Below are 69,074 nucleotides of genomic sequence, written 5' to 3'. Positions count from 1 at the left end.
AGACTTGGTGTTTTTATAAGAGGAGACACTAGAAGGCCAGGCATGGTGGCATACGCCATTAATCCTAGTATCTGAAGGCAGAGGCAGGAAGATCTCTGTGTGTTCCAGGACAGTCAGGGCAACATAGTGAGACCCTGTTTAAGAAAAAAAATTACTCAGCACTTGGGAGGCAGAGGCAGACGGATCTCTGTGACTTTGACGCCAGCCTGGTCTACAAATCAAGTCCAGAACAACCAGGACTAAAAGGGAAACCGTGTCTTGAAAAGCCAAAATAAAATTAGAGACACCAAAGAGCCTGCTTTGTCTTCACAATGTAAGGACTGAGAGAAAGCAGCCCCTGTAGGTGCTCACTAGAAACCCCATAGGTCAGCCTTGATCATGGACTTCCTACCTTCCAAAACTATAAATAAAATAATAATAATAAGGATGATGATGATGATGTCTGAGTAGTTTTGTTTTTGTTTTTGTTTGTTTGTTTTTTGTTTTTAGTTTTGGTTTTTGGGTTTTTTTTTTTTTTTTTTTTTTTTTTTTTTGGTTTTTCGAGACAGGGTCTCTCTGTGTAGCTTTGGCTGTCTTGGACTCGCTTTGTAGTCCAGGCTGGCCTAGAACTCACAGTGATCGGCCTGCCTCTGCCTCCCAAGTGCTGGGATTAAAGGCATGCGCCACCACGCCCAGCTTTGTCTGAGTAGTTTTGTGCTTACTTTTTATTGGTTCTCTGTGAATTTTACATCACTCACCTCAATTCCACTTATTTCCCCATCTCCTCATACCTGCCCTCTACCCTTGCAACCTCCCCTGGCCAACAGAGAGAAAAAAAAATCTTATTGTGGAAGTTGCAGTGTTACAGTGCGCCCCGCAGTATACTCTTTTGTCCACGTTTCTTTGCTTGCAGTGTTCATTGCAATGAGTCACTGCCCTGGCTCGAGGCCCCTGGCTTCTGCTACACCATCAATACTGAATCGTCACTGGGACTCCTCTCGGATGTCCTGTTGCTGCCCCTGTGGCACGGAGATTCTGTAGTGTTGGATCTGTAGGACTGGCCCCTTCATGCACTCCAGCAGTTCATCAATAGGGGTAGATGTTGGGGTGGGCTAATTCAAAGCCTTGGATCTGGGCCTGAGAGGTGTCTGAGCTGGTCAGCCCACTGGCTCTCTCTCTTTCACGCCGTCAAGGCTAGCACATGGGCAACCCCTGCAACCAAGGCCAGCTCTACCCTGCTGCCCAGGTGAGGTGCAGGGCCCACTCACCCGGGGGCTGCAGCTAGTGAGAGACACGGATAGCACAGGGCCAGCTCTGCTGCCTGCCATCTGAGGTGAGGGCTAAGGGAGGGGAGGAGGGCATCTCTCCTTCATCCACACCACCACACAGCAGATTAGAAAGAGGCGGGGCTGGCTCTCATGCACTCACACTCTCTGGGCTGACTCACCTGCAACCCCCATGCCCAGAGCCCGTTCTACTGTGTTGCCCAGGAAATGTGCAGAACCCACTCTCCCAAATGCTGCAGCAGGTGAGGACAGGGACAGCTGTCCTGCCTTCAAAACCCCAGGGCCAGCTCTCTTGGATTTTTGTTTTTTTAAGTCACTAGTCTGTAATATTTTGTTATGGAGGACTAATCAGACTAATGTAAAATGTTTTTTATTTTATTATTAGCTTTACTATATCTATTGTATAAATAGTGTCAGAATCAAAATGTAACTATATGTGCCAAATCCAAAACAAAGTAGAAGTAGAAAGCCAAACAGGAAGGACTATGATGTTCACGAGTCTGACAATGTGGTGCATCTAAAAACTGCAACCTTGCACAAAAGCCACTACAACTTTACGTCTTCAATGCCCTATTCAACCTTGCATTGGCACCATCCTTACTGACTATTCTATCCAAGGATAACTGCTGTTTATTTTTCAAAATTTATGTATCCTTTGCCGGGCGTAGTGGTACACGCTTTTAATCCCAGTACTTGGGAGGCAGAGGCAGGTGGATAGCTGTGAGTCTGAGGCCAGCCTGGTCTACAAAGTAAGTCTAGGACAGCCAAGGCTACACAGAGAGACCCCGTCTTGGAAAAACAAACAAACAAAAAAAGAAACAAAAAACAAAAAAAAACACCCTGTTTCTTGGTTGAGCCCTAGCACACACCTTTAATCCAAGAGCTTTCTGAACACAAGATTTAATAAAGTTCACCCTAGGCCAAGAGGTGGAGCAATAAACCAGCTGACAGGGATTAAAGAGCAGGAAGGACTTTGAGCTGAGGGGTATTTCAGACAGATGTAGCAATAGTAGGGGCTCTTGAGCTCTTGAGCATCTCGGCCTTTGGCTTTGGGGGTTTTTGAGCTTTGAGCTAGCAAGCCTTTGGCCTTGGGTTTGTTTTGTTTTGTTGTTTTTTGCTTTTTCCTCCTGGGTTGTCAGTTGAGCTAGTGAGCCTCTGGGCCTTTTCCATTAGGATGTGAGCTGAGTAGGAAGGTCAGCTGGGTGTTTCTCTGCCTCTCTGAGCTAGCAAGGTTTCACTCCAGCATCTGGCTCCTGAGTCTTTACTGGTATAATAGAATGATTGGCATTTTCTCTCAAAACAATACTGGAGAGATGGCTTAGTGGTTCAGAGTACAGACTGTGCTTCCAAATGACCCAAGTTTCCATTCCCAGCACCCACACAGCAGCTCACAACCTTCTATAACTCCAGTACAAGGGATCTGATGCTTTCTTACAGCCTCCACAGGCACCAAGCACTCATGAGTGCAGAGACATAGATGTAGGCAAGACTTTATATATATATATATATATATATATATATATATATATATATATATATATATAATAAAAATAGGGTCAGGGATGGTGGCGCACACCTTTAATCCCAGCACTAGGGGAGGCAGAGGTAGGTGGATCTCTGTGAGTTCAAGGCCGGCCTGTTCTACAGAGTCCAGACCAACCAAGGCTACACAGAGAAACCCTGTCTCAAAAAGCCAAAAAATAAAAAATACAAATAAATAAAATTTAGATTTTTGTTGTTGTTGTTGTTGTTTTGAGGCAAGCCTTCTCTGTGTTGCCCTGGCTGTCCTGGAACTCACTCTGAAGACCAGGCTGGCCTCAAACTGAGAGATCTGCCTGACTCTGCCTCTCAAATGCTAAGATTAAAGGCACAGACCCCCCCCCACCCGCCAAAAAATTGTTTTTGTTTTATTTTCAGAGACAGGGTTTCTTTGTGTAACCTTGGCTGTTCTGGACTCACTTTGTAGACCAGGCTGGCCTCGGACTCACAGTGATCCTTCCTGGCAAAAAAAAAAAAAAAAAAAAAAAAAAGACATATATATATATATATATTGGCCTGAGGAGGAGAAATATCACCTGCATTTTACATTTTTTATAGAAAAAGGTAGACAATAGTCTGGAGGAGATATTCCCACTCTAGGTGGCATGTAGGCTTCGACCTTTTCCAAACCTTACCTGAGGCTCTTTAATGCTTAAACCTCCCTTCCAACCCACCCACCCTAGATAGGAGAGAAAAGAGGTTCATGGGAACAGGAGAAGTAGACCTTTCTGGACTCAGTTCCTGGGAGCGATTCCCCTGGTGTAGTCAGCAGGATTTCAGCAGACCAGCAATTCCACCAAAGTTGGGCTGGAACCTGGAACAGCAGCCGGAACCTGAAGCCCCAAAGCATTCTCTCTAGGAGCGTCTCAAAGTGCAGAGATGAACAGCCAAACAATACCAAGACCCAAAAAGCCCCAGCCTCCTGTTTTGAGCGTATGTGTGTGTGTATGTGTACACATATCCTCTCAGAGTCTGTACTAAGATGTGTTTCAGCTGGCAAAAACCAAGCCCCTGCACAAGGTGGTTGGTCTTCTTTTTTTGTTTGTTTGTTTTTCGAGACAGAGTTTCTCTGTGTAGCCTTGGCTGTCCTGGACTTGCTTTGTAGACCAGGCTGGCCTCGAACTCACAGCGATCCGCCTGCCTCTGCCTCCCCGAGTGCTGGGATTAAAGGCGTGTGCCACCACACCTGGCCAGGTTTATCTTCTAGTGGATAAACATCACCTGATCTCTCACAAGTCTGTTCCCCATCCCACATGTTTATATTCACCACAGTTGTATGTGATAATATCGCAGGCAGGAAAAATGTGAGTATCATACACAAACACACATATGTATGTACATGTATATGTGTGTGACAAAAGAGTAAGTCTATAACTTGTCTATGAAGCTACAGCAACAGCCTGGGTGCTTTAGGCTGTTTCCTTAGCTTGGTGTTAATAGGAGGTAGATGAATCTGGAGAAATTCCCTTGAGTGTGTAGGGGAAATCCAGCCCCGTCTACTCTCTTCCCAGCCACCATGAGGTGAGTGACTGGTCCACCATGCTATTCCTCCCATGGTATGTTGCCTGGATACAGGCCCCAGGCACGGTTCTGCCTGATGATAGCTGAGCCAAACAGAACTTCTCTCTCCATAAATAGAACGTCTCTGGCATTTTATTACAGTGATGGAACACAAATAAGGAAGCAACACACATGTGGGATCACAGGCCAGTTTAAGTAATACAACCTGTTGGGTGTGGTAGCCTGTGCCTGAACTCCTAACACTTCGGAGGCTGAGGCAGGAGGATCGTTGTAAAATTTTGGCTAGCCTGGGCTACACAGTACCAGGCCAACCAGAGCTACATAGCAAAATCCAACTTAAAACATAAAAAATGAGCAGTAACAAAAAGGTGCCGAAACCCCCTCCTATATTTTTCCTCTTCTCACGGCCACTTAGCCTCTGTATTTTTACTTCGGTAGGGATCTCAGGGAAGATGGGAGACACACAGAGAAACCCTGTCTTGGGCGGGGGAAAAACCAATGCCCCCCCTCAAAAACACAACTCCTTCACCTGAGAATTTGAGGAATTCAACTTGCAGGGGGAGGGACTAAGGCTAGTTCACGCCCCACCCCCAGGGGGAGGGACTAAGGCTAGTTCACACCCCACCCCCAGGCGGAGGAACTAAGGCTAGTTCACGCCCCACCCCCCAGGGGGAGGAACTAAGGCCAGCTCACACCCTACCTTCTCATTTGAACAGAACTGAGGCGCGAGTCCTCCTTGTGCCTGTAGAGCCAACGCTCTTTGCCACTAGTATGTCCTGAGAAAAGTTTGGTTAGGCTTTCCAGGAACCCATCACAGTCATTACTGACTTAGAGGATCCCAAGGCCTTGGAGAATAGAGATATATATTTTTAGAAGTTAACTGGATATGAGGAAAGAGGTCCACCATGGCCCAGAAAAGACACACACGCTGCTTAGTGACTCAGAGGAATCGTACACTGCAGATTAAAAATGCTTTGAAAACTTGCTCAGGTGGGGCTGGAGATGCGGCTCAGCTGTAGGGAGCAGGGACTGCTCAACCATGATAACTGGCAGGTGTGCAACAAGCCAAGCATCTCACAAACACTGGTAGCTCTGGCTTCTCTCCTGGCCCGGGCATCTGCATGCACTCAAACAGGCATGCATACACACAAACAATTAATTTAAAATAATGAAATAGGGCTGGAGAGATGGCTCAGTGGTTAAGAGCACCACCTGTTCTTCCAAAGGTCCTGAGTTCAATTCCCAGCAACCACATGGTGCCTCACAACCATCAATAACATAACCTGATGCCCTCTTCTGGCCTGCAGGTATTATTATGTATACATAATAATAAATAAATCTTTTAAAAAAAAATAACGAAATAGGTGCTGGAGAGATGCCTCAGTGGTTATAAGCACTGGCTATTCTTCTAGAGGACCCAGCTTCAATTCCTAGCACGCACATGGTGGCTCCCAACTCTTTCTATCTCCAGTTCCAAAGGATCTGACACCCTCACCCAGACACACGTACAGGCAAAACACCAGTGCACACGAGATAAAAATAGAGCATTGAAAACATTTACAAAGAAAGAACTATTAAAATAATAATATTTGGTTAAGTCTCAACTTTGAAAAAAATTAGTATTTTTTCTACCCACAATGCAAATAGCAGCTGTTTCATGTGACGTTTATGCTGCGTTGCACTTGTATGTCATCCAGGGGAGAGTTAAAGCACACAGGAGGGGTTGTGGGTAGAGCTCAGAGGTGCAACCCTTGATGATGGTGCTTGAGACCCCAAGCTTGATTTCTCCAGACACACACACACACACACACACACACACACACACACACACACGGAACTGTGTAGCTTATATTCTTCAATGACATCTTTTAGTAGGGGTCTGAGTGATCATGGGCTTTTTATATCAATGGAACCAAGCACTGAGGATGCTAAAGGGCCATCACACTGCAATTATTCTCAATTTCCAGACGCAGATGAAGCTTTGAGGGGTGGAGCTGGGATTCCCACTCAGAACCATCCACCCAGATGGCTGCAGAGCCCACACACCTCAGATACACCGAGTTCCCTGATGCAGCCACAGGCAGTGCCTCCCTCAGCCAGTGGGTTGCCTGACAGGAGCAAATGGTAAGCAGCCGTTTCCTTACCATAACCAAGGGCCTACGCCTGGCTTATTTCCTAGGGGCTGTCCAGTAAGCAAGGCAACAGCAAAGAATTTGAGTCCATTTTGTCCCCTGACCTTCAATAGCAACAGCAACATCTAGTCCGTGTTTTTAGCTTAATACTATTTTAAAGTGTGTGTGTGGGGGGGGGGGGTTGCGGGGCAGCGTGCGCACACAGATGCAGTTGCCCAGCAAGTCAGAAGCACCGAATCCCCTGGAGCTGGAATCACAGGTGGTTGTAAGCCACAAGACACCAGAGAGACGTGGGTGCTGGGGACCAAACTCCAGTCCTCTGGAAGATAGCAAGTGCTTTTTCCCACTGACCCACCTCTCCATCCTCACTTGGTTAGAGTTGAGCACCCAGAAGGCATTGCCTTAAAGAAAATCTTCTCCATACAAGTAAGTTATGGTAAGAGAGTCCGTTGGGGCATTGACCGTACAGCAGGCAGAATATAAAAAGCGCTCCAAGAAACAGCACCAGTAGGGCAACAATAGAATTGTGGAATTGCAGAAGATTTTGCTTTCTTTTTCATTTCCTTTATTCCGCAGGCAGTCGTGAGAGGCCTTGTTGCCAGGGAAGGGCTCCACTCACAGCTTCTGCCCCCACATTTCATGAGGAGGCAAGAAGTGCCTAGAGGCAGGTCTTAAGGACCCATCAAAGCCTGACAGGTTATAAGAGTTTGGTCTACAAAGAGGTGCAGTTGGGAGGTGGTGAAATCTTTAAGAGGTTAGAAAAGCTCTGGGACACTCAAAGTATGGCCTGAAGCAGCAAGGTGACACCTTCTCCGTGTATCCTCTTCCCTTTCTGCCCCCCCCCCCCCCGCAGCCATGAGCTGAGTGGTGTTGCTCTGCAGTGTGTGCCTGCAGAGATGTACATCAACTCTCCAGTCCATCCTGGTGGCCTCTCCCAGGGCACTATGGCAGCCACTGGAAGCGACAGTGGCTCTCTGATGCCACCAGTGTTGTGCCCCCTCACTCCCACTCTCTCCTTCCCTCCCTCCCTCCTTCCTCTCTCTCTCCCCACTTTCTACTTAGCCTTGGCTAACCTAGAACTTTCTATCTAGCTCACATTGGCTTTAGTTTCCTCCACCCCAGCCTCCTGAATCCTGGGGTTAGACGTGTCACTACCACAAACCCCCACCTGCTTGCCTGTTTGTATGAAGACCTCTGAAGTGGGCGGGTTGGCATTTCCCGACAATTTTGACACTTCCATTACTTGGATTTCTAAAACCTTATATTGTAAAGTCACTCAATCCTAGTACTCGGGAAGCTGACACAGGAGGATTGCTTTGTGTGTGAGGTCTAGGACACACACACACACACACACACACACACACACACACACACACACACAGCCTCACATTGCATCATTATTCTTAGCTCCTAGGAAGGATGACTAAACGGGGTAAATGACGACGCCTGAGCCAGCTGTTCTGGTGGATCTCCATAGTAAAGAGCAGGGCTTAGGGGCCGGGCGTGGTAGCGCACACCTTTAACTCCAGCACTAGGAGATAGAGGCAGGCAGGTCGCTGTGAGTTCAAGGCCATCCTGGTCTACAAAATGAGTCCAGGACAGCCAAGGCTACATAGAGAAACCCTGTCTCAAAAAACCAAAAACCAAAAACCAAAAACCAACAACAACAACAACAACAACAAAAAAAGCAGGGCTTAGCTGGGCATGGTGGCGCACGCCTTTAATCCCAGCACTTGAGAGGCAGAGGCAGGTGGATCGCTGTGAATTCAAGGCCAGCCTGGTCTACAAAGCCAGTCCAGGAGAGCAGGGATACACAGGGAAACCCTGTCTCGGGGTCGGGGGCGGGAGGTGGGGAGAGCTGCATAGGTTTCCAGTAACCTGGAGAGCCAGACCTGGTGGCATACACCTTTAATCCAAGAATCAGGAAGCAGAAGCAGGCAAATCTTTGTGAGTTTGAGGCCACCCTGGTCTGCAATGGGAAATCCAGATCAGCCAGGGCTGCATAGAGAGACCCTGTCTCAAAATCATCACCATCATCATCATCATCTCTGGGGAGGGTTCCCTCACATTGTCCCTGCCGTGATTCTGCTATGCAGCCAGGTACAGCTGCATCAGAAGCTGACTACAAGAGCACCGTGTGAATCAAGGCCACTAAAGACAAAGGTTCCTAGGTGGGAAAGCCAACACGCTACATACTTTCTTGGTGATGTAATTGTGGGAGCATGCAGGGATCTCACAGCTGGGGTGGCTGTCCCCTCAGCCACACTCCAGCTGATACTGAGCAGCCTCTGTGATAGAGACGGCCAAGCAGCATTTCCTCCAGCCATTGCTGGGTGTCACAAGCACTGTCAGCACCTGGCATGTCACTGATCTCCCCGACAACGTCCTCTTTGGCAGAGGACAGAGAGCTCATGAACAAGCAGTATACCCATGTTAGGCAACAGTTTCCCCAGAGAAGGGATGTCCCTCCTGGCAGGGGTGTGTGTGTGTGTGTGTGTGTGTGTGTGTGTGTGTGTGTGTGTGTGCAGATGGGCTGTGGCTGCCTAAAGCCTGAATTCGCTGCCCCCACAGTGAAGCACTCTGGATAACCACCTAAATTTTATGAGAGTGAGGTGCTCATTGGCTTGCAGGGACTCAGTCACAGAACCTTCAGAAATGCTCCCAGTGAGCAGACCAGCTCAAGAACTCCTGCCAAAAATCCCCCTGGGAAGCGACGAAGTAAAACCCACCCTACATGCCGCTATGTACATCTGGGTCTGCTGCCTGGCACTTGGCTGGCATTTGTGGACTTTATGTGTACAAAGCCCCGTGCCACAGCTCGGGCCCTGAGAAGTGAAAGGAAGTGCAAAGACCAGTGACAAGGAGCAGAGATATATTCCTGGAAGGGCAGCAGGTCCCGGACCACGCTCCGCCTGGCTCTGTGGCCTCTACCCACACAGCACTGCTGACTTGCAGAGCCAACAGCTGGATCTGGCTCGAATGGTGAGGCTGTGTAACACCTTCTGGCCCACTAAGGGCTGGGCCAGGGGTGGGGGCTGGCATTCCACCTGAATGTCACATGCCTAGCATGCTTTATATTTGATCCCCAGCACCACATAAACCAGGTGTGGTGGCTCACATTTGTAATTCTCTGCCTCCATAGGCAGGAAGATTAAAAATTCAAAAAGGCGCATGCCTTTAATCCCAGCACTTGGGAGGGAGAGGCAGGCAGATCTCTGTGAGTTCGAGGCTAGCATGTCTACAGAGCTAGTTCCAGGACAGCCAGAGCTGTTACACAGAGACACCCTGTCTCGGAAAAAAAAAAAAAAGTTCAAAAAGTTTGGCATCCTGGGCCACATGAGATCTTGTCTCAAAAAAAAAAAAAAAAAGGAAGGAGGGGCCATGAGATGGCTCAGTTGGTAAAGGAGCTGGCTGCCAAGTCTGACAGATGGCCTCAGAACCCACGTGGTGGAAGGAGAGAACCAGCTGCCCAGCTTGCTCTCTCCCCTCCACACCCACACCATTTCACACACACATTCAATAATAACAACGTAAACAAGATTTAAAGACGGGAAATAAGGGAGGGCTTGCCTAGGGCATATCTGTCTCCCTATTCCTACTAGAGGACCCACGGAATTAAGTGATCTGGCCTTCACCACCACACCCTCAGAACCCTGCACACAGCAGGAATGGTGCCTCCCTAGAGCGACACAGATAGGCATATAGTGCGAGCACCTGCTGCCCCCTGGTGGTCATTACAGGATCTGCCCCAACCTAGAGCCTGGGCCCTTGTGGTCTAGCTTATTACCTCTGTTCTCAGGAAACTCTGCGTGGTGCCGCGCGCCTTTAATCCCAGCACTTGGGAGGCAGAGGCAGGTGGAGCGTTCTAAGTTCAAAGTCAGCCTGGTCTACAAAGTGAGTCCAGGATAGTCAAGGCTACACAGAGAAACCCTGTCTCGAAAAACCAAAAACCAACCCCCCAAAAAAAACAAAACACAAAACAAAACAACAACAAGAAGCTCTGCTCCATTTATTGAAAGTTCTCCCTACAGTTCTCAGGGGTGGGGAGAGCTGGTGACCTCATTCCTACTTTATGAGTGGCAGCATCAAGATGCATTCTCAAATCCCCTCCCCTTTCTAAGCTTGGCAAGCCAACCCCCAACTGCCCGCCTGTCTTTAACCTCTTAACAGACGTTAAATAGAAGTGCACAAGACCTCAGGATGGCCTCTTCTGCATCCCCAGACTCTCAGTGGAGAGGTCACTTTCCCAAGATCAGAGTGTTATCAGGACAGGACAGACACACTCCCAAGCTACATGTCACCTCATTTAACAACACAGATCAGAAAAAGTTAGTGTCACACAGAACACATGAAAACTAGTCCCTCCGCCTCTGCACTTTGTGTTGAAGGGTCACATGCATGGGGGGGTAGGGGGTGGATGGAGAGATTGGAAGGTAGATGGATGGATGGATAAGTGAGTGGGTGGATGGGATAGGTGGGATGGGATGGGGAGTTGCACAGTAAGATGGGCCAATAGATTGGCAGATGGATTAGTAAATAGGTGGACGGATGGGTGGATGGATGGATGGGTGAACAGATGGAGGGCACAGGTACATAAGGGAGTGGGTAGATGTATAGACCAATGGGCATATGACTATGAGGGTGAGTGGATGAAAGGGGCAGAATCCTAAGAACCTTGAAGTCACCTTTAGTAGCAGGAAGCTGCCTTGTTCCCTGTTCCACAGAGCGCACTCTGATCCCAGCCACCTTGCCCCTTTGCCGGGCAGCTGTGGATCCACCAAGCTGGAGTTCTGAAACCACTGCCCCGACTGGCTACGATCAAGGCAACCAATGACAGCAAATGCTGGCAAGGGCACACTGCCAATCATGATACAACTATTGCCACCACTACAGAAATCAGAGGTTCCTCAAAAAAAATTAAAACTACCATATTACTATAAAAGTAACTTTTAGTCGCCTGATATAACTGTTGTCCCAGAGGTTTTACTGCTTCTGACTTCTAAGCTAGGCCTCGTCCTGGAAGCTTCTAGCCTCCACACAATCTAATCTAGGTCTAGAATGTGTTCAGACTTGTTTTTACTGAGCTCTGGGCTGGCTGGTTCAACTCAGCTGTTCTGGCTCAAACTCTTCTCCAGGCTGACTGATTCAAACTGCCTTCTCTCAGCTTCTGACTGTAATGCTCTGCTTGGCCTCAAACTAACTTTGGCAATATGTTCTAGTCTTCTGGCTCCTTCTTATTCTCTAGCTTGCTCTGTCTTCAACCTGTCTCTGTAAAAATTTCCCAGTAAGACTGCCTCTGAATTCCACAAACAGAACTGCCTTCCATGAACTCAACTCCATGCGCTGCCTCTCAACTCACTGACTCAAGCAAACTGCCTGAACAGAACCGACTAGAACTCAGAGATCTGCCGGCCTCTGTCTCCTGAGTGCTGGGTCTAAAGGCGTGTCTGTATTCCAGCTGGATCACAGACCTAGAAGGTCTTGAGATGTGATCTCTTACCAGAGCAGCCATGTTTAAATTAAAATGCCTCTACATATTACCCACTCTTGAATATCTACCCAAGAGACAGGAAGGCAACATGACACAGAGATCTACCTACACATACATATGTATTGATGCAGCATTCATAATTGTCAGGAAATAAAAACAGGCTCAATGTCTATCAACAGATGGATTTTAAAAATATACATGTAGCCCGGTGGTGGTGGCAGTGGTGGTGGTGGTGGTGGCGGCAGTGGCGCACACCTTTAATCTCAGCATTTGGGAGGCAGAGGCAGGTGAGTCGCTATGAGTTCGAAGCCAGCCTTGTCTACAAAGTGAATCCAGGACAGCCAAAGCTACACAGAGAAACCAACCAAACAAACAAACAAATACACATGTAAAATGGAATTGCATTCAGTTGTAAAGAAAGGCAGGAATATCAGGGTATTTGACGATCATCCTAAAAGGCAGAGTAAGAGGTACACATTCAGCATGCTTTCTCTCATGAGTGTAGTAGAAAGGAGACTGTGAGAAAGAGCTGAGTGTGCTAGCACACACCTATAATCCTAGCACCCAAGAGATAGAGGCAGGAGGATCAGGAGTTCAAGGCCATCCTCAGCTACATAGCAAGTTCAAGGCCAGGTATATCTATATAAGACCCTGTCTATAAAACCAGTCATGGGGCTAGATGTGGTGGCACACACCTTTAATTCCAGCAGAGGCAAGCAGATTTTTTTGAATTCAAGGCCAGTCTGATCTACAAAGAGTGTCCAGGACAACCAAGGCTGTTACACAGAGAAACCCTGTCTCAAAAAGCCAAAACCAACTAACCAACTAAACGAAAAAAAAAAACAGACGTCGTCGTCGTCATCATCATCATCATCATCATCATCATGGCTGAAGTAGCTTGGCTGATAAGAGCACTGGCTATTCTTGCAGAGGAGCTGAGTTCAATTCCCAACACCCACATGGTGCTCCCAACCCCCTGTAAGCCCAGTTTCAGAGGAACTAAAGCTGCCTCTGGCTTCTGCAGGCACCAGGCACGCACACGGTGCACAGACATATATGCTGGCAAGACATGTAAAATAAAAAGGCACAGCTGGTCAGAGTGCAGAGATCACCTGACCATAGGGTATGTGATTATGAATAATACAACACAGGGACATCAGAGAAGAGGGAACCAAAGCCAGAAGACCAGGACCTCTGCTTCAAGATAATATATCCCTTTCTTTTTAATTATTTATTTTTATTTTATGTGCATTGGTAAGTTTTGCCTGCATGTATGTCTGTATGAGGGTGTCAGATCTTGGACTTATAGACAGTTGTGAGCTGCCATGTGGGTGCTGGGAATTGAACCCAGGTCCTTTGGAAGAGCAGTCAGTGCTCTTAACTGCTGAGCCATCTCTCTAGCTCTGATAATCTTTCCATTTAAGAAAGTGATATAAAAGCATCAGGGTGAATATGATAGACATTGTACAGAATTCTCTCGGATAAAATAAAAGTCAATTGTTATTAACTGAGTATCAGGTCCATTTCCTGATATTATGGCTAGAGATGCCAATGTCACAGCCTGATCAGGACGAAAGTGCGCAAACAAGTCTACGCTGATTGTTCACCTGGTGCTGATATAGGTATGGGTACTGGGGTACAGGAGTGGCCTGTCCTCAGGGCTGGGTGAAGCATCCAAAGGACACCTGTATCAAATCTGAGAGAGACCTTGCTCAGGCTATACAATCTGGTCAGGGCTTAGGCCCAAGCCCCGAGCTGCTGTTCTCCTGGCAGAATGAAGCTGCCAGGAGAACCCAAAGTCAACCAGGAAAGCAAACACATGATTTAAGCAGGCTAGGGGGAAGGGGCAGACAGGAGGCAGGAGGTCCCAACATGCTTTGCAGCAACATCAGGAAGGCTGGGTACCACCACTGTGGCAGCAGTTGGAAAGGATGAGTTCTGGGCCAGGCATTTGACACCTGCCAGCCCCGGGAGGCAGGTTACGTTTCTCCTGCCTGATTTCTTCCTATGAAGAAACAGAGGCCCAGAGAGGTTCCAAGGTCACACAGCTGCTAGGTGGTGCCTCACCCTGACCTCCTTGCTGCTGGAATGTCGCGTGGTGGCCATTACTCAATCCTTTCCATCTAAGATGTCAACAGCCCCAGCTCAGCTGGCGGATGTGTCAGCTCAGTAACGTGTGCTGCCGGGGAGAGCACGTGCTGAGCATGTGCGGAGCTCCAGTTCCGTCTCCAAAGTGAGGAAGGAGGAAAGGAAGAATGGAAGTGAAGTGTGTGTGTGGGAGAGAGAGAGAGAGAGAGAGAGAGAGAGAGAGAGAGAGAGAGAGAGAGAGAGAGAGAGATATTGAGGAAAAAGGAAAAAGCAAAGAAAAAGAAATTCAGGCACAGAAGTAGCCATGCTTGCACAAACCCAGGAGACTGGCTTGACCCTGCCTCTCCCTCCCAGCGCCAGCGGCTGTGGGGACCTTTCACTGGAATAGAGGGGATGGGGGAGCAAAGCACACCAGGAGCCAGGACATTCTGTGCTCCTATCCTAGCCGCTGCCTTCCCTTTATTGCTTTACACTAGCGGAGGCCCGCATGATCTGGGTCTCCTCAGCTCTCACCAGCATGGTTTTGTTGTCCCTGGGGCAGATCAGATCATTCTGCCCTTGTGAAGGTGTCTGGCTCGCCATCTAAGTCCAGCCCCTTCAGGTCCGCTCCCTGTCTAAGTACTGCTGGGTGCTCAGGGACTCTCGCCTCCAGCGCAGCATCTTCCTCAGCTGGTCTGTCACGAACTTTTTTTTCAGGTGGTCGTACAAGTCACTCATCTTTCTCTTGGTTTTGTCCGAAGCTCTCATCTTATAAAAACAGAGGTGGATTGAGGATAAACAAGCCGTGTTGTAGCAAGAGACATCTGACGCTGCTGACCCAGAAGTAGCAAGGAGCCTGCTGGACCCACTATAATTCCAAGAAATAGCTAGGACCACGGAGAACCTCAGTTCCCTGTTTGTAAAGAGTGGACATTGGGCTACATAGACTTCCATGGTACCCTCTGATGCTCTGCAGTTGAGGAGCCTGATTTCAACTTTAACAATCTGAAGATTATTAAGGAAATAGGTATTCGAGGGGCCAGGAATAGAGCTGGCCTAGCAGACGTGAAGCCCTTGGTTCAGCTTCCAAGACCACAAAATAAATAATAAATAGATGAAAATTGTGCCGGGCGTGGTGGCACACGCCTTTAATCCCAGCACTCGGGAGGCAGAAGCAGGCTGATCGCTGTGAGTTCGAGGCCAGCCTGGTCTACAAAGTGAGTCCAGGACAGCCAAGGCTACACAGAGAGACCCTGTCTCGAAAAACCAAAAAAAAAAAAAAAAAAAAAAAGAAAGAAAGAAAGAAAGAAAGAAAAAGAAAAAGAAAATTGTGAGGGAATAATAAATAGAGGCTGCAGTTTTTTTGATTTCTTGTTTGTTTTGTTTTATTGTTTTGTTTTGTTTTGTTTTCGACACAGGGTTTCTCTGCAGACCAGGCTGATCTCCAACTCACATGGATCCACCTGCCTCTGCCTTCCAAGTGCTGGGACTAAAGGCGTGCGTCACCACTGCCTGGCTTCCATCTTGTGTCTTTCCCCTTCCATAAATTCTCTCACTATGGTCACTATTAATCATTGTGCTGTTTAAGTATTATCTGTGATTTATAGCTATACATGATATCTAATATGTGTCACCTTACCTATGACAGCCTATATATCCCAGGGAATCCTAATTTTATCCATCCCATAACTCCTGTCCTGTCCTAACAAGACTGTAAGGTCTGGGAGGACAAATCCTTGCCTTACTCACTCAGTGACATTCAGTCATCAGTACAATGACCCAGCTACAGGATGGGATGTGGGGACCCAACCGCAGGTGACCCCCTCCCCAACTACAATGCAATCAGGATGTGAGATAATGCTTGAATATTTCTAAGCCCAGTAGAAAGTGACACACCCCTAAAAGAGATCCAGACTTCAAAAGGCAGATAGCAAGAGCCGCAAAGGAAGCTGGGAAGTGTTGGCCATCTGGTCCTACCCATCCTGGTGTGTGAACTCCAGCTCTCTATTTTGTTTAAACTACTTCTGATTTTCAGCAAAAACTGGTAACAGAGTTTCAAATCCCACTTTACAAAAGAAGAAAGTGTAACTCTCTCAAGGCCACACAAAACTGGCCTATTTCTAAGTCCAGCCTATTTCTCCTGGGCCATCAAATGGGGAAGTGTAGTCCAGGGACCATATAGGGAGCTCTGCTGGGTTTGCGTCTTGTTGAGGGTTTGTGGTTGCTGCTGCTGGCCTCAGCTCTCCTCTGGAAACGGGATAACTCTTCAAAAGAAAAAAACTAACCAGATAATGATGCTGATGTCGATTCAAGCTATAGAGTCTGAGCTTCTACATGGGAGATAATGTGTTTTGAGGGGCAAGGTCTTCCTCTGTCTCTTTAGCTATGCAGAGCAGGTGTCATTCGTACCTTGTGCAGGGCACCACCTCACATGTCATCTGTTTCCACTGAAAAACAGGGCCTCCCCTAAAATACTTTCATGGTCCCCTATTAGCACTAGGGCTGAGAACTCCATTTCTACCCCAGGCTACCTTAGGAAGGAGACACATAAGAGGTGTGTGGAATGCCCAGGCCACTAACACGCTCCAGCACGGATCCTGGTGGCTACTTTACCTCCATCTCGTAGATGCGCTGTGCATTGATGTTGTCCCGAATAATCACCCGAGACAAATGGCTCCTGGGTAGAAGTTTCTTCACACTTGCGTCATTGGCATTCATTAAGCTAGAGTAGAGAGGGGAAGATGGGACAGATCAGAGATGGGACGGCTCAAGGCTCCAGGTGCTGGGATGGTGGAAGGTACCTCTTTGGGTTTGTTTTGTTTCTGAGGCAGGGTCTTGTTTGTAGCTCAGGCTGGCCTGGAACTCAGAGAGACCCGCCTGCCTCTGCCTCCCAAGTGCTCGGATGAATGGTATGCGCCACCATGCTCAGCTCCTCCTTGGGCTTCAAGAGAAGTTTTCTCATTTCAGAATGTTAGGTCCCTACCTGTTGCAGGGCGTGGCCAACACCCTCTGCCCTCTACCTAGGGGCGGAGCTTCCCCCCACCCCCCCAGAAGCCCTTCTGTATATAATCTAGACACTTTAGTTTCCCCTGCCCTTCCTCTCCCCCCACTCCCTCGCTCTCCTCTGCTTCTCCCTCTCCTGTGCCTCTCCTCTTTTCCTTTTTCTCTGCCAGCACTGCTCCCCTTCCCCTCCTGTGTTGCTCCCAATAAATCTGCGTTTATATAATATAGCTTTGCCTTGGCCCTTAGTTCATTCCGTTTTAATCTGTCACAGAGGAGTGAGGAAACCACTCTTAAGTTTTGCCAGTAGGCAAGGTATGTAAAAGACTGTTTCCTGAACACAGAGTCATCCTAGGAGAGCACAGAAAACTCCAAAGCAGTTCACAAGAGAGGTGTCAACAGAAAACCAGAGGAGTCCTCAAGACTTTATTGCTGTTATTGAAGGCACTCTGGCTAGCTCCAACCTGGTGAGCATGGCCCTGGCAGGCCTTGCTCTCCTCCCTTACTCCCTCTGCCTTGCTAAAAACCATTACATTGCATTCCTAAAGCTACCCACCTAGTTCTATTTCCTTATTTGGCCACATCCTCCTCCTGAGGCTGACTACCAAGATCCAGCTATCAAAGTATTGAAGTCCAACAATCAAAACCCCTCTTTGGTCTACCTAATTAACATGCCCAATCAAAATTAAACACCTCATTCTAATACAGGGTTCCCTTGTACTTTTGTTTTCGATGTTGTTGGGGTTTTTTTTGCGGGGGTGGGGGGTGGGGTGGGGGGGCGGTGTTCCAAGACAGCGTTTCTCTGTGTAGCCTTGGCTGTCCTGGACTCACTTTGTAGACCAGGCTGGCCTCGAACTTACATCCACCTGCCTCTGCCTCCTGAGTGCTGGGATTAAAGGCATGCACCACCACGCCTGGCTTGTTGTTGGTTTTTTGAGACAGGGTTTTTCTGTATTAACTTGGATGCCCTGAACTTGCTTTGTAGACCAGGCTGGCCTCGAACTCTCCCTCTCACTTTTACAAACTGCCATTTTCCTATGTGCCACAGCTGTCTCTCTATCCAGAGGCAGTCCTTTGTCCTCCAGACCCCTGGCCCCCAACTGCGTTGCTCCTTTCCCCCTCTCCCTCACCCTCTGCTTCCTGTCTTTGTCTCTTATTCTCTGCCCTCTGTCTCAATGGGGCAGATAAATCTTTGTGCTGAGAACTTGGTCTTGGGGATCCTTGGCCGATACTTTCCCTAACAGTTGCTGTTACTGTTACTCTGGGGTGGACCACGGGGCAGCATTCCGCAGCCACTGAGCTCCACCTGCAATGCTGGGCTTGTGCAGCCTGAGAGCAGAGGTGGAGGTGGCTGAAGGATAAAAGGTGGAAGGTAAAGGTGAAAGATGACTTTGAGAGAGGTGTAAGTGGGGAGTTCTTCCTTCCCAGCCTAGATCTGTGGGAGATCTGGAAAGAGGGGGGTGGAACAGAACAGCATTAAAAAAGAAGAAGAAAATAAAAGGAAAGCTGGTTGTGTTAGTGCAAGCCTGGATGTCAGGGAAGCTGAAAGACAGAGAACTCAGGTCCACTGTGCTTAAAAGGGAAGGAGGGAGGGAGGAAGGGAGGGAAGAGAGGAAGGGAGGGAGGGAGGGAGGGAGGGAGGGAGGGAGGGAGGGAGGGAGGAAGGGAGGAGGGAAGGAGGGAAGGAGGGAAGGAAGAGATTAGGAAGTTTAGATAGACCCAGGGTTAGCTAATAAGAAAAGTCTGAGGGAAGAGTTTGGGAAATGTTTATTTTTTTTTTTTTTCGAGTCAGGGTCTCTCTGTGTAACCTTGGCTGTCCTAGACTCGATTTGTAGACCAGGCTGGCCTCAAACTCACAGCGATCCGCCTGCCTCTGCCTCCCGAGTGCTGGGATTAAAGGCATGCGCCACCATGCCTGGTTCGAGTTTGGGAAATGTTTAAATGTAAGGGAAGCTTGGGGTGTTACAGGACTTTGGGGAACACTAACAAAAAGTTCACACTCGGGAATCATGCAGTCAAGTTATTGTTTAAGTTTGCTACGTCGTGCAGTGTCGGATGTTGGTATTCATAGGAATCCTGGTCCCATGGCATCAGTGGGTTGGAGACACCTTACAAGGGTGAGAAGAACTGAGCATCACTAGCAGGGTGGAGAACTGGGAACAAGGCTCAGTGGGGTAGGATGTGTGCTTAGCACCCACATAGTCCTGGGTAGTCTCCAGCACCAATAAAAACTCACCTAGAACCCCAGCACTTGGGAGGCAGGAACAGGGGAACAGAAGTTTTGTGGGGTTTTTTGAGACAGGGTCTCTCTGTGCAGCCTTGGCTGTCCTGGACTCTCTTCGTAGACCAGGCTGGCCTAGAACTCACAGTGATCCGCCTGCCTCTGCCTCCGGAGTGCTGGGATTAAAGGCATGTGCCACCACATCCAGTGTTTGAGCAGAAGTTCAAAGCCATTCTTAGTTACATTGTGAATTTAAGCCAACCTGGTACACATGTCTCAACAAATAAACAGCAGCAAAGGATGTTGCTAGCCATTGTTTTTATTTGTTTATTTGTTTTTCGAGACAGGGTTTCTCTGTATAGCCTTGGCTGTCCTATACTTGCTTTTGTAGACCAGGCTAGCCTCGAACTCACAGCAATCTGCCTGCCTCTGTCTCCCGATTAAAGGAGTGTGCCACCATGCCCGGCCACTGTTTTTATTATTTTAATAACTTAATTACTTTTTTTGATAACTTAATGAAGTGTTTTGAAATGGTTTTTCCCATTAAAAAATGATTGCTCAGGGGCTGGAGAGATGGCTCAGGGGTTAAGAGCGCTGACTGCACTTCTAGAGGTCCTGAGTTCAATTCCCAGCAACCACATGGTGGCTCACAACCATCTGTAATGTGATCTGATGCCTTCTTCTGGCATACAGGTGTACATGCAGATAGAGCATTCATACAATAAATAAATAAAATCTGCAAAAAAAAAAGCAATTGCTCATTCATGCTAAAACTTGGAGGCCAAATGTCTAAAGAGGAAGCAGATGGATAATTGTGCTATATCATCAGGTAAAATACATGTGATTAAGTATGAATATCTTGGTATAATAACTAGATAGAGGAAAAAGGGCAGATTATTAAACAATGCTGCATGCTCTTTAAAAATATAACAGTCGGGTTTGGTGGTGCACGCTTTTAATCCCAGCACTTGGGAGGCAGTGGCAGGCGGATCAATGTGAGTTCGAGGCCAGCCTAGTCCAGAAAGTGATTCTAGGACAGGTAGGGAGGGCTATTACACAAAGAAGCCTTGTCTCAAACAACAATAAGATATCATAAAATACACTATTCATATTCTCTCTCTCTCTCTCTCTCTCTCTCTCTCTCTCTCTCTCTCTGTGTGTGGGGGGGGGGGGGGGAGTCTCATGCATCCAGCCAGGCTGGCCTAGAACTCCCTTAAACTGAGGGTGATCTGGAATTCCGGATCCACCTCCCCCCAGCACTGGAATGCTGGGATTACAAGCATGTGGCAGCATGCCCAGTTTAAGAAGAAAACAAACAAACAAACAAAAAACCTATAGAAGAATTAGAAAATGTTTTCCAGTTAGTTTTCTATCAGTATGTAAGTATGTAACAACTGTCTTCTAGGTGTGCTTACATTTATACACTTACACAAAGAAATACACACCCCAAGCCTCCTACTTCCATTTTCTGGATTTTTTGTAGGAAGCACTCAACATACCCAGGTGCTGATGGTTTAAAAAGTCAGGAATTCACACACAAGTCTAAATCCTATTTTCAACGATTAAAAAAAACCTAGATATTTAAAGACCCTCTTTACTCAATGGTGCACCAAATTTGTCAATATTGGAAATAAGAAAGATGCTAAAATATTACCTTTCAAGTAGTAAATAATGGGTTAAAAAAAAAAAACAAATTGCTTTTACATAATAAGACGCCTGTAGGAACGTTGGGAGAGGGGTTGAGGAAGTGGGGGGTAGGATTGGAGCCACACAGTGGGGAATTTAAGGATTTTTTTTTGAGACCACTGGAGAATGGAAAACTTGAAGACTGACTGTCAAGTAAATTTGGACTTGAGACCCAAACGTCAAACTTTTAGTAAGCCAGGGCCGGGATTCATTCGTAGGGCTGGAAACGCTACTGCGGCTTCTTCAGCCCAGAATCGGAGCTTCTGAGGGTCTTACATGTTGGCCAGGGTCTAAAGAATGCCGACATTCCTGGGATCTGAGAAACAAGAATGGACGGAGGTGGGGTGGGGGACGCGGCTTGGGCAAAACGTGGGTCGGAAAGCTCTGATGCCCTCAGGGGTCCCTGGATGGCCCACTGCTCGGTGCACTGGTGCCACACCTGAACAACAGCTTCTGGATTGGGGGCCGCGGCCGCAGGAAGAAGATCTGCGGTGCCAAGCGGGAGCCAACATCCGGCTGGCTATCAAGTCTCTCGCGCCGGAAGTCCGTGCCAGAGCCGGTGGTCTCCCCAGGAACGTCCTCGTAATCCGAGCCCAGGTCCCATTTAACGGAAGGTCTTTTGGGCTGTGTGGAGGGATCTGACATGCGGGAGAACGCCCCGGGAACGGACGGAGGGAGGGCGCGTGGCAGCGACTACCTAGCTACACTGAAGTCAAAGGCGGAGCTCCGCGCGTTGCCCGGGAGACGAGCAAGGGGGCGGGACCTGCAGGCGGCGGACCGCGTGACCGTCTTTTGAAGCTCGTTGTGACGCTGGGGTAGCCGCGTTGCCTAGGAGACGAGCGGCGGGCCTGAAGACGGCGGGCGTAGCGGTGGTCCTTTCAGCTGTTGTGGAGAGATGCTGCTCGGAGCGTCTCCGGGGAGACGGGCAGAGAGGCTCTGCCGCACCCCGCCGGGCTTTTCCGAGAGTCTGGTAACTGCGCGAGTCCTACGAGGCTGCGTCCGGGTGTAGAGCAAGCTACGGCTTCCCCCTAGGCCCAGAACTGCTCTTTGTTGCGCGAGGAGAAGCCGTTGCTACCGAGATCCGGGATTATGACCGACCCTCCCTTTCGTGGAGACCTTCGCCTGCGGCTCCGCCCTGCCTTTGCTTCCTGAAAGATTCCCGGGGTACCACCGGGAAGAGGTAAGATCGTCCGAGTCTTGTCACCACGTAAGGCTTGAAGTGGCACCTCCCACCCATCATCAACTTGTGGACTCTGTTCCACGTTTATAACCCAGAATTTACCAAACGCCCCACCTACTAGGTTTGTCAGCTTTCTCCGGAAAGTCTAGTCCACCATAAATAACAGACTTCAGAACTTGCTGTCAGACAATGAACAAAACTTTTTCCTCGAGTCTTACTTTCCGCGGGTGACAAATTAACTAGAGGCCAAAGGCCTTGTTGGCTGCAAAGTGACCAAGTTTTCTTTCTCTTTCTCCTCCTCATCAATCCAAACTGTTCAGACTTTTGTGAGGAATTTTATCGGGTTTGTTCTTTTGTTGCGGTTTGGTTTGATTGTCTTTGAAAGAGTTTCAGTAGTTTAGGCAGGTCTGGAACTCCGGCATCCTCATGCCTCAGCTTCCGGGTCTGCTCTCCCAAGCCCCTGCTGTCTGCAATTGCCTCAAACCTTCTTTGCAATTCTATACCCAACCTGAAACAAATGCCTTTCTTTTAGGTTTTTTGGGTTGGTTTTTTTGTTTTGTTTTTTGCTTGTTTGTTTTGTTTTGGGGGGGTTGAGACAGGGTTTCTCTGTGTAACCTTGGCTGTCCTAGACTCATTTGTAGACCAGGCTGGCCTGGAACATCCACCTGCCTCTGCCTCACTAAAGTCATGTGCCACCACGCCCAGCTATAAATGCCTTTCTTTGTTATTCTCACCAGGCTTTGTATCTTAACTTTCCTACAAACACTTTTTAAGGTAGGTGTGTTGCTCCTGTTGATCAACAGTTTGTTGTCTTTATTTAATATTCTAAAATTGCACATTTCATTCTGTACAGTAGAATGTTCCATTGGGCGGGCAGACATGATCTGTGGTTTGTGGATAGAAAAGGACTGAAGAGAGCAGAAACTAAAACAGCAGTCACTTCAAAGTCACAGTCCTTGGAAGGCAGGAACTGGGAGACAGAACAGTAGAAAAATAACTGACGAGCCTGATGTTTCTTTATTTTTTTAAATTATTTCTTTATTTGTTGTTGTTGGTTGGTTGGTTTTCTCGAGACAGAGTTTCTCTGTGTAGCCTTGGCTGTCCTGGACTCACTTTGTAGACCAGGCTGGCCTCCCACAGAAATCTGCCTGCCTCTGCCTCCTGAGTGCTGGGATTACAGGTGTGCACCACCATGGCCAGTTCTGTGAGGTTACTTTAAATGACCTTTTGTTATGAGAGGATTAAAACAGGCAATGTCCTTATGCTTGCTGAAACTGGCCTACTTGGAAAATCCCAATTTCTCAAAGATAAGCAGCTTTGTGTCAGTGCCAAAAACCAACAATAAAAACACCTTGTCATTTGTTTCCCTGGCTCTTTACTGGGGGAAGGGGTCAATGAAACAAGGCCCAGGTATCTGGGTCCCTCCACCTTCCTCCTCTGCCTCCTGAATGCTGGTATTTCAGGTGACATCACCAGGCTTCCATTTTCACTTGCTCTGGTCTACTTAGAAGTTGTTAATGTAGCTAGGCAGTGGTGCGCATGCCTTTAATCCCAGCACTCAGGAGGCAGAGGCAGGGGAATCTCTGAGGCTAGCCTAGTCTACAGAGTGAGTCCAGGACAGCCAAGGCTACACAGAGAAACTCTGTCTCAAAAAACAAAACAAAACAAACAAACAAACAAAAAAGCCAGACGGTGGTGCCCACCTTTAATCCCAGCACTTGGGAGGCAGAGGCAGGAGGATCACTGTGAGTTGGAGGCCAGCCTGGTCTACAAAGCAAGTCTAGGACAGTCGAGGCTACACAGAGAAACCCTGTCTCAAAAACAAACAAAAACCCCAACCAAGCAAAAGTCACTGATGTTGGAAGTCACACAGCTGAGCAAATAGGTGATGAGGTTCCCACAGGCTTTACTGTGGATGACACCAGTTGCATGTACACACTCTTCAGGGACCGACACCCTCTTTTGCTGACACCAGCTAGCCCCGCTGACTAGTTATTAGAAGATGGGAGGTCTTGCCATGTCATCTTCCCTCTTGTGACCTTTGGGTCCAGTTTGACTTAACACACTTGGAACACATCCAGCAGCTGCCTCCTCTCAGCTCCTAAGCACCCTCTTTCTCCTAAACCCACCCCAGTAAACGCAAGGCCTGTCCACCTCTCTCTTTGTTCATGGTCTCTCAGGCCATGGCTGACCCCTTCCCCTTGCTAGCTGAAGTCCCTTTAAAGTCTTTCCTATATCCCTCTGGTGGCTAACTATTCTTATTCCCAATGTTTTCTGTGTGAAAAGACCCCCGAACACTCAGGTAACACTTTGGCATAGTGATGTTAGTGCAACTAATGAGCGCTGGCTGTGCTTCTGCAGTGAGGGTCAGAGGGACTGCCGTGGCTAGCCTTAGGGGCCCAGCCGTCCAATTCCCAGAAGTCTTCTGAGTTCTTACCCTCTAAACTTCCTCCTCCTTCCTGCAGTGTTCAGTGGGCACCGCCTAGCAGAAAGATGCAAGTTTAACACCTCACCGACTGCTGACCTGTCACCTTGATGACTTCCCCTTTGGGTGCCTTCCCAGTGCAGTTCCCACAGCCTTCAATCAGCGGCCTCTCACAGATCACCAAGAGCCTGTTTATCAGCAATGGTGTGGCTGCCAACAACAAGTTCCTACTGTCCAGCCATCAGATCACCACGGTCATCAATGTCTCAGTAGAGGTGACGAACACCTTCTACGAGGACATCCAGTACGTGCAGGTGCCCGTGGTGGACGCGCCCGTCGCACGTCTCTGTGATTTCTTCGACCCCATCGCCGACCACATCCATTCGGTGGAGATGAAGCAGGGCCGCACACTGCTGCACTGTGCCGCTGGCGTGAGCCGCTCAGCTGCCCTGTGCCTCGCCTACCTCATGAAGTACCACGCCATGTCCCTTCTGGATGCTCACACTTGGACCAAATCATGCCGGCCCATCATCAGGCCCAACAGTGGCTTTTGGGAGCAGCTCATCCATTATGAGTTCCGGCTGTTTGGCAAGAATACAATGCACATGATTAACTCCCCAGTGGGACTGATCCCCGACATCTATGAGAAGGAGACCCGATTGATGATTCCATTGTAAGCCAACCTAGCAGCCCCTCCTCCTCCGAGTTGGGGTCAGCCATACAGCTCTGGCATTAACAGTACACCAAGGCCTAAACTCGAACATTCTACACTTGTTGCTACCAGAGCTCATCAAATGGTGCTTTTTATAAGGGCAAAGAAAGCGAGGTGCCATAATTTTTAACCTCATAGCCCAGCCAGGTTTGGTGGTACATGCCTGTATCCTCAGATGGCTGAAACAGGAAGGTAGCAAAGTGAGTTTGAGGGCCAGCCTGGGCTACGTAAGTGAGCCCCTGTCTCACAGACAAACCCAAATTACTGTCCTGTGTGTTTTTAGATATTAAATGTGTTTCTTATAATATGGTGAAGGTAACTTTTCTGTGAGAGGTAGGTCCCTGCTGCCTAGAGTGTGGAGGAAGAAAATGGTGCCGGGCCAATACATATGACAAACCTGGCATCCTACAGCCCAGTTCATTCAGAGGCAGAGCCTTAAACATCCTGGTGCTCTCCAGTGTCTCACAGTAAGTGCCAGCCTACGAGACTAGGGGCCTTCAAGCCGTGCTCCAACAAGCCACTGCTACTTTCCCCGCATGGCCCAACTCTGGTTCTCAAATCAGATTTACACAGCGCTTGGGTCATAGTGGAGCCCAAATCATCAGTCATCAGCATACTGCACACAGCCCTCTGTTTACACGTGTGCTCAGAAGCCTCCGTGAGAGAGGAGAGAGAGCTTAATCTTTGCTAGGCCTCATCCAAAAGGCCTTTTTCAGGCTGCCCCACTTGGCAACCTAGGAGCCGTGACATGAGATCTAATGCGAAATTGCAGACTGTGAGATCCGGGGTGCAAGGGGGCTGGCTGGTCAGGAGATACTAGGTCAGAGGTCCGCAAGTGAGTTGGCTCTGGTAGGCCCTGAAATTCAGGGCTGCTCAAGAGCCTTTGTTTAAGATGGGGTTCCCATGTAGCCCAGGCTGTGCCTTGAGCTCCAGCCCCGCTCCTATACTTTAGGAATGCTGGGCTCACAAGTGTGTGCCACCGTGCCCACTAAGATCAGTGCTTAGTTTGATTATGTGCTTCAGTGTGAGAATGTCAGCTCCTTTAGAACTGAAGTTACAGACAGTTGTGCAGTGCTCTTAACCACTGAGCCAGCTCTCCAGCCGCCTGCCTTGATCTCTATTAAGGTAATAAGTTTTGGTTTGTGAGTTGAACTTTAGCAGTTTTATTTGTAATCTGACATATTAAGGCCTAGTGCAAAAACTAATCCAAAATACTGAACTTCCAGATTTTTTTTCGGGGGGTGGGGCTGGGGGGGCAGGGTCTCTCTGTGTAGCCCTGGCTGTCCTAGAACTCGCTCTGTAGACCAGGCTGGCCTCCAACTCAGAGATTCACTTGCTTCTGCCTCCCAAATGCTGGGATTAAAGGTGTGTGTCACCATGCAAACTTGCAAAATTTGTAAACAATCTATTACTCTACTTTCCCCTAGCTCGTTCACCATTGTCTTCCAGACCTCAGCCATAGCTTAGCTCCTCCAGAATTTCCTCCTGAGGCTTAAACCGAAGGTCTAATTACTCAACAAAGTGGACTGGTGCCAGAAGTGGTGGCACACGCCTTTAATCCCAGCCCTCAGGAGGCAGAAGCAGGCAGATGGCTGTGGGTTCAAGGCCATCTGGTCTACAAAGTGAATCTAGGACAACCAAGGCTACACAGAAGCCTTGTCTCAAAAAACAAAAAACAAAAACAAAAGGTTTTATTGTTACTGTTGGTTTGGTTTAGGCTTTGTTCCCATGTAGCCTAGGCTAGCCTCAAAATCACTGTGTAGCTGAACATGACTGAATTTCTGAATCTCCTGCCTCTACCTTCTGAGTGTTTGAATTACTGGCGGGTGGAACTTAGTGTCTAGTATTTTGTGCATTCTACCAATGGAAACATATCTCCAATCCCAAGCAGTCTTTTAGAGCTAGAGTGAGAAGTTGCCTAACATGTACAAGACCCTTGGGTTCAATCCCCAGCACTGACAAAAAGGAGTCCTTGTTTGCCCTGGCCTTCTAGAATGACCAGCCAAGGGGACCAGGGCAGGGTGGGAGGGGACCCCCTGGTAGCTAGGCTGAGACAAGGCTTTGCCTGAAGTCCACAATGGCAGGATGCCCAGCACAGCTCCAGCTTCCTGCCCTCCCCAAGGCCTGGCAAGGAGCCTGGGGACCAGGATTACCCATTGTTCTGCCCAGCAAGAGCACGCCCTGGGGCTGCCAGTGTGCAAGTGGCCAAAGAGGAAAGCCAAGTTGCTCAGGGGAGGAACTCTGTAGCCTCTGTGACTATGTGACCCTGACTGGGGACACTTGTGAGGCTCCCAGAGTTACAGAGAGTCAGGTTTCACGGCTGCCCCATTTACAGCAGGGAGGCATGGGGACAGAAGGCCCTATCCAGGTCACAGCATGCCAGGACCATGACTCAAACCCAGTTCTGACCCCAGAGCTCCTGCGTCTCACGGGTGCGGAAGCGCCCCTCTGCCCCCATTTTCACTTTCCGCTCTTTGCTGATACTGATCTTTGTGGAGGGCAGTGCTGATTGTCAGCCTGCATTGCCCAGGTCCGGCCTCAGCCTTTGCCTGCAGCTCACTACGTCATTGGTTCAGAGACGTGGGAGGATCTGCCCACCCTGGGCAGCACCATTCCCTGGGCTTGGGACCTGCACTGCTGTAAAAAGGAGAAACTGACTTGAGCGCAGGGAGCCATCTGATCCCTGGCTGTGGATTGGATGTGACCAGCTATTTCAGGCCCCTGCACTTACCCTGGCATGACAGCCTGTAACTTCAAACCCTGAACCAAGGCAACCTTTTGTCCATAAAAACTGCCTTTGTCAGGGAGTTTGTGACAGACTGTCAGCTACAGCCTGAAAATATCCAATGGTGAATTCCACAAATTCCTGGGCTGTAAGTCTTGTGCCATTGTGCCTAACGGGGCAATACCACACCTGTTCCCCTCCCGCTTGCCTAGGTCATTCAGTCATCTCCAGCGTATCTTCACAGTGTAAGCTACCCCACAGTCACACAGTAGGTGTCTGTCTTATGGTTATCAGATGTGTCACCATGCTTGTGTGTAGGTAACACATCTTACTTAACACCAACACCCAGACACAAGAACAGCAGAGTCAACTTTTTCCTTTTGGATAGGCCAAGCAGAAGCTTTAAAGTGCTTGCTTTAAGTGAGAAGGGGAAAGCACTAAGCCTGTCATCCCAGCCCTGAGGAGGCAGAGGCAGGCAGATCTCTGTGAGTTCAAGGCCAGCCTGGTCTACAAAGTGAGTCCAGGATAGCCAAGGCTACACAGAGAAACCCTGTCTCAAAAAATAAGACTTGAACACTGCTGGTTAAAATCAAGACTTGTAAGAAATCCGTGACATTGTGAAAAATGAGGAAAGTTATTTGTGCTAGTTTGCTGTTGTACTCCAGACTACGAACGTTAAGGCCAAGTGTATGAGGGTTTAGTTAAGATAGAAACCACACAAAATGCTTGTGTAAGAAGACCATAGCCAGTATAGGACTGTTTCCATCATCAGTAGAGGTCTTTCACTGGCTTCCTGCCACACACACACCCTATGCCAACCCTGAAGTCAGTGGTCTGGGAGCCTGGTCTGGTGAGGAAACAGAAAAGCCAGTCAGCGCTCAGGCAGAGTGGGACTAGGGCCCCCTGCAGAAAGGTCATGTTCACCTGCTGTTTCAGACTTGGTGTGGCAGGCGGGCAGTGCTGAGGGGAGAGAAGAGCTTTCCCAGCAAAGCAGCGTAGGCTATCCTGGGCAAACTAGCAATGACACAATACAAAGATCAAAGATGAAGCCTCAGAAAGGTGAGGCCACCTGCACAAGGCGACCGAGCCCCAGAGGGACAGACCTTGCAGGTGGATTCTATCTACTAGCTATCCAGTGATCCTCAGGCCCAGTGTCACGACGGGGCCAGGCAAGAGTGGCCTAGGGTCCTGCTGCAAATAGAAACGTGTGAGGCCCAAGCTTTCTGCAGCTGGTCTGCCCGAGAGTGGACTCCAGAGATGGGCAGGCCGCACAGGGCGGGGCAGACCCAGCCAGTGGCACCCCTGAGTCATAGAGAGGTGGGTGGCCATGACTCAGCGACACCCTCTTATAAGGCCAGCCTGGGTGAAGGCTGAGGCTAGGAAACCCTGTGCCTGCCTGTTCCCCTTGGCATCTGCCACCTCTCCCTCTCCTACCCAGCCTCAGGCTACCCTCTATATGCCCCAGCACAGGAGTTCCTGAATTATGGCTATGTGAACCCATTATTGTAGAAGCAGGAGGATCAAGAGTTCAAAGTCACCCTCAGCTACATACGGTTAGGTTGACAAAACAAGGTTAGGTCCCAGGCTAAGTTCTTACTTGTTTTTAATAGGTATAGGAACTTAGCTGTCTATCACAAGGGCTGAGTAGGGGTGGGACAGACAAAGCTGGGCCTGGGCAGTTGGGGAGTTCTGGGCTAGCTCTAAGGTAGAGATCTTGCCCTGGGTTCATAGCATGAAAGGCCTGCTCCCTAGGGCCCTGGGCTAGCCTTGGATGCTTCCTTAGTGCCTGGCTCCTCTGTGAAGCTGCCCTTGGGACTGACCCTGTGTACCCACAACCCTGGACCCAGCCCCCCCCCCATCTCTCATCAGGCCCTCCTTGAAGAGAGAGTAACATGCTGGTGTCTTTCTTTTCCAGAAGGGAAGAGGGTATTTAGGAAAAGGGACCTAACAAGCGATGGCTCTGGTGGGTGTGCTGGCATTGTGCTCAGTGGGACTGGGGCCCAAGAGGAGTCTGGCACGGATGCTGAATGACTTTGGGGTGCACTTCAGGAAGCCCCAGCTTTGTCCTCAGATCTGGAGCATGTGTTTTAGGGAGTCCTCAACAAGAGAAGAATGCATGGAAGAAGCACAGGCAGACCAGGGCAGGGCGGGGACCACTGTCACCATCCTGAGGCCGGCCAGTGGATGGGCACTGTGGAGAACAGTGCTAGGCTGGAGGCCAACACAGGATGGGGGGTTAGGGAGAGCTGTGTGGTAGCCAGCCACTCCCTTTCATGTTCCCTTGGCTGTAGCCCCAAGGAATGACAGGTGTCCAAGAAAAAAAAAATAGTTTATTTGAGGATGGAAGACCCAAATCTGGGGGAGGAGGAACCAAAGTGAGGCTGAAGCAGCCACCTGAAGTTGGCACAGTCTACCCCATCTTTAGGGGAGCCCGGCGATGAAGAGGCCTGTCGGGTCCCTCGTGGCCTTCCCCTCCCCCTCCACAGGAAGGGCATTGTCTTCATCATAACCCGTTGAGGTTTCCTAAGTTTGCCCAGCAAGCTTCATTGTAGTAGTTTTAACACTAGTCATAATGACTCATCTGACAAGCACACATGTCAGACTTGGACCCACCATCCAGTGGCAGGCTTTGCTGTAACAGGTGAGGCAGGTAGAGGCAGGAGGAGGTCCCTGACCTAGCCTCCTCCCAGGCAGCCCTTCCAGAAGGCACCTCCTTTCCCTGGCCTGGGAGACATGGTGTCTCTCTACAATCCTCATGGCCATTCAGATCCAGGCTGGGGCTATCCAGGTACGGCTCATGAGCTCCCCTCAATCTCAAGACCTTTGCCAGGCTGGTCTCGGTTCCACAACCCACGGCGGGTAGCCCAGGAGGCCACAAACTCACAGTTGTGATAAAGAAACATTCCTGAAAGGGTGAGTGCAATGCCGAAGTAGCTGAGGGCGCTGAGGTGACTGCCGAACAGGAGCCGCGACAGGATGAGGTTGCCCACAACGGTGAGGTTGCCTAGTACATGGACGGTGAGTGCAGATGTGAGTGCCAGCAAGGAGAAGCTGGCCAGGTTGTAGACCACCGACAAGAAACAGCTGAGCAGGACACAGGCCCAGAGGCGAGAGTCGGTGGGAGGCAGCGGCGGGGCCGTGCCAGCCTCCAGCACCAGAGCTGCTCCTGCCAGCAGGCAGAGGCTGGGCAGAGAGGTGGCATACAGCAGAGTCACGGCGTCCAGCCTCGCTTCCTGCAGCAGAGCACCTGCAACCAGGACAGTGATGGTCATCACCTGCTACAGAGACGGCACTCACCGAGCCAGCCCTGTGCAGCCCACCCATCCTCATGGAAGCCTGACTCTGAGCAGGATGGAGGAGGAGTCAGGCCACCTGGGCTTGTGACCCATGGCCACTCCTCCCTTATAGAGTCGGGTAAAGTATGAATGAAATGCTGTTACAAGGGCAATTTATAGCAACGCCTGGAATGCAAAGAACAGGCTCATCCCAGCAGCGCCAGCCAGGTAGCTGCGGACAGGGCAGCAGAGGGCCCAGCTCTAGCGCCTCTCAGTGCTAAGGTGGGAGGGAAGAAGAGTATGCAGAGGAGCAGGAAGAAGGAAAGATGCTTAAGAAAAGAATTTTCAGTGACAATAGTGAGAGCAATCTTCACCTTATTCACTTATGACCAGGGGCATGGCAGAGAGCTAACAAGACAGTCATTGTTGGCTCTTGGCAGTCACTCAGTGTTGATGGAGAATCAGGGGTTTTGTTTGCTTTTGTTTTTGGAGACAAGTTCTCATGTGTGTTGGGGGGGGCAGGGGGGCGCGTTGTTTGACCTCTCCGTGGTTGCTGAGGCTTGCCTCGAACTCCTCATCCTCTTGCCCGCCCTACTGGCTTGACATCCACCCCCAAAAGCTGGCATTACAGGTGTACACCACAGTGTCTGCTTGACAACCGCCATATCTTTTCTTTCTTGACTACCAACAGTGGGGCTTGTCAAGATGAATGCAGGATTAAAAGAAAGCCTTGCAGGTTTTCAAGGAAAGAGGGGGTCCGGCTGCCTGTACAAGCATGGCTGTTATGTTCCTATGTCCGTACCTGCTTTACACACTGACTCACAAAAGTGCATGGCCACCACCACCAAAGGCCACCCCAGCCTGGTGAAATAGCAGTGTGCTCCCAAGGGCAGAGACCAGTTCAGAGCCTTCTCCATGTCTGAGTAAAGGAGACGTAACAATTGATGCTGGTAAGGTCCTGGGCCCCTAGATTGTTGTGTTTCCTGACACTTTGCAGAGAGCCCCACAGAGCTTACTCAGTGCCTGTGCTGAGAACAGGAAATGGAAGCTGGGTATGGTGGTGCGTCCCAGTACTCAGTAGGGGGGCAGGGGGAGGGCAGCAGGCAGAGGCAGGTGGATCTCTGAGTTTGAGGCCAGCCTGGTCTACAAAGCGAGTCCAGGACAGCCAGGGCTGGTACACAGAGGAACCCTCTCTCAAAATCCCAAAAACAAACAAACAAAAAGGTATGTATTCCCCTCGGTTCATTCTGCTGTTTGGCCTTGGTTCTCTAGGCAACACTCTCCAGTCAAATGAACAGATAATCAGAATAGAATGCTTCCAACTCTCCAAGCATAGTACCTGAGGAGCTGCCCACAGCTTAGGCACTAAAGACTCAGGTCATCTATGCAGCAAATGCTTGTATCCCCTGAGCCATCTCACTAGCCCCATGAGACAAGGGCTTTCCAAGTAGCTCATGCTGGCCCAGAATACTCTATAGACCCCAGGCTGGCCCACACTAGCCCTGTGACCTTCCTACCTCAGTTTCTATAGTGATGGGATTCCGGGCATGGGCCACCGGGCCAGGTTGTAGAGATGTTTTATTTTTCTGCCTATAGACAGGATCTGACGTTGCAGCCCCAGCTGGCTTTGAACTCACAATTCTCCCAGAGTACTGGGGTTGCAGGCACGCACCTCCATCCCTGCTTCAAAGTCACCTTTATGTCAGCATGTGAACATGCTTGACCTCTGCCACACGCACTCAGCAGTGGCCTATTTGTAAGCCCCTAGCCTCTTAGCCTGTCCCCACTGTGTGGGGCCATGCCGTGTGACCGTGACCTCTCTGTCTCAATCTCCTTGTGGATAGCATGAGGGAGGGAGAGCATATACACTCTGTACATACTCAGCACGGGAGCTGTCACCCACCCCCCAACTCAGCTCCTGATGTCTGACAGGGCTCCACCACAGCCTGTGTCCTATCCAAGGATGTCCCTTTCTGCTCTGTTGCCACCACTGTGGCTGGACAGCCACAGTGCCTACCTTGCTCTACAACTTCTCTCTTGCCAAGTACAGTTGCCTCTCTGGGTACGAGGGTGGCATCGCTCCACTCCACATAGCTGCCGCGGCCTGCAGCTGGCCCACATAGGAAGGAAGAGGCTGGCTGTGGCTGCCTGAGCTTTCTTTCTGGACCTTTATCCCTGTTTCCATGGCATCTGCTCTCAGGGGAGGAGCTAGCACCAGTACCCTCTAGTCTGCGTCTGGCCCAAGAGCCTCTAGGGAAAAGAAGCTTCTTTTTTAAAAAATCCATTCCAAGTCTTGGATCCTGTTCGTTCTCTACTAAGCTCCCATTTCTGTCAGGGGAACCTCTGGCCTTTTTTTTTTTTTTTTTTTTTTTTAGTTTTTCGAGTCAGGGTTTCTGTGTCACCCTAGCTGTCTTGGAACTCACTATGTAGACCAAGCTGGCCTCGAACTCAGAGATCCACTTGCCTCTGCCTCCCAAGCACTGGGATTAAAGATGTGCGCCAGCATGCCCAGCCCAACCCATGTGGGCTTTCTAAATGCTCTCAGTTTACCAATCTGACATGAATGATATCAAAACCATCAATTAAAGATTTCATTTGATCTTCTTCTCTGTGCCAGGCCCCAGGCCAGGTGCCGAGGACACACAGATGTCCCAGCGTGGCACACAGCCTGTGTGGTTGGAAGCAGGGAGGTGATCAGTAGCTCTGAATGCCCCACAGTTGGTGAAGCAGGACAGCAAACAGTGTAAGAATCTGAGTCTTTTTTGGGGGGGTGGGGGGCTGGGGTTTGAGACAGGGTTTCTTTGTGTAACCCTGACTGTCCTGGACTCACTATGTAGACCAGGCTGGCCTCAAACTCACAGGCATTCACCTGCCTCTGCCTCCTGGGTGCTGGGATTAAAGGCGTGCGCCACCACTCGGCCAAGAAGCTGAGTCTTGAGAGGAAGCGAAGGAGAGCTGACAGAAGCCAAGTGGTGGCTGGATGCCAGTCACATGCCACTCTGACCATGCCTAATGCCTGGCTGGTCATAGCCCCTCCTACGGACAGGAGCTGCCCAGAGCCCAGTATGAACAGTACTTGGCCCTGGCAGGTGCAGTGTGGAGCTGGAAGCTGGGGCCTTCTCTGCCTGGTGTCTCTGGCCCTTACAGGGTCAGGTTTCCCTGGGCCAACTCAAGGCTGAACTTAGGCCTCAGCTCATGTAACCTGAGGGCTAAAATAGAACTGTGCCTTCCCCCTTCTCTTGGCCTGAGGAGATGGGAGATGCCAGGCAGGGCTGAATCCTCCCTTCGTTCCTCAGCTGCAGCACCCTTGGGAACCCCTTACTCCCCCCACCCTCCCCTCTCCTAGTTCTCCCTTGGGTTAAGGTGGAGGGAGGGAAGGTATGACTCAAAAGCCCCTCAACTGCTCAGGCAGGAAGTCAGCCTCCGCCCCCAGGCATACTGGAACTGGGCGGGGAGAGGTAGGAGGACTTCTGCTCTGAGTCCGGCGCTCACTCCCAACAGAGCCAGCTGCCAGCCACACAAACCAGACTTGGAGTCCTTGGGAGCCATGTGACCCTGGGCCAATCATAAGCCTCTTTCTTCGGTAGCACTTGGGAGGCTGAGATAGGAGGATCAAAAGTTTGAGGTGAGCCTGAGCTTCCTGGCAAGACAGCCTCCCTGTCTCCTGCCCCCCACCCCCAGTAAAATACTCTCTTATGTGCCATCACCTGGAACCCAAAGGTAGAAATTGCTGTGACAACTGATGGTCAATATCCAGCACCAGGCTTGTCACCTGTAGCTCCTGGTAAACCCTTCCCTGCCTTTGATAAACATCTGTTTCCAGCCAGGCGTGGTGGCACACACCTTTAATCCTAGCCTCAGGGAGGCAGAGGCAGGAAGATCTCTGTATGTTCAAGGTCAGCCTGGTCTACAAAGTCCAGGACAGCCAAAGCTACAGAAAAACCTTGTCTCAAAACAAATAAACAAACAAACAAACAAGCCAGGTGTGGTGGCGCATGCCTTTAATCCCAGCACTCCAGATGTAGAGGCAGGCGTATCGCTGTGAGTTCGAGGCCAACCTGGTCTACCAAGAGTCCAGGACAGTCAAGGGTACAGAAAGAGACCCTGTCTCAAAAAAACAAAAAACACCTCAAAACAAAACAAAACACACACTCCTGTGTTCCCAGCATCTCATGGCATGGCTGCTGCCTTTCCTCCCTAGTTCACACTTCCTGGCCTTCTGGGTTCATAATCCTAACACACACAACTTGGACAGCATGGAGTCTGAGTGTCTCGCTCAAATCTTGCCTCTGCTGTTCATTTAGAACAAAACCCAAGCTGAGCCCTCCATGTCTGTCAAATGGGGATAATAACGTACCTGCCTCAATGGAGGAGCCAGTGGGACAAAAGGCTTCTCAAGTTATAGAACAGAGCTCACCGGCAACGGTTATTAACTATGCCTTTAGGGCTTAAGTTTGAGCCCTTGAACTCAGTTTCCTGAGACATGTCTGTCAAGGGGGGTCACTGCTACCCCCTTCACAGGATCTTCTGGGCCACCCACTCCAACCCCTCAGATGGAGACCCAAGGACTCACTCTGTTGAACGGACTTGAAGCCTCGAAGACAGGTGGCCACTAGCAAGAAGCCGCAGCCAGCTGGGGGTGCCCGCAGCTCTCCAGCCAGGCTGCAGGCGGCCCCTAGGCAGAGGGGGCCCATGGCAACAAACTGCAGGGGATGATGTCTCCGGCCAAGGAGCAGGGCAGACAAAGCCAGTGTGAACAGTGGTGTGGTGGTGGTAGCCAGCTGTGCTAGGTCCAAGGGTACAGTGCTCAGGCCCACATTGCCACAGGCCATGGAGGTACCAAAGGTGAGGCTGAGCAGCAGTACTCTTCGTTGGATGGTGCGGGGCATGGGTCTCTGGGCCCCCCAGTGGCATGCCAGGGCGGCTGCCAGCATGTGCAGTGCTGAAAGCAGCAGGGGCCGTCCAAAGCCATGCACTGTGAAGATCCACTTGTTGAGGCTTGACATGCTGGCTCCTGCCAACAGCCACACCAGTGCTGCCACAACCACTCTGGCGGTAGCAGGCTTCCCAAAGACCGGACGGTTGTCAGGAGGCCACCTGGGGCGGCCATGCTCCCGGGCACTTCCAGCCACAGCCACTGCTTCGGCTGAGGTCATCCTGCCTTCATGGCGCTCCAGTGGGCAGCGGCACATCCGCACCAGGGGGGCTGGAGCAGGAGGAAGGCTTTCCAGGGACTCGCTGGGCCAGGTCCTGATTCCTCAGACAGGAAGGGGCACCGCTTCTAGTGTTAAATCCCAGCCAGCCGATTATTCAGGGCAGAACCGGGGACCTGGCTGTTGAGATGCCTGACTGGCTGGTGTTCTCCCAGGGTTCCTAAGCCCTGAGTACCTCCCGCACCAGGGGAAGTCGTCTCTCTCCTCCGCGCCCGGCGCTCACGCGATGCTCTTACACGGAATCTTCTAGGCTTTTTTCCTTTTCGGTCCCCAGACTGTCAGGGTGAGGACACTGACTGACTCCGATGTCTTGCGTGTTCGGTGCTTAGGCTGTGACCAGGCCGGCAGAGGCGACAACGCTCTGGGCGTAGAAGCAGAGGTCCCAGCCGCCGGTCCCCCCAACGTCGCCTCGCCTCACACTCGCCTCCGACTGTGACCGGAATAGAGATGGACGCGGAGCTGCGAGCTCGGCCTTGCTGCAGCTGCTCTGGCTGAGGCTCGACTCCGGCGGTGGACCTGGCGGCTTCGGGCGCGGGGATCCAGTCCTGCTCAGCGCGCCCGCGCGGCTCCCCGCTCCCGGCCCCGCCCTCCCCGCGGCTACCGAAGCCGCGCTCCACCCGGAAAATTAGGCTCAGCCCGGACCCCGCCCCAAAGGACGTCTAACCCCTCCCACTGCCTTTGCTCCTCTCGGCAAGGCTTACGCAGCCGCCGGCAGACTCTCTTAGTGGACAGTGTTGGACTGTACCAGCCACCAACGGGAACCCGGATGGTCCTGCGCCAAGAAGAGCCTCTCTTAAAAGACCAGCATCCAGTGCTGGAAACCCTGGGGTATCGCGCAGAGCTGTGCCGAAGCTGTCGTCAAGGAGCAGGGCGTTGGAGAGGGACCACCGACACCACCTGATCTCAGACCACAAAGGGCTCCTTAAGACCTTGGGATTCAGCAGAGCTGCATCACGTGACTCCTTAAGGCTGCCTCATCTTATTCCCCTCCCAGGCCAGGGCGGCGCACCCTCTGGGCCAGCAGAAGGGGAAATGAATAATCACCAGGGCTAACCACAGAGGCGGGAAGCAGAGTACCGCGCGGGCGGGCCGGCATCCATCTCAAGCTAGCCGACTCTGTGCGGCTCCCTGGACACTCCGAGGTCACTCACAGCTGGACTTCCTAGGCCCCCACACGACAGAATCCTGGATGGTTCTCCAGTTTCCCATCCGAAAAATAGATGTTCTCTGAATTTAGAATAGGGTATGCAGTTGCACCCCAGAGGCCGTTTCCAAGCCCAGCTTGCTCCGGGTGAGCAAGAATAAAGGCCCATTCTGGAACCTAGGCTCTTTCCGGTAATTGGGTTTCTGAGGAAAGCCTACGTCCACCTGGACAGGCCTCACCCGGCTCGGTCGTCTGACTAACAGGTCCTGGATGACAACCCGCCTAGAGAAACCAGATAGCAAAGCGCGACTGGGTAGCTCAGCCCGCAGCGCCCTCTGGTGGTCATCACCCCGCACGGCTGCTAGCGTTCCAAATCCCTTCGCAATCAAATTCAGGTGAAAATAAGCCAGCCTCACCGGAGCCCTGAGTCCAGGATGAACCAAGAATCTACTTTGTCACACTTGCGTCCTATGAGTATGACTCCTGCGGGAGCCCGTAGATCGCTGCTGAGTAACCCAAGTTAAAGGACAGGGAGTATAGATAGGGGACTTCCCGGGAGAGGACCAAAAACTGAGGCATTTAGTTTTTTCAAGAGTTATGGGAGGGAAACTGAGTCAGACGCGCACACACACACACACACAATTTTTTTTAAGAGGAGGAATCTAGGCTTCCTGTGAACTATGCTCCTCTGGGATTTTGAATCCATTACCCACTAAGCTGCTTTCAATTAAAAAGTATTACTTCCAATTAAATTTTTTTGATTATTTGTGGTGTGTGTATTTGTATGAGAGTGCTGAGGCTACAGGCATAGGTCACTGCCCACTTCTCAAGCCCATTTCAACCTGTCTCAACATCACAGATGGAGCGGAGCGCCACTCAGTAGGAGGGTGTTTGCATGCGGGGAAGAGGAGGCCCAGGTTCAAGGGGGCACAGTGGAGGGCTCTTTTACATTCCTTGGGGACCATTTAAAAATCTCAGAACAGAGCAAGGAGGTGGTGGCGCCTGTCTTTAATCCCAGCACTCGGGAGGCAGAGGCAGGCGGATCGCAGTGAGTTCGAGGCCAGCCTGGTCTACAAAATGAGTCCGAGACAGCCAAGGATACACAAAGAGACCGTGTCTCGAAAAACCAAAAATAAACAAAATAAAAATCTCATAACAGCCTGTGCTTTGAGGGGCCCAGTTCTCTGTGAAGCTGGTCCCAGCAACTGCCACAGATGTTGAGGTACGGGCTGTTTGTCTTATGGCTTCAAGCTTGACCGGAGTCACTCCTTACTTGAGCTCTCAGGTCCTGTATGTGACTTATGAGATCTGTCACAAACACCATAAACCAGAGCACCACGCAGCGCTCTGAGTGAGAAGCCAGGCAGGGAGAAGAGCTGCTGGCATAGATGGCCCACAGCCTGGTCCCTCAGACCTGAAAAGGGCGGGGGGGGGGGCGCTGCACCAAATATGACTGTCTTCTTGCCCCCTGCTGAAGTGCCAGACTAGACACCTGCTTTAGGGCATAAGCTCAGAAAGTAAGAGGGACCTGGGGGGTGGGGCTGGAATTGGAGGTGTCAACAGTTGTGGCTGGCCACATCTAGAAGATGAGCTTCAGAGCCCTAGGGTGAGGAAGAGACAGCCCGAAACCCCAAATTCAAGGTTTGGTTTCGTTTGGGTTTCGGTTTTTCCAGACAGGGTTTCTCTGTGCAGCTGTTTAGGCTGGCCTTGAACTCACAGAGACGTTCTTGCCTCTGCCTCCTGAGGGCCAGGATTCAAGGTATGCCCCACCACAGCCAGCTAGAGACAGAGTTATATCCTCAGGCTGGCCTCCAGTTCCTTATGCAGATGAGTATGAACTTAAACTTCCAATGCTTCTGCCTCCCAAGAGCTGGGAGGCCATGTGTGCTCCACCAAGCCTGACTTTATATGGTGCTAAACTCTGGGTGGGCTTTATGCCTGCTAGGCAAGGCTCCATAAGGGTGGGGCAACATCCCTAGCCCAGCTGTGACCTGGGGCGAGTCACTGGTTCCCTTATCTTTATAGTGAGAGGTAAAAAGTGCTGACAACCCCACAGGAGCTGTCCCACACAATACTTAGAAAGGTGTAGCTAGCTCTGTTGATGCCAGTTCTGAGTACAGGAGAGCACTCAGAAGTCCTGCTGGGTTCCCCAGACTTCTCTCTGTCCACCCCCCCCCCCCCATGCGATAAACACGTGGCACCAAGACACTGCAACCATGTAAGGGAAATCAAGGCTTTAATTGTGTTGGAAGGCCCTGCTGAGGCCTGGCCAACAGCTGCCTCATGACCACCTCTGGGACCACCACTGTGATAATGGGGGGGGGGGGTAGAGTGTAGGGGCCAGAACCACAGTCCCTGGGCCTTGGAGGTCCTTCTTGCAGGACCCCAGTCACAGAACAGTGGTACAAAGCCCACAGCCGAAAGACTTCCTGTTCGTCAGACCGTGGGGGCAGCCTTCAGGAAAGCCCTGGAGAGTCAGGCAGGGCCAGACTCAAACTAGCAGCCTCCCTAAGGGAAAGTTTTTGTCCTTCCTGCTCCCAGGTGGACAGTGGCTTAGGATTCTCTTTGAAGAGATAGCTGAGGTGATCTGGGGAACATAGTTCCAAGGGCACTTGAGGTGGTGGCAGGGACCAAGGACATCCCAGGGCTACCATCTGACTAGCCGAAACTCAATGGTTTCCCCGTCCTGGGGTTTGTAGTCAGCAATGCCTGCAGAAAGACATGAGACAAGGGAGAGTTAGCAAGGCAGTGCCCCGCCCATAACCATGTCCTGTGACCGCTACCAGAAGCCACATCTGTGTAAAGCCACTCAGGGTTTGGTGGTAGGAAGCTGGGAGCTTGTACAGAGCCAGCCGGAGACTCAGAACCAACCTCAGCAGGGTCCCCTCAGGCCACAGGCTCATACAGCAGTGAGGGCGCCCCCCAGTGGCTGAACATGGGAGGAACAGCAGGAAAACCATGGAAGAGACAGGGCAGCACTTGCTTGCAAGGTCAAAATGGAGTTGTGAGGCAGAGAGAGTGACTCAGTGGTGCAGAGAGTGGGTGAGCTAGAAGTGACCCTTCAGCCCAGGAGGAGACCTGGCTTCAAGTTCCAGCTCTGTCACTCACTAGCATAATGAACACCACATTCTCATTGGAGAAAAGAGGAGCCAGGCTGGGCGTGGCTCAGTGGAAGACACACTTCCAGACAGGCCTGAGACCCTCATTCATTCCTAGCTCCACAGAATTAACAAATTGGAAAAAAAAAAAACAACAAACAAAAAACAAAGCCCAACAAAGTCAGAGGACTGAGAAAAGTTCCTTGAGGACCCAGCTTGTCCAGGAACGGTTCCATCTGCTGACTCATTTTTATTTGGTTGGGACACGGGTTGAGACAAGGTCTGGCTATGTATACCAGGCTAGCAGCAAACCCTGTCTTGAAGAAAAACAAACAAACAAATAACCCAAAAGAAACAAAGAAATAGAAGCATGTAAATATGTCATTAGTGATTTCACATTAGGATTTTACATCCTTGAAGGATAATAATATAGTGGGCTATAGAAGATATATCATGTAATATTAGTTTATCAACTAGAAAAAATTACACATCTGACATTTTACATCTATTGGACAGTGTTGACAGAATATAATTTCATTTTTAAATGACAATAAGCATTGCACATATTTCTTTTTCTTTCTTTCTTTCTTTTTTTTTTTTTTTTTTTTTTTTTTTTTTTTTTTTTTTTGGTTTTTCAAGACAGGGTTTCTGTGTATCTTTGGCTATCCTGGACTCACTTTGTAGACCAGGCTGGCCTCAAAAAGACCTGAACTGGAGAGATGGCTCTGTGGTTCAGAGCACTGTCGGCTCTTCCAGAGGCCCTGAGCTTAGTTCCCAGCACCCACGTGGCAGCTCACAGGCACCAGGCATCCAACCCTCTTCTGGCCTCCCTGACTACTACACTCCTGTGCACAAATCCACACACTCTCACACAGGGTTTCTCTGTGTAGCCTTTGCTGTCCTAGACTCACTTTGTAGACCAGGCTGGCCTCGAACTCACAGAGATCCAGAGCCACCTGCCTCTGCCTCCCAAGTGCTGGGATTAAAGGCGTGCGCCACCATGCATGGCTCAGTTAAATAGTTTGGATCCAGCTTTGAGTGTGAATGATTTCCTGAGGCTGTGGCTTCAAGGCAAAAGCTGGGCTGGGTGGAAGCAGCCTCGCTGCTGGGGCAGGGTGGGGTAGGAGGGTATCCAGGACGCAGGCCACAGACTCACCTTGCAGCAGGGGAGTGTCAGGGACTCGGAGGAGCTGCCAGAATTCTCGGCCCCCAACTTCTTTCCCCAGTACAGATGTCAGGTAGGGGCCTGACAAGGAGGCCTGTGTCCCATACCTAGAAAATAAAAAAAAAGTAAAGAAAGGAAGTAGGGGGCTGGAGAGATGGCTCAGGGGTTAAGAGCACTGACTGCTCCTCCAGAGGTCCTGAGTTCCATTCCCAGCAACTGCACAGTGGCTCACAACCATCTATAATGTGATCTAATGCCCTCTTCTGGCCTGCAGGTGTACATGCAGGCAGAGCACTGTATATAGCTACTGTCCCCAAGGAGGAAAGTGGGGCTCAGCCACACCAGCAGAAACCTGCCTCCCCCAGGGCCAGCATTCTCCCAGCCCTTCAGCGCAGCTTAGGTTGGGTCAACTTGAAACACACTAGTGACACCTGGAAAGGGGTGTCGCTCCATTGCTTCCATCAGATTGGCCAATGGGCATGTCCTTGGAGCCTTGTGTTGTTGAGGATCGACTGTGGGCAGCATCCACACCCTGCAACCCCTCAATAAATGAATTGTTCAGGGAATGGCACAAACGGCCGTTTTCCATTTTTTGAGTTTTGTGTAAGGGGGTGCATGCACGCGCACACATAAACGCAGGCCTCTGTGAAGGTCAGAAGAGGACCTTGAATCCCCCGCATCTGGAGTCAAGGGCAGTTGTGAGTCTTGCTGTGTGGATGCTGGGAACTAAACTTGGGTTCATAAGAACAGAATAGCACTAAACTGCCAAGCCATCCAGTCCCTTGAACAACCATTTTCTTTTTCCTTTCTTTTGGTTCTTTGGGACAGGGTTTTGTAAGGGCAAAATCAATGCCATGTTCTATAGGTAATGTATATTCTGCAATTAATGATGGTCTGTGTGAGAACCTGTCCTCTAGGTGCTCTTCTCCCTGCGTTCTGGGAACGACACCTGCCAGCAGTCCCCAGAAACTCCACGGGAGCCATTACATTCAATTAGCTCCCAAGGTTCCTCTAAGATAAAAAGACTTCCCCTCCAGACTCAGCCTCCACCCAACCTGCCTAAAGATCAACACTCCTGGGACCCACAACCCCCGTTTCCCTTTATAAGCCCATCGCCCTTGAAGCTCGGGGTCACTCTCTCATCCTGCTGCGTCAGGAAGGATTGTGATCCGAAGCTCTGAGCCTGTAATACAGGACCCTGTGTGTGTTGCATCGGTATTGAGTCCTGGTGGTCTTTTTGGGGGGGGGGGTCTCATGATCTGGGTGATCTCGGTATAACAGTTTCTCTGTGTAGCCCTGGCTGTCCTGGAACTCACTCTGTAGACCAGGCTGGCCTCAAACTCACAGCGATCTGCCTGCCTCTGCCTCCATAGTGCTGGGATTAAAGGCGTGCGCCACCATGCCCAGCGCAATGGTCTTACTTCTGAGGCCCTCCACGGCTATGCTGGGCCACTTCCCTCCATATCTGTCTGCAGAGATATCCTGGGCCTTCCATGTTTGTCTGGCCCTTGCATCCTCTCAGGCAGCACCGCACCCCCCACATCCCCCACTCGAACAGAACAACTTCTCAGATTGACATCCACAGTGGCCTCTTAGAAGTCCTCAAAGACCTGACTAAGAAGCCTGAAATATTATCTTCATTTTGATTTGGTATCCAAACACAAACCCTGGGGGGAGGGATGAGGTGGGGGGAATTGGGGAAGAAGGGGGAGGAGAAAAGGAAAGAAGAGGAGAAGGAAGGAAGGATTTTACTCTGAGTAAACCCACAGTGCCTCTCAATGACCTTATGGAATGGCCTTAGGGCAGGGCTGGTGCTACAGCAGGACTGAAAGTTCAAGGGCAGCCTGGGAACTCCCTGAGACACAAGAAGATTAATCTTGACTGTCAGCTTGCTGGGATTTAGAGTCACTATGGAAACCGATTTCTGGGCATGTCTGTGGGGAGGTTTCTAGATTATCTTTTTTTTTTTTTTTTTTTTTAGATTTATTTATTTATTATACAGTGTTCCCCCTGCATGTACCTACACTCCAGAAGAAGGCACCAGATCTCATTATAGATGGTTGTGCGCCCTCTGGTGGTTGGTGGGAATTGAACTCAGGACCCATGAAAGAACAGTTCTTAACCTCTGAGCCATCTCTCCACCCCTAGATTATCTTAGTTGAAGGACGACCCACTCTAAATTAGGGTGGTCCCGTTGCATGGACAGGGTCGTGCGGTCAGCGGAAAGGAGAGCAGACGGAGGCCAGCAGTGTTCATCACTGCGCTTTCCCAGCTGTGAACATGACTCAGCCCTCTGTCCCCTGCTGCCACACTGTCCCACCATGACCAACTGTTTCCTCTAGAACTATGAGCCTGAAGCAGCCCTTCTCGCCTCCGCTTGCTTCTGTGAGGTCTTCTGTCTCTGTCGCAGCAATAAGACAAGTGGCTAATGCAGACTTTGTTTCTACATGGAAAGTAAAATTCTAGTAACTTCAATAGTGCAGCTCCTGTTTAGCCTGTAAGGGGCTCTAGAGTCAACCCTCCACGGGGGTATGTCACTTAACCTGGGAAGTGGGGGCATTTTCGTCCCTTAAGAGACAGTGGTTTCGCTGGGCACACACCTTTAATCCCAGCACTTGGGAGGCAACAGGAGGATCTCTGTGAGTTTGAGGCCAGCCTGGTCTATAAAGTGAGTCCAGGACAGCCAAAGCTACAGAGAAACACCCCCTCCTGCCCCCATGTTCCCTCCTCCATGCCTTTGGTTTTTTGAGGCAGGGTTCTCTATATGGCCTTGGCTGTCCTGGACTCACTTTGTAGCCCAGGCTGGCCTTGAACTCACAGTGATCTGCCTGCCTCTCCCTCCCAGAGTGCCACCATGCCAGGCCTCGAAACCTTGCCCCGAAAAACAAAACAAAAAAATATAGTGGTGTTTACACAACTCTGGTCTAAAAGTTCCCAGCCCCAAAGGCCCAACAGTGTCCACTGTCAGCTCTCCCTGGAACTCTTGTTGGGAGCAGAAAGCAGGAATTTCTCAAGATGAGGCAAGAGTCCAGGGGACAGAGCAGGCTGGTAAGGACTCAATTGCTCTGAGCCAGTGTTGTCCCTGGTTGGCCATGTCCACCTCCAGGTATGGCCAGGGCCCAGCAAGGAGCAGCAATTAAGATGTGTTCCCAGCCTGGCATGGTGGCACACACCTTTAATCCCAGCACTCGGGAGGCAGAGGCAGGCGGATTGCTGTGAGTTCGAGGCCAGCCTGGTCTACAAAGCAAGTCTAGGACAGCCAAGGTTACACAGAGAAACCTTGCCTCAAAAAAAAAAAATGTGTTCCTTCTTAGGCTTGTCAAGTCTCAAGGGACAAGTACGCTGCCCACCATCTCAGGTTATAATTGGCAAGATTTTCTTGTTTTAATCAAGGTTCTTTGATATTATTAATCTCCCTAGAGCTCTCACTGCAAACCAGGCATTACGCTTACACAAAGCATGTTCACCATGGCCTTGTGAGGAGGAAGAATAGTTCATACTCTCACTGAATAACTGTCCGGCTCACTAGGCCGGAGTGGGGGTCAGAGTGGGGCAGAGGAAGTGGGATTCCAAGTCTGGGTCTCTGATTCTAGAGCCTGCTCCTTTGATGACAGTGGTGGTCCACAGCTCCCACCACAGGCCAAACACCACAGGCCAAAACGGAGTCAAGAAGGTAGGGGCCGAAATTAAGCCAGAGCTTCTCCCAAGAAACTCCTCTCCGTCTTCCCATGATACCATTTCAAGCACAGAGGGCTGAGGGGAGTGAGGGCCAGGACGGCGTGGGGTGGGAAGTCTCACGTGAATCCTCCTACGTCATGAGCCATCTTCAGGACGTCTTCCAAGGTGGACCCAGAGAGGACAAAAAATGTTTGTCTGTATGGTGGCAGGACGCTGGAGACCTCCAGCGTGACACTGATGATCTGTAGGATGTGGCCTGATGAAGGGTCCTCAACAGCTGGTACCAACATGGCTATGCCAGGGAGAAAAGAGGAAGCAGTTGTCATGAGGAACCTAGGTGTGTGTCCTCCTTTTTCCCCAAGGAGGCCACGGCCCATGTGGCCCACGGCCTTCCCTCATAATATCATGAACACCTGCTCAGCTGAAAGCCAGCCCTTATCCCCAGGCCCCCGGCCTTCAGTCTCCGTTCTCCATAGTCTTCCACAGCCAAGTCTGAGCCCCTTGCGGCTGTCTCTGCTTCCTGCCTCCCTCCTAACTGCCACACTGTACCTCAGAGGACTCTTTCTACATTTGTTCATGTGACTTGCCGGCCACCTCTAGTGGACTCGTCCTCTTCCGACGCATGCATCTACTACTCCTGCTCACCCTCCCACACCCACTCTTTTCCAAGATGGCGCGCCCCCCCCCATCCCCCCTGCATTATTGGCCTCTGTGCCTTTGCTCTTGCCTTCCCTGCCCCTTTGCCTGTTCCTCCCACTTCTCTGGCAAATCCCACCTCACTACTTTAAGTTCTTCACCAAAATGGCACCCAAATGATTCAATGATGGGGAATCAAGGCTCATTAGGTAGGAGCTGGAGAGATGGCTCAGAGGTTAAGAGCACTGACTGCTCTTCCAGAGGTCCTGAGTTCAATTCCCAGCAACCACATGGTGGCTGACAACCATCTATAATGAGATCTAACGCCCCCTTCTGGCCTGCAGGTGTATTTGCAGGCAGAACACTGTATACATAAGAGAGGGGGAATCGTTAGGTATCAACTTTAAACCAAATACGTGTCTCTATTCAGTTGTTCATTCCCTCATCTGTGGTAATAAATCTTACTTGTCACTCTGACTAGATCTAGAGTCAACTAAAATGAAAGCCTCACTGGGTGTGGTGGCAAATGCCTTTACTACCAGCACTCAGGAGGCAGAGGCAGGTGGATTGCTGTGAGTTCGAGGCCAGCCTGGTCTACAGAGTGACTCCAGGAGAGCCAAGGCTACACAGAGAGACCCTGTCTCAAAAAACCAAACCACCTTGGGCTGGAGAGCTGGCTCAGTGGTTAAAAACATTGGTTGTTCTTCCAGAGGTCCTGAGTTCAATTCCCAGCAACCACATGGTGGCTCACAACCATCTATATATAATAGGATCTGATACTCTCTTCTGTAATGCAGATGTATAGGAAGCCAGACATAAATAAATAAATCTTAAAACAAACAAACAAACAAACAAACAAACCACCAGCCTGGTCTACAAAGTGAGTCCAGGACAGCCAAGGCTACATAGAGAAACCCTGTCTCGAAAAACCAAACCAAACCAAACAAAACAAAACAAAACAACAACAAAAAACCAAACCAAACAAAACCAATAAATCATCCTATCAGTTCTGCTCCATTAGAGGACCTTGGCTAATCCACTCTTCCCATCCATTTGCTCAAACATTCCCTCAGCGGGTATCACACAGTGGGTATCACCAAGAGCGATCTTTTTGGTTTCTGTCTCTACACCATGACCTCATTTTAGCTGCTGTGCCCTATGCTGACCCACACAACCATGTTGGCTCAGCAAAGCAGAACTGGCTGATCACCCCGGCTCCTGGGACCCGCAGACAGCAGATCACTAAAGAAACAGAAAGGGTTTAGCTACCCCTGGGTGCCTGGCAGTCTGGGAAGATGAGATCCAGGTAGGTCTTGTGGTTCAGGACCGGTAGCAGCTGGGAAATCATCATAGGGTTCTGGAAGGCCCCACCCTGCAGGCTGGTCTGCAGAGATGCCCTTGCCTTGAGGCACGCTGCACCCAGCTCTACCCCAGGTGCAGGGGAGACCATCAGAAACTGTGGGGACAGAGGAGAGGTAGGTCAGCTGCTGGGGCGGAGCCAGGTCTCCCAGCCTCTCATTGGCCTGCTGAGTGGTCATGGCTGTAGGACCGCTTTCCCACCTGTAGTGCCAATGGGGTGCTATAGAGATTCCCAAAGTCGCCCTCGGGGGTCTGGGCCTTCAGGATCTTCTCTCGCACTGTCTCAATGGCCGTGGTGATTCGTGGTCGCAGATCGGGGTTGAAACTGAAGCGATCCAAACAGGTGAAGGCCAAGCCAGCCATGGCTGCCGTGTCTAGGGGGGATAGGGCCTGGTATTAACTGGTGGGTTTTAGGGGGTTCAGTTTCATCTAAGGGTACCAGTCTAAACCATATGCCAGGACTCCTTGGGTCCTAACGCTGGACATACTAAGCCTCAGAAAACCTCCCAGGCCTGGACAAATTGCTTTGGTTTGTCCCTGAATGCCTTGAGAGCAACAGGTCAGATGAACAGATTGAAGAAGGGAATCCCAAGAGGATGGATCCTATAGTACCTGCTCCCAAACCAGGATGCACATTGGGACCACAGAGGGAGCTTTATTTTATTGATTAATCAATTCATATTGTTTTTGTACTGTGGAGTATTGGATTTAGGGCCTCAGGCATGCTAGGCACTGTGCCACTGAGTACATCTCCAGCGCCTCGGAGAGTCTGACACTAACAATGATCTTATCAACGCCTGGGATGTCTAATTAAATTGATAGGGAGCTTCCAGAGCCTGGGACTTTATAGGTCTTCTCCTCCCTAGAGGTAGCTGTAATGTGTCCACTGTGTTTCTCTACAAGCCTCTGAGACAAGTCTCTTATTGACAAAGGTCCTGGCACCTTTTTCTCTCTGGGCAACCATCTAACCCCCTGCTCTATCCTGCCTACCCTACCACAAGAGGCCCTACTACTTAGTCACCCCAAGAAGCCCAGGCCTAGCAGAGACCTTGAATCATAACGACTGAAAAATGGTGGTGGCCCAAGGTTGCAACAGTGAGGAAGCAGAGCAGAATCCTCAGGCTGTACGGTGCCAAGTGCACCCAGTGTGTGCGTTAAAACCTCTGTTTGTAAAGCACTTTTTTATTGAGCTCCTACTGGGAGGTTGACTGACAACAGAGGACTGGAGGGAATGGCCTCCAGTGAACATGTGATGGAGCTGGGTCAGGATCCAAGTCCAGTTTCAAAGCTAGCTCACAGCCCCACCCCCCACCACCTCACTTCTAAGGGATCTGATGAGAAGACCATAGGGGCGGGTCATAGAGGCTCTCCCCTGGGGCTCGGGGAACCTAGGTTTTGTCCACTCACCCACAGAGAGATGGCCCTGGTAGCTAAGGTAGTCATGTTCAACAGCATATAGGAGCTTGCCCACCACGCTGTCGTGGACTCGCTTCTGGTGGACACACAGCGCCAGGATGCTGAGGCTGTACTGGTAATAGCTGGTGCGGAGCTGGCCTTCATGATTGTGCCCTGAGATTGGAAAGGTGAGGAGTAAAGAGATGTGCCAGCCAGCCAAGGACAATACAGGCGGTAAACTTTAAACCCCTACCCAGATCTAGCCAATGGCCAGAACATTCTCCACAGTTGAGTGGAGAGTGGGGTATGACTTTCACACGTACTCTGGTGCCTCATATTTGACCATGTCCCCTGGAGGGGCAGACCTGGTGGCACTCAGAGGAAGGATAGCAGGATACCAAGAAGAGACTTGATACCCTATGAGCATATACAGGGGGAAGAGGTCCCCCTCAGGAACAGTCATGGGGGAGGGGAATAAGGGGAAAATGGGAGGGAGGGAAGAATGGGAGGATACAAGCGATGGGATAACCATTGAGATGTAATAAAAAAAAGAGAGAGAGATGTGCCAGGCTCGAGGGCTTCTTGCTCAGTCTCTTCCCAGCAAGAAGCCCCATAGCTCACGGGACCCCATGATCTGCATGCTCCAGCACATTCCACGGAGACCATGGCATCCTACATTTTTTCAGTATCTGGATGCGGTCCCAGTGTATATGGCAGGTTCTGTCCTTACAGGTCAGAGTAGAAGATGACAGCTCAACACATGCTCATGACATGAGACAGCATAACAGAAAGGTGGCCCAAGGTCCCTGGAGCCACGTAACAGGAGCCTTTAAATAGCTGGGAAACTGAGACAAGATTCTTTACAGAAGCAACTCTGTGAGGCACGTATTAATGTCCTGACTTGTTTAGGAAGGCCAGCGTGGCTGGAACATGTAGAGAAGCAACCAGGCCAATGCCTAGAGAGTGTAAGGCATAAGCCAGGCTGGGCCTGAGTGTTATGAATGGAATGGTGAGGGGCCCAGCACATTTAAGCTGCATGAAGAACAGGTTTCTATTGCAAAGCTTTGCTTAGGCTGTTAGGCATTGTGTCCAAGTCAGGAGGCTGGAAAGTTGTCAGAGAGGCTAGGGAGTGAGTGGAAAGGAGGCTGTGCAAGTCCCAGAGGTGGATAACCAGGCAGTCTTGATGGGCTAAGCATCCCAACAGGTTGTGCGTGGGGTACCAGAAAGGCTTGGTCAAGCATGGCAACTGGGACCAGCCTGAGCATCTAGGGAGACGTGATGTGGACAAAGAGGGAGTTAGAAGAGGCCTAAAAAGAAAAACCCAAAGTTCTGACCCCCACCAAGAACCTCACCTAATGAGAACAATTATGAATTTGAGGCCTGCCCTAAAACTGCAAACAACCAGACCCGTGGGTGAGCCCTCGCAGACGCCCCCTACCCACCCTCTCAGATGGTGCCGGGCTTACCAATAGCCTTCTTCTCATCCTCCAAGAACCACTTGAGCTGTGAGACCAGCCTGTCACCCTTTCGGCTCCCAATGAACTCACAGTTGGCTCTGAGAGCAAGCAGGTAGAGGGCTAGGCGGCCCCCGGAAGGTTTGGTCTGGCAAACACTGCTATCGTCGTCGCTGGAGGCAGACCTAGGACAAGGCAAGCCAACAGTGCCTTTGTGAGAAAATGTTCCCTTGATACGCCTGGCTTGGATCGCACTAAGGTCACAAAGTGGTGTGAGATGCATGCCACAGATACTTACAAAGAAGAAAGGCTAGAGCCAAGGCTAAAACATAAGGGTGCCTACATCCAGGTCACCTGGGCTGACGCCCAGCTTTGCCATGTACTCTCCCCTTCGTGTCCTCTCCCTCCCCTGAATTCTTGCGAAGGAATGGAATCCAGAAGGTACTTTATGGCTTTGCCCCTTTTGTTTTTTGTTGTTATTGTTGTTTTCGTTTCTGTTTTTTTGAGACAGGGTTTCTCTGTGTGGCCCTGGCTGTCCTGGAACTTGCTCTGCAAACCAGGCTGGCCTCGAACTCATAGAGATCTGCCTGTCTCTGCCTCCCGAGTGCTGGGATTAAAGGTGTGTGCCACAATGCCTAGTGACTGACAGCTTTTTCTTATTCTTCCACCTCTCATTCAAACCCCAGAGCAGGCCTCTCTCTTTAAAGGCCACTCTTTGAAGGAGAAACACAGAAATATGCGGCTTCCAGACTCTGCATGAAAGGACACAGTTCTGAATTCTCAGTGTCTGTCTTTAGCCCATGAATAAACAATAGAAAGAATTAGACGCCGCTTCTTTGTTTCAATATACAACCATAACACGCTTGGTTATGGATTAGTGATGTCTGCCTTAAGTACAGGTGGGGCGCACAGAAAGGTGTTGCTTTGAGGCTCATGGATTAGTGATGTCTGCCTCAGACACAGGTGGGGAGCACAGAAAGAATTAGGTGCTGCTTCCAGGAATCAGGGGCTACAGTTTCAGGACAAAGGGCCACGTGTTAGCATTTCTGATCTAGTACTGTTACCCCTTCACTCTGAAGATGGAGAAAGGCCCAGAGAAGAGAAAACATGCCTAACGTTTGTCAAAAAGCCATGGAGATACCCCAGTCAGAACCCAGTCTCCTATCTCTTATCACACGGATCAAGTCACAGGGAAAGCCTGGAGAGCAGCATTACCCCAGGAGGCACTGCTGGTAAGTGAGCTTAAGGCTGTGCAGGTAGAGGTCCTCCTTGGTCCCAGCCTGCAGGCTGGAAAGGCGCAAGCCAACGTAGACGCTGGGGTTCAATTGCTCCGAGGAGACCCGATCCATCCAAGGTAAGAGACGCTGGCCCAGATTCTGTACCAGCTGGCTGTCCATCTGCGGTATTACTGAGGAAAGACAACGGTGTGAGAGAAGCCTCGGGGCTATGCCACTAGCAGGCAACTATTCTGAGTCATCTCCTCACCAGACAAAACCTTCTTCAAGGAAGAAGCGTTTCTATTCCCATTACCACACACCCGACACCCCACCTGTGTGGAGAAATGCCCGCTGTGGTGAAAGGCAGTGTGTGAAAAGGAAAGCAGCATCTCCTAAGAATTAGAGTGGGTCAGGGAGAGATAAATGGTGGGCTGAGAGCAAAGGATGTTGTTGCCAGGCGACCCCCCCACCTATCAGGAGTGACCGGAGGCCAAGCCCAGCAGTAAGCCCAAACACCCATCTCCTTTTTCTCTCACACCAGCCCTGTGGTGTCGATATTTTCACTGTTGTTTTGCACAGAAGAGGAACGAGAAGTTCAAAGTCAGGCTGTTTTCTATGATGCGGAGGACCCGCGACTGTGTCAGACTGCAATCCCCTCCGCTTGCTCTTTGGCACCCTCATGAATGTATGTATGATCTACCCACTGATGAAAGGTCCAAGCCTCAAGCAGTGAACATTACATGTTGAATTTCCCATGCTGTAGGCGGCCAGCTGATTCCTCCAGCTGCCTGGGGAAATTCCTCCACGTGAACCTTGAGAGACCACGCTCTCCACCATCCCTATTTAAGTGAAAAGGGTCTGGCGCTGGGAGAGCAGCTACTAACAACCTGTCGAGACTTAGGGTTTACCTGGAGATATGTAAGCAACATACTGAAATCTCAGGGCTATGGCCCAGTTCCAGTTGATGGCCGACTTCCGTTCTTGGGAAGGACCCACACTCATAATGGGGAAGAGTAAGTTGTCTTGGAGGCACTGTTTACTGACTCCCAGTCACTGTCTGCTCTAGCTGTCCAGTAGGCCTATATCCCAGCATGCCAGAAAGTTCCTCCCTCCCTGAGAATATGAAAAAGGCCTTCTGTAGGGCCCTTTGCCTGCCTTCTTGGCCTTTCTTGCCCAAGGACCACGGTCTCTTGATCAAAGTCCCATCTCTTTAACCTGTTAGTCTAGAAGCCATAGGTATCTATGAATCTGAGGGGGCCATTCCCTACTGTGAATTCTAAATCAGTGTTTGCTGTGTGGGCCAGGCCAAGGCACCGGACTGGCTTCTCATGAAATGCTCACTTTGTTTTTTGGTTTTTCGAGACAGGGTTTCTTTGTGTAGCCTTGACTATCCTGGACTCACTTTGTACACCAGGCTGGCCTCGAACTTACAAAGATCCACCTGCTTCTGCCTCCTAAGTGCTAGGATTGAAGGCATGTGCTTCCTCACCCAGCGTTTTAGTTGGTGTTTTTGTTTTTGTTTTTGTTTTTGTTTTTATTTGGGAAATGTTCACTCTGACAGTCAGGCCCAGGCTGGACATGGTGACACAGGCCTACAACCTCAGCACCTGGGAGGGTAAGGCCTAGAATACATCATAGTGAGATTCTCATGGGAGCAGACTTACTTTTGGGGTACCTGTCTATTTTTCCAGAGTCCTATGAGTATCTCTGAGGGCCTCTGCTCTGGTTCTCAATCTTTCTGACTGTCCTTGTAGGACTTTTGTTTTTTAATTTAAGCAGGGTCTCGTGTCTTCCAGGCTGGCCTCCATCCAGCTCAGGATCTCACTGAGGATGACCTCGATTGAACTACTGCTCTTCCTGCCTCTACTCCCTACGTGTCGGGGTTACAGGTGCATGCCACTGGGCCTGGACTACGCAAATGCTGGAGATTGCCCCAGGGCTTTGTCCATGGTCGGCGGGCCCCTCTACCAACATTGCAGCTCTAGAACTCTGGTCTTCCACACTTCTTTGAAATTATTGAGGGAGCCCAGAGACCTTCCCCCAAGTTCTGAGGGGCATCTTGAGTCAGCTTGCATTAAAGTGATAAGAAAAGATGCTGCTTGTAACAGGAGGCTGGTAACCACAATTTACCATCCAGGAGGAAGGAGCCAGGCAGATTCACTCAGGCTAGTAAACATGGCCTTAGGAAAGGTCCCTGTGCTGGCTAATCTTGGCTGTCAACCTGAATGCATCAACAGAATCGCCTAGAACACAGGCTGCTGGGCACACGTGAGAGGTGTTTTCTTAATGAGATCACAGCCAAAAGCAAGACAGCACACTCCAGATCTGAGCTAAACTCTCTGGTGGCAGCCGCGGTAAGAGAAAGGAGGAAGGCTTGCTTTTTTGCCTGCTTGCCTTCACTCCCACTGGCAAGTTCATCTACCCTAGTCCTGTGGCTGGCCGGTATTGGGTCTACCTTCTTCGTGATTCCAACATACACTGAAGACCAGCGAGTCTCCAGGACTCCAGCATCAGACTGGGTCGGCAGAGATACCCAGCCCCACAGATTGAACAACTGTGGGATTCTCAGCCCTTCCATCAAGAGCCAGCCATTGTTGTACGACCATGAGGTCATCCTGTAAGTCAGTCTTTTAAATATGCCTGCTCATTCTATCAGTGCTGGGCCTCCAGAGCAGTGGTTCTCAACCTGTGGGTCGCGACCCCTTTGGTGAACCTCTAGCTCCAAATATATTACACACACACACACTACAATTTGTAACGGTAACAAAATTACAGTTATGAAGTAGCAACAAAAAAATCATTTTATGGTTGGGGGGTCACCACAACATGAGCAGCTGTATTTAAAGGGTCGTGGTGTTAGGAAGGTGAGGACCACTGCTCTAGAGAACCCTAATACAGCCCCAACACACACTCTCACACCGGGGCGTCCTGTACACAGGGTTGCCTGGCTCTCCCACCCAAAGGACTGGCTGGCTGGCATTCAAAAGCCCAGGAACCCTCTCTGTGTAGGCTTTAGTGAAGAGTGCTGTCCATATCATGGCATACGGAACCTTGACTGATGAAGCAAGCTTGCTGTCCTCACACCACAGCCAGGGGGAAGGCCAGAGGAACAGCCTCAGCTCGCTCCACAGACGGCACAGGAAGGCCGGGGGTGAGGAAGGAACTGCACCCCAAAGCCCTCAAAGTTCTCATGATGGCGAGGGAAGGAGGGAACGCTTGTGTGGTAGGGCATGGGGACCAACAGCTCAAGGCTGAGGTGGGCTTGCTGAAGGAAATCCCTGAGGACTGTCTGGACAGCAACTAGGGGCCCAAGGGTGAGGGGCTTCTTTTAAGACAGGGTCTCTCTGTGTAGCCGTGGATGTCCTTGGACTCACTTTGTAGGCCAGGGTGGCCTGGAACTCACAGAGATCAGCCTGTCTCTGCCTCCCGAGTGCGGGTGTTCAAGGCATGCACTGCCACACCCAGCTAGGATGAGGGGACCCTTATTTGGACACGGCCAGAGAGTCCAGGTGGCTAGGAAAGATGCTGGCCTGAAGTCCCAAGAACTGAACCAGGAAAGTTCTGTTAAAGCTGAGGCACCTTGAGCAGGCCATTTGGTCCTTTGATCCACGACTTCTTTACTGGACACCTGTTTCCCAGGGCTTGCCCAAGGTCATTTGAGAACCAGTATGCATGGTACATGAAGGACGAAGGGGAGAAGGGGACAGGGGGAGGATGGCCACACACAACCTGCCTTCCGCTTCCTGCCTGGTCCCATGACTGCCTGAACCTGTAACCTAAGGCTCACGGTCCGCAGAATCTGTAAGAGGAGGTCTCCTGGGGACTACAGGCCTGGGATGAGTACCTGCTTCCCTTCACCTGGAGTGTTTGCACCCCCCCCCCTTCCCTCCATCCTTGACTTCTTTCCCATCCCTCTCCCTGACTTGATGGGCAGCCCCGCCCCCATGGCTTTCTACTGTTGCCCCTGGGTGACTGGTTTTGCATCAATCCTGGTAACCCAATCTGGCACCTCGTGCCTTTGACCAGCCTCCTTTCTTAGAGCATAAACTCCAGGACAGTCTGGGAGGCCCATGTACTCCCCAACTCTTTCTTTAAACTAAATCCTGGGCCTGTACCAGAGAGGCCTCATAGATGCTGAGTGAGTAAATGAACAAATGGCTGGATGAATTGGGGGGAATCCCGTCTAGGGGGCAGGGGTGAGCAGGTATCCACTGGGCACGCCCAAGCACTAAGCTCCATTAAGCCTAAACTGCTGTGGGGGACTTGAGGGACAGATAGGTTTCTCCAGCCCCCACCCCCAGTTTCCGATCCCTTAAATATATAACACAGGGATCGGACAAGGCAGCCATCCCTCCCTGAGACTCCGGAGGCAACGGGCTCCAGACTGTGTGGCCGCTGGTTACTTACCACAGAGCTCAGTAAGAGCCCCGAGGACTCCTGACAGGAGCAGCAGTGCCTTCAGGGGCTCCATGGCAGGCAGAGGAGGGCTTGTCTGACTGCAAGCGGTCACTTGCTTTGAGAGAGAGAGGCAGCTTCCTGTCACTGATTAATTGTCTCTCCAACGCCCCGAAGCACACTGCTAAGTCAGCAGAGAGAAAAGGGGAAAGGTCTGTTATGGGGCAAGAAGCCAAAGAACAGAGGAAGGAAGGGCGGGGCAGCTCTCTTCCAGGTGGGGAGCAAAAGTAGAGGCAAGACCCGTGGGACAACCCGAAGCCAACCGTATCTGTCCCTAAAGCTTTCAAGACCCCGGAAGCAGCAGAGAAAGCCTAGTGTCTAGTCTGTCCCAAGTCTATCTGACCGAGCTTGCTTGCCGGGTGTCCCTCCCCCAGCCCGCACCCCCACCCCCAGCCAGCACCCCTACCCCTACCCCCATTCCCGCCCCTCCTGCTGTGGCTGCAGATATTCAGGACTAGGGTACCTACCTGGTGCACCTCACAGCAGTCCCTGGAAGTACCCACTCTGAGTCTCGGGGACAAGGAACAAGAGCAAGGGCTTACGGTGATCATGTGATCACGTGAGGGCGCTCTCCGGAGTCAGCTGTTCTCAGCCGCCACCAGCCTGCCAAGGAGGTGGGGCAGCTGCTGGAGCTGGCCCAGACAAACAAGTTTCCTCAATCAGCGGAACACAGCTGGAGCTTCCTGGAGGAGAGCAGCCGCGTTGAAGAACCGGGATGAATCAAGCAAGTCACAAAACCTTTGGGAACAGGGCTGCAAGGGCTACTTACCCTGAACTAGGAAAATCGTTTAAAATCATCCCAGCAGAAGGAACAGAAGATTCCTTATCTGCCTGGCCCCACTGGAGACGCAAAGTACCAGGCTAGCAATGCTGTGTGACCTTGGCTAGAGTTGTTTAACCTCTCTGAGTTTCATGTTGCTCTCCAGATATAAGATGAGAGTGTTGGGGCTGGAGAGATGGCTCAGAGGTTAAGAGGGTTGGCTGTTCTTCCAAAGGTCCTGAGTTCAAATACCAGCAACCACAGGATGGCTCACAACCATCTGTAATGAGACCTGGTGCCCTCTTCTGGCCTGCAGGAGTTACATGCAGGTAGAACACTGCATAAATAAATACTAATTAATTAATTAATTAATTTTTTAAAAGATGAGAGTGTTGAACAAGATTATCCTAACAGCATTTTTTCTAGCTTCACTTGTGAGGATGTTGGGGGCATAAAATGCCTCTAATTATCTTCAGATGAGATGTTTGTTGCAATTATTTTTATGGCAAAATGCCCAAAGGTCACACTTTCAAGAGAGCCTATTTTTGTACCAGTCTAATTATCCCATGCCAAGCCTCAACACAGATGAACATGGACCCGTGCAGCCGCTATTAATTAGCAGTGCTCGTTAATGTAACGTGTATGCTGTTACCATGGGGCTGGCCTGGCCTAGGTCATGTCAGAGAACGGGAAAAGGACAAAGGACTATATCATAATGCGGGAATTTCTGTCTGAAAACTTGGGAGTCGCATGTCGGGTGCACACCCCCTAGCCCCAGCCACTCAGGAGACTGAAGTAGGTCAGACTGATCCCAGGAATTAATTCCCTGCCAGCCTGGGGATTCACATGAACACCCCATCTCTTCAAAGGAGGAAGAGAGGATGGAAAGGATGGGGTGGGGAGCCAAGCATGCTTCTGGGTGCACACCTCTACCCTGAACGAGAGAGGCTGAGGCAGGAGAATCATTGCAAGTTCCAAGCCAGATGGGGCTACTTTTAAGCACAAAACCATGTCCTGGGTTGACATACATTTCCAGTCTTTTTCTATCACCATGGGAAATAGTTCATCATGTAAGAAGGACCCTCAGATTAAGACCATATGCGATCTCTTAAAAGGGTGGAGTGTCAGGCATGGTGGTGCATGCAGGAGGCAGAGGCAGGCAGATTGCTGTGAGTTTGAGGCTAGCCTGGTCTACAAAGCTAGTCCAGGACAGCCAAGGCTACACAGAGAAACCCTGTCTGGGGGGGTGGGGAGGGGAAAGGTGGGGCATAAAACTTGACAAAAAGAGATATCTTCATTTTGGGGGGAAGTAATCCAATTAGCACTTTTCATGTCCACAAAATACATACATAAAATCCTCGAGGGGCTGGTGAGATGGCTCAGTAGTTAAGGGCACTTAACAGTCCCTGCTTCCCACGCTTTTAAACAGACCCCCCCACCAAGAGCCAACCAAAAGAAGAAAACAAAAGCTGTCAGCACTCTGCTTCAGACTCGCCCACCTGTGATGTCATTGTTTACACGAGCTCCCTCATGCGAGACCCTGCCCAGGGTTATATAAAAGGACAGTCCTACCTTGACCCTACATTAACAACTATCAAAGCCAGTCAACTGTTTTTTCAAAATCAGCCTTACCGTTTATCTCAAATATCTCAATTAATAATAATTAATAATGCTTACTCCTCAGCAACCTTAAACAGGTATTACCCCTCCCAGAGAGCCGGAGGGAAGGCTCAACGGTTAACTACGCTGTCTGGTCTTCCACAAGTCCTGTGTTCAGTTCCCAACCTTTCCTCTTAAAGGACACCAAACCAAGATTTTTCCCCCTTTCCTTTTAACACCGACTCCTTGCTTCCTACAGCATCTACAAACACTTAAAAAAAAAAAAAAACTAAGCAGATGCTTTGATGCTCTGCCTCCCTCTTTTCTCCAGGTCTACATAATACACTGTCAATCAAATGCTTATTGAACCAGCCTGTGTGTTCTCCCTTTTCTCCCATCACCTCCCATAGAGATGCCCAGCAGCCTGGGATCCTCTCCCCTTGTGAGATTACTCCATAGGTATTTTCTACCCATACATCAGATAAAGCCTAAGCATCCCTCCCAGCGGAATCTAACCACACCCCAGGAGACCAAAAGTCCTCCCTTGGATCTGCTCAGAAAAGCAACAGCCTCCAGCCAGAGCCACCTGACTGGGATCCTCCGAAAGTGACTTCGCCAGATGAAGGCGTCCACAGCCAACGGCCTCGGACTCCTGACAGCTACACGTTAAAAACATACATAGTATTGGAAGATACATCTTGAAATCGTTGTTAATACTCCAAACATCTCTGCACAAACTTGCTTTTAAAATGTCAGCCCTCTGAGCAGTTGCTTCAGTTGTTAGGATTCTGCTTCAGTCTGCCTACCTGTGATGTCACTGCCTAACCTGCCATGGGGGCGTGGCCCTGCCCAGGGCTATAGAAGAGACAGACTCTCCTCATGGCCCCCTCTACTCCCTTACTTTATTCTCTCTCTCTCTCTTCTTGCCCATTTTCTCTCTGTCTCTGTCTCTCTCTGGGGTACCCCTCTTCCCTTTCCTTCTCCCCCTCCAATGCTCATTTAATAAACTCCTCTACAACATAATATCTGCTGCCTGGTTCCTTATGGTCTTATCTGTTATCATTGTCTTTATATTAATCATAAAATTGGTGGCCCTATATGAGAAAGGCTCTTCCATGGCTAGGATCCTTTCCACCAAACTCCATTCTTCCAAATTTGTCTATCTATCTATTATGTCTACAGTGTTTCACCTGTATGTCAGAAGAGAGCGCCAGGTCACACTATAGATGGCTGTGAGCCACCATGTGGTTGCTGGGAATCGAACCCAGGACTTTTGAAAGAGCAGGCAGTGCTCTTAACCTCTGAGCCATCTCTCCAGTCCACAAATTTCATACTAAATCTCCATTCATTCCCACCTGAACCTGTCACCGCCCTGCCTTCAGACCTAGATTCTAAGCTCAGCTAAGTTTCCGCTGCTCAGATCTCTCCCTGGCCCAACGCACCTTCCTCCAGCGGCGCTGTTTTCAGCGAACCTGTCTGAACCAACGGACTGCCGCTGGCTGGAGTCTGCCATCCGAATGCCCCACCATCACCGTTGTCCCTGCCAGACATGCTTTTGGTAAGCAAATGCCCACAAAAGAGTGTGGCCAATTTTGGGTCCCTCTCTGGGGAGCGACACTGGGCTGGCGGCGCTCCGCTGACAGCTCACAGTACATAGGTGATTGCTTTAGCCACCATAGCTGGAGCCCCCTGCAGCGCCATCAATTGCAGGCCCGCTCCGGGAAGCCTGTGCTGCAGCGGATTCCCTGGGAGGCCAATCATGGCTCAGTTCCGCCTAGGGTCAACTGCTGGGCCCCTAGCGGTTCCCACAGCTCCCTGGCCTGCCACCGTCAGTGGCCAGATCATTGCGCTGGCCTTGTTCCACCAAGCCAAGTGCAGGTACACTCTCTGCAGCTATCGATAAACTGTACCCCATCCCCACCCCCTTGCGAGACTTTGGTAATCCACCTGGTTTGGGTTATTCCTGCCGTGCTGGAGCTGCGATGGGAACACTGTGCTCAGCCACCCTGAGTCATTGCAGCCTAATAAAAGTTTTAAATCTGCCCGCCACTGGTTGCTCACGTGGCTAGCCGCCATCTCTATGGGCATCCACAGGACCGCTGGCTGCTTCCCCCACTGCCCTGGCCCCTCCCCCTGTCCCACCCCAGGTTTGCGGGTGATTCACTAGAGATCTACAGGTGCAGTCTCTACTCCCTAAATCCCGCCTGCCCGCAGGCAGGCCAGGGAAGGCCAGGGGTGGAGTCAATCCCCTACACACTGTTAGCTAACTCGGTTAATTGTGGGCTGAGAGGACAAAATACACCTGGCTTCCTTTCTCTAAATCTATTTTCCAATTCTTTTCTTTTCTTTTTGGTTTTTCAAGACAGGGTTTCTCTGTGTAGCCTTGATTGTCCTGGACTCGCTTTGTAGACCAGGCTGGCCTCGAACTCACAGAGATCCGCCTGCCTCTGCCTCCCGAGTGTTGGGATTAAAGGCGTGCGCCACCACACCCGGCTATTTTCCAATCCTTAAAAATAAAAATTGTCTCTGGTTTCTTTTTCTGCTCAAAAAAAAAAATCATACGATTGTTTATTGGGCATATGATTGTTTTTATCCTGATCCAAATGCTTTTGTTTGCTTGCTTGTTTTTCGAGACAAGGTTTCTCTGGGTAGCTTTGGCTGTCCTAGACTCACTTTGTAGACCAGGCTGGCCTCAAACTCACAGCAATCTGCCGGCCTCTGCCTCCCAAGTGCTGGGATTAAAGGCGTGGGCCACCACACCTGGCTAAGTTTTTTGTTTTGTTTTGTTTTGTTTTGTTTTTCGAGACAGGGTCTCTCTGTGTAGCCTTGGCTGTCCTGGACTCACTTTGTAGACCAGGCTGGCCTCAAACTCACAGTGATCCACCAGCCTCTGCCTCCCAAGTGCTGGGATTAAAGGCATGGGCCACCACACCCAGCAAATACTTTTGTTTCTAATTTATGTCTTTATTAATTCCTAGACAAGTAAACCAGGGCTGTTCCTCTTGTCACCAGCTAACCTGGATTCAACCATTCCTGGCTAATAGGTTTGATACGGTTTTTAAATTATTCTATAATGCTCTGTTGTATTAACATTCATTTGCTTACAATGTTAAAATTTAAATCACTACCTTAAAACATGTTTAGCCTAAAATTCTAAATGTGATGTTATTGATCATACAAAACTGTTCTGCTCTTTGTGTTTATGGTTTTAGCACTCCAACTTAACAGAGATAAAACCTAAAGTCTTCTAAAAAGGGAAGAAGCCTCTCTTTCATGATGTGTAGTGATGCTAACTTTTTAAAAATATTTTTTAAAGATTTATTTATTACATATACAGTGTTCTGCCTGCATACCAGAAGAGGGCACCAGATCTCATCACAGATGGCTGTGAGCCACCATGCGGTTGCTGGGAATTGAACTCAGGATGTCCTGAAGCACAGACAGTGCTCTTAACCGCTGAGCCATCTCTCCAGCCCCATTTGCTTTCTGCTCTACAGGAGATTTCTGTCCTGCCCCATGTTACAGTTTCACAGGTGTCTTCCATAAGGCATCTGCCTTTCTTAGCTCACCTCGGAGTATTTGTGCTTTTAATACAATGTTATTTTCCCAGGCCTCTGCTATGCTATATGTCTACTGCCTTTTCCTACAATGTGTTCATGTCCAACAATGTATATTTCACCACAGATTTCCCACAATGATATTACCATGTCTAAATTTTATCCCCCTTTATGAGCTTAGAAGGATTCTTATAAGCTACAGAAGGAGTCCATCTCTCAGGTCAAATGGAATCCAGATAAGTACTGCCAATCAACAGTTTCTCATCAATCACCTACCTCAGAGGGTGGGATTCCTCCCCTTTTTCCCTGGTTTTGGGACTCCCCTCTCCCTAACTACCTGACTGCCACCTTTCTGCACCCAATGCCAGCTGAATTCTCCCTTCCTAGTCACATAAAAGCCTCCCTTTGTCCAAGATGGTCAATACCTCTCTGGTTCACTGGGGAGCGGAGGTACCCCCTATCCCTCCCCCTCCACCCTACCCCCCACCCCTTCTCCATGACTGGCTGGTCTGTCTCGCTGACCTGCAACCAGGACAGTTCCCCCTGGGCAAGAACTGACACAGTCGCCCCCATCACCGCTGAAGAAAACTCAGCGCTGTCTCCCTGCCCCAGTCAAAAACAAATGTCCAAGAGAATGCTTTGCCTCAGAGACAGGGAAACTATTTAAGGGGCCAGCCTCAGGCCCCACACATGGGACAAACCTTTGGAGCAATTGGGTTTGTCCCCCAGATGGACAATACATCTCACAACTCTCAAGAGCCACCCCAGGCAGAGCAGGACTGGACCTCTGTTCCTCCTCCCAGTCAATATTAACACCTGACATGGGAGTACAAGCTGTCTCAACAGGGACATTTGGCCCTTTACCTCAGGGCACTGATAGGGAGAAACAGTTCCACTCTTCAGGGCCTCCAGGTTTACCCAGGAGTAATAGATAATGACTTTACTGGAGAAATTAAGATTATGGTTTCCTCACTAGAGGCTCCCCTTATGATAGCTAAAGGCCAAAAAATAGCTCAACTTCTCCTCCTACCTCTGAAAAAATACCCAAAACCCAGTCGCTGGAAGCCATAGAGGTGACAAAGGGTTTGGCTCATCAGACACTTATTGGGTCCAAAGAATTACTCAAAACAAACCCATGGTAAAATTAAAACTAGACGGTAAAGAATTTGAAGGTCTTATCGACACTGGCACTGATTCAACAGTCCTAAGAAAAGAAGCCTGGCCCACATCCTGGCCCCTTTTGCCACACTCCCCCATTTAAAAGGGATAGGCCAAACCAAAAATCCAGAGCAGATATTTACATGTTATTGTTGATACTTTTAGTGGATTTATTTTTGGCACTCTACAAACCGGTGAGGCTGGTAAACATGTCATTACACATGTCCTTGCCTGCTTGACTACTATGGGAAAACCCCCAAGACAATTAAAACTGATAATGGACCTGGCTATGTTGGAAAAAAGTCTCAAGCTTTCTGTTCACAGCTTCACATAAAACATATTACTGGTATTCCATACAACCCTCAAGGTCAAGGTATGGTGGAAAGAGCACATCAAACACTCAAGAACACTGTCAATAAGATAAAAAGGGAGACTTGTACCCCGCCAAAGCATCCCCCAGAAATGCTCTTACCGACGCCTTATTCATTCTAAACTTCCTGAACCTAGCCGTCAAAGGGAAATGGGCAGCGGATCGCCTATGGCACCCCGCTGCAAAAGATCATTATGCCACTGTTTTATGAAAAGATTCGTTGACCTACAAATGGTCAGGACCTGACCCAGGGCTTATATGGGGTCGAGGATCAGCTTGTGTGTTTGACACCAAAGTAGGTGCAGCCAAGTGGCTGCCAGAGAGGATTGTCAAACAAGCAGATGTTTCCTCTCCCCGCCATTTACCAAATACACAGCTACCTGTACATATTCAAGACGTCCAGGGTGGGGGAATCCCCCTGAGATCCTTTTCTTTTTCTCACAGATGCTCTTCCACTGGATAATACCCCTTGGACTGTTGCTATATGCCAAAAATGCCTCTCCTGAACAAACGGACAACGTCCATCAACCAGCCCAGCTCACATAGTATGTAATCAGTGGGGCAGGGGACACCATCTGGAATATCACTAAAGTGGCCCCTGCCTTTACGTGGTGGCCCCACTTGTATCCTGATTTATGCAAATTGGCCATGGGGGCACCTGCCAACTGGGACACTGAGGGACATAGGGACCCTGTCAAGTCCCCAACCTCAGAATCCCCTCGTGGGAGACTAGGGCTTGACCCTTGGGCAGGATGTGGCACGGCCTGCTGCAGCGACTGTCCTTCTATGTTTGCCCTGGCTCCCATCGAGGCAGGAACAGAGGTGCTGGTTGCGGCAGTGCCTTCGACTATTATTGCAAAGTTTGGGGATGTGAGACTGCTGGAAATACTTACTGGAAACCCTCCTCCTCGTGGGATTTTATTAGGGTATCTGCAAACTACAGTCATCCCAATACAATAAAAGGTGACTGGTATAAAGAGGAGGATAAAAAATGTCAGGGCTGGTGCCACCCATTACAAATTCAGTTTACAGAAAAAGGGAAAACCGGACCCTATTTGCTTTCTAGATACACCTGGGGCCTTCGACTCTACAAAGAAAGATATGACGACGGCCTTCTTTTTCAAATTAAGCTCACCATGATAAGATCAGTCCCCCTCTGCCCCCCACTCCCCCACCCCTGTCAGCAGTAGGGCCTAATCCTGTCTTGGCTCTCCAGCCTGTCCCAACACTTCCTCATCTCCTCCCTAGAAGACGTCGAGGGCCCAATCCTGGATACTTGCCATATGCTGTTTGTTATTATTAATCATACTTACCTAATCCTAAATCCCTCTCGCCCTGAGCTAACTGATTCATGTTGGTTATGCTATGACTCCAGCCCTCTATTTTATGAAGGAATTGCAGTCATTGAGAGCATCTCCAATTCCTCTGATCCACTCTGGGATGGTCAAAGATAGCACGGCCAAGGTTAGAGAAGGCTTAGAAAAAGAGAAAAAGACAACGAGAACAGGAACAGAGTTGGTTCCATAATTGGCTCTCTACCTCCCCTTGGCTTACTACCGCGTTGCCCTCCTTTCTAGGCCCCCCTGCTTGGCTTACTAATACTACCATCATTAGGACCCATTCTCTTTAATAGACTCATGGCCTTTGTCAAACAGCAAGTGGACTCCATCCAGGCCAAGCCCATACAGGTCCATTATCACAGGCTGGAGCTGGCAGACCAAGGCTATTCAGATGAATAGCAGGCAATGCCCAGAGTGACCCCGCCTAAGACAGAGCCAGGGGTCAAAAGGCAACCCTTGGACCCAATGGCGGGTTATAGAGGGCACCAGGGGATCCAGAGCCAATGATGGAATTATGCACAATCAGGACCATATCCAACCTAAGACAGAGATGTCAACCAATTTTTAAAGACATTAAGCTGTTGGCTTCTCGATGATGGGTAAGGAATGGTCTGATGAGATTGATGCAGCCTAAGACAGGCCTGGACCACCCACCCAGCTTAAACATATATATAGAAAGGGGGACCTGTAGGGGGACACATTAGTGGCTCTTGGCCTAAAACACAGGCAGTTCCACCTTGCCTGTAGGCTCCATTTTCTATACCTCTGTTTGGCACGTAACAAGCTGAGGGTCAGCCCAGGGCCAGCCACACCACTGGGTCCCAGTCCTGGGAAGCAGCTTGTTTACCTTATCTCTGCAGCTGCATTCCTCAGAACTAACCTCCCGATCTTTGAAGTTTTTACTACTGAGATACATAGCAGAATATCTCCATTAGCTCCTAGGAACCCGCTTGCTTATCACCTCTACAGCTACATTCTCTCAAAGTTTACTCCCTTAGCTTGAAGTTTCTACTACTGGGCTAGAGAGCAGAATAGCTGCCATTAGGTTTCCATAGCAACCCTGCCCTTGCCTCTCTGAGACCCTATAAAAACTCTGTGACATTTTCCAATAAACGGGGATTGATCAGAATCCAGATCTGCCCTCATTTCTTCGTGCCTCCCTGTCTCTTTTTCAGTCCTACATCCCTCCCGCCCCAGGTACCGTTTGAAGACCCTGCAGGCCGGGGGCAGGCTCGAACTCACAGTGATCTGCCTGCCTTTGCCTCCCGAGGGCTGGGATTAAAGGTATGGGCCACCACACCAGGCTTTTGTTGTTGTTGTTTTGGTTTGGTTTTGGTTTTTTTGAGGAGATTGTCTTAAAAACAAAACAAAACAAAACAAAAAAGCCACCGTAAATTTGAGGGTAGCCTGAGCTATATACAGAGACCCATCTCAAAGATCCAAAAGCAAAGAAGGCATGTATACTGAGCCCGAGCGTGTGCAGACCGTTCTCTTGGTTAGTATCCCATCCCAGTTCCTGTAGTTACGTCTGTGGGGCATTTTCTTGATTAATGATTGATGTGGGAGGATCCAGCTCACTGGGGGTGGTGCCACCCATCAGCAGCAGGTGGTCCTGGGACTTACAAAAAAAGCAGGGTGAGCTGGGCGGTGGTGGCGCACGCCTTTAATCCCAGCACTCGGGAGGCAGAGGCAGGCGGATCGCTGTGAGTTCGAGGTCAACCTCAAGCCAGAACTACACAGAGAAGCCCTGCTTCAAAAAACCAAAACCAAACCAACTAAACAAAACCCCCAACTATTACATAAGCTGGGCGTGGTGGCGCACGCCTTTAATCCCAGCTCTCGGGAGGCAGAGGCAGGCGGATCGCTGTGAGTTCGAGGCCAGCCTGGTCTACAAAGCGAGTCCAGGACAGTCAAGGCTACACAGGGAAACCCTGTCTCAAAAAACAAACAAAAAAAAAAATGCAAAAGAGACCTTGAAAGGGGGGCGGGGGGAAGTAACTGGAGAGTTCAAAAACAGAGAGAAAGCTATCTGCCTCTGGAAGGCCCAATACGTTTTCTCCCGAATTTATGTTTGCGTTGTTTTGCGTTGAACGTTTTCATTATTAAAACCTAATGTTGGCCGGGCTTTAATCCCAGAAGCAGGTACCAAGTGGCAGAAGCTGGCGGACTTCTGTGAGTTTGAGGCCAGTCTGGTGTACCGAGCAAGTTCCAGGACAGCTAGGGCTACAGAGAGAAACCCTGTCTCGAAAAACAAACAAACAAACCAAAAGCCTTGCTGTGCCCTAGTTCGTTATTAAGGTGATTTTGATGCACACTAAAGACGATCGTCACCAAAATGAACTCCCTGTGCAGAAATCCCGATTAGGAAAGTGACATTCTCCCGTGGGAGCATTAATAGTTTCACCCACAGCCTCCGACTACTAAGAACCCAGCCCTCTTCCCCCTCAGACGATGGAAAATTCTCAAGCGTCTTGGCTTTTCTGGGCCATACTCTGGGCCCCTCTGCCCTTCCTACTTCATTTGTATCTATCTCGCCTGTGCTTGCTTTTGGCTGCCCATGCAGCTTCGTACTTTACCCCCCAACTTCCAAAGAAACTTAGACATTCTGTCCTAGCGGTCGACACCAGCAAGCCTGACCCCTGACCAGCAACTCTTGTTCTCCCGGCTTTTCAGTTTTCTCTCTCTCTCTCTCTCTCTCTCTCTCTCTCTCTCTCTCTCTCTCTCTCTTTTTCTGCACTTCAGTTACCTAGATGGCCCCACTTACCTGCACAGAGCTCGTCCATAACCCCCTCTTTTTTTTTCCGGAGAAAGGGTTTCTCTGTGTAGCCCTAGCTGTCCTGGACTCACTTTGTAGACCAGGCTGGCCTCGAACTCACAGCGATCCGCCTGCCTCCGCTGGGATTAAAGCCGTGTGCCACCAGGCCCAGCCATAACCCACCTCGAGGAGGGGTGATGGCGATGGGTAGAGAGACATCGTTTCTAATAATCCTAAGGAAGTAAATGTACACACACACACGCATGTGCATATACGTACATGCGTTTTAGTTTTATTTTGTGTATTGTTGCCTGCATGTCTGTCTGTGCACCGAGAAGGCTTGTATGGCCTACATGTATGAATGTGGATCATGTATGTGCCTGGTGCCATGAAATCCGGAAGTGAGTGTTGGATCCCTTGGGATGGGAGTTAGACAGTTGCAAACCTCCACTTGGGTGCTGGGAACCAAATCCCAGTCCTCTGCAAGAGCAGCAAGTGATTTTAATGACTGAGCCATCTCTTTAGCGTCTCAGGGCACACAAACGACTATATTGTTTACACTGGAAACAGTCAAATGAGCTACAGACTCTTAAGAAGAAGTTGGTATTCTATTAAGCACCATGTGGCAGGGGACCACAGCATCTTAACAACTTTGAGAGTTAAGGCCTGGCTGCTTGGGCCACTTGTAAGCCAGTCGGTGGTCCAGAAGTCAAAGACCTGAGGACCCTCGAGACAATCTAATTTTAACTGTTAGGAAATTCTGTGAGAGAACACAGCCCAGAACTAGCCCTCAATGTGTGTTAACCGTAACAACATTAGAAATGCCACAGCCTACAACATATACCCTATCCCTGCAGCGAGGCTGTGTAACTTCCTAGAAATGCTCAGTTTCTCCTCATAATTTAGTTTTAGTCTAGGAAAAAGGACAATGAGGCTTTCTGGGATTCTGAGAATCTAATGCTTTTCTAATGTTGTTATTATCAGTTAGCAGCAATACACATGTTTTTGGTGTTTAGCACACATGTGTAGCCTTGGAACTTCGACAGAGATTTTAACTTTTAATAACTGAGCTGTGACACACACACACACACACACACACAGAGAGGGCATAGCTCCATCAAGTTTTCCTCATAGTTCTTCTGGATCAAGAGATTGAACATGCTGGGCGTGGTGGCACACACTCTTAATCCCAGCCCTTGAGAGGCAGAAGTAGGTGGGTCTCTGAGTTCAAGCCCAACCTGGTCTACAAAGCAAGTTCCAGGACAGCCAGAACCACATACTATAAAACACTGACTAAAAGCCAAACCAGGAGGATATCAAATGTGTTCAGCACCCCAGAGGATCCCCTCAGCCCTCCCAGCTGAACCATCATCAAGCACTCGGGAGGCAGAGGCAGGCGGATCGCTGTGAGTTTGAGGGCAGCCTGGTCTACAAAGTAAGTCTAGGACAGCCAAGGCTACAAAGAGAAGCTATGTCTAGAAA

At 50.1% G+C, this 69,074-nt stretch overlaps 4 protein-coding genes across 5 annotated transcripts; 1 reads left to right on the top strand and 3 right to left on the bottom strand.

Moving 5' to 3' along the window:
- Positions 1–12,185: 12,185 nt before the first annotated feature.
- Positions 12,186–21,704, bottom strand: LOC311607171 (uncharacterized protein C5orf52 homolog). The gene is made up of 3 exons (XM_084798790.1): positions 21,362–21,704; positions 16,629–16,737; positions 12,186–14,783 (listed from the first exon to the last, which is right to left on the bottom strand). Exons 1-3 carry the CDS (start codon positions 21,565–21,567, stop codon positions 14,634–14,636), a joined length of 465 nt encoding a protein of 154 aa, XP_084654916.1. The 5' UTR covers positions 21,568–21,704; the 3' UTR covers positions 12,186–14,633.
- Positions 21,705–21,745: 41 nt separating this feature from the next.
- DUSP18 (dual specificity phosphatase 18) lies at positions 21,746–25,544 on the top strand. The gene is made up of 2 exons (XM_084798789.1): positions 21,746–22,102; positions 24,568–25,544. The coding sequence occupies exon 2, from the start codon at positions 24,638–24,640 to the stop codon at positions 25,202–25,204; it is 567 nt and encodes a 188-aa protein (XP_084654915.1). The 5' UTR covers positions 21,746–22,102; positions 24,568–24,637; the 3' UTR covers positions 25,205–25,544.
- A 4,730-nt stretch (positions 25,545–30,274) lies between these two features.
- Positions 30,275–38,318, bottom strand: SLC35E4 (solute carrier family 35 member E4). Its single transcript, XM_084798788.1, has 2 exons — positions 35,813–38,318; positions 30,275–31,211 (listed from the first exon to the last, which is right to left on the bottom strand). The coding sequence occupies exons 1-2, from the start codon at positions 36,429–36,431 to the stop codon at positions 30,760–30,762; spliced, it is 1,071 nt and encodes a 356-aa protein (XP_084654914.1). The 5' UTR covers positions 36,432–38,318; the 3' UTR covers positions 30,275–30,759.
- Positions 38,319–39,815: 1,497 nt separating this feature from the next.
- Positions 39,816–56,671, bottom strand: TCN2 (transcobalamin 2). Of its 2 annotated transcripts, none has more exons than XM_084797819.1 (10): positions 56,521–56,671; positions 56,006–56,177; positions 51,597–51,789; positions 50,394–50,566; positions 48,940–49,101; positions 47,734–47,906; positions 47,443–47,629; positions 45,658–45,829; positions 41,851–41,966; positions 39,816–40,305 (listed from the first exon to the last, which is right to left on the bottom strand). In XM_084797819.1, the coding sequence occupies exons 2-10, from the start codon at positions 56,067–56,069 to the stop codon at positions 40,244–40,246; spliced, it is 1,302 nt and encodes a 433-aa protein (XP_084653945.1). In that variant the 5' UTR covers positions 56,070–56,177; positions 56,521–56,671; the 3' UTR covers positions 39,816–40,243. The 2 variants fall into 2 exon arrangements, with proteins under 2 accessions (XP_084653945.1, XP_084653946.1); XM_084797820.1 differs by having other exon boundaries at positions 56,006–56,174; positions 56,521–56,644.
- Between the last annotated feature and the right edge of the window lie 12,403 nt (positions 56,672–69,074).

The sequence above is a fragment of the Acomys minous genome (assembly GCF_964271855.1).
Source record: "Acomys minous genome assembly, chromosome: 10".
Classification (NCBI taxonomy): domain Eukaryota; kingdom Metazoa; phylum Chordata; class Mammalia; order Rodentia; family Muridae; genus Acomys; species Acomys minous.
The sequence above is the reverse complement of the archived record's forward strand: the minus strand, read 5'-3'. Positions and strand labels throughout refer to the sequence as shown.

Excerpts from the sequence above, each read along its gene's own strand:
- LOC311607171 (XM_084798790.1), bottom strand. The coding sequence starts at position 21,567 with ATGTCAGATCCCTCCACACAGCCCAAAAGACCTTCCGTTAAATGGGAC. Across the intron at positions 16,738-21,361 it reads ATCCAGAAGCTGTTGTTCAG|CTTAATGAATGCCAATGACG; the intron begins GTGTGGCACCAG and ends TCTCTACTCTAG. Across the intron at positions 14,784-16,628 it reads AGCGCATCTACGAGATGGAG|ATGAGAGCTTCGGACAAAAC; the intron begins GTAAAGTAGCCA and ends TGTTTTTATAAG.
- DUSP18 (XM_084798789.1), top strand. The coding sequence starts at position 24,638 with ATGACTTCCCCTTTGGGTGCCTTCCCAGTGCAGTTCCCACAGCCTTCA.
- TCN2 (XM_084797819.1), bottom strand. The coding sequence starts at position 56,069 with ATGGAGCCCCTGAAGGCACTGCTGCTCCTGTCAGGAGTCCTCGGGGCT. Across the intron at positions 47,630-47,733 it reads GCACCCCATTGGCACTACAG|TTTCTGATGGTCTCCCCTGC; the intron begins GTGGGAAAGCGG and ends CTGTCCCCACAG. Across the intron at positions 41,967-45,657 it reads CATGACGTAGGAGGATTCAC|GTATGGGACACAGGCCTCCT; the intron begins GTGAGACTTCCC and ends TTTATTTTCTAG.
- SLC35E4 (XM_084798788.1), bottom strand. The coding sequence starts at position 36,431 with ATGTGCCGCTGCCCACTGGAGCGCCATGAAGGCAGGATGACCTCAGCC. Across the intron at positions 31,212-35,812 it reads CTTCAAGTCCGTTCAACAGA|GTGCTCTGCTGCAGGAAGCG; the intron begins GTGAGTCCTTGG and ends TCCTGGTTGCAG.